The sequence below is a fragment of the Neopsephotus bourkii genome, unplaced genomic scaffold (assembly GCF_033783945.1).
Source record: "Neopsephotus bourkii isolate Nb327-2 ecotype Australia unplaced genomic scaffold, CSIRO-AGI_Nbou_v1 NB_1067, whole genome shotgun sequence".
NCBI lineage: Eukaryota > Metazoa > Chordata > Aves > Psittaciformes > Psittacidae > Neopsephotus > Neopsephotus bourkii.
The window spans coordinates 3,587,151-3,658,490 of NW_026901555.1; the positions used below are offsets into that span (position 1 = coordinate 3,587,151).

The following is a 71,340-nucleotide window of genomic DNA, read 5'->3' on the forward strand; positions in this document are numbered from 1 at the left end:
AAGGGATCAAATGCGTTAGGCACAAACTGTCTGGAGCCACATTTGTTGTTGTTGTTTCAACTAATTGAATTTTAGTGCAGGTGAAAGGTACCAGATTGACAGCTCTAGGGAACGGTGTCTGTTACTTAGACTAGGTACAGCACAGGCAGTGAATCCCCTCTTAATCCCCATCTTCAGCCAGACACCATGCTTCCCTCTCATGGGGAGAAAGAAATTCGGCCCCTGACACATGCAGCCCTTCCCTTCTGCAGCTGGGATGAGGGCTGAGGGCTCTGTATCACTCTGGAGATCCCTGGCAGGCCCCTGGCTTCATGGAGATACTCTAAGGACTGCTGGGGCAACACCTTTGAGTATGGGAAGAGTGGGATGAGGAACCTTTCCTATGCCTGCCCCAAGGACCATCCTTGCGTCTGGGGAGGGCAGGCAGGAGGAAGGGCTGCCTTGGGGTGAGTAGCACAGCGGAGGCAGAGAAGGGAGCTGCTGCTTACATTAGGAAATACGCTTTAGCCAGCTACCAGGAAGACTTTGCCCGAGGAGAGCAGTCAGGGCAGCCAGAGCTGGGGCCGAGCAGGGGTGCAGGGAGAAGAACCCCAAAAGGGGAGCATCATCTGCAGCCTTCACAGGGAGGGCTGTGCACCGGCAGCCTGGCAGAGGGCAGCAATGTGGCTGCACTCACCAGCTGGGTGGCTTTTGCCCCCTCCACAAGGCAGGGATGGTTCTTATGCAGCTCTGTAATGTGCCAAAGGGTTGGGCGCATTGAGTAACATTTCACCACCAAAAGTCCAAAAATCTAAATGTCCTTGCTCAAGCAAGACCCTGTCCAGTCTAGAAGAGTACAAAGGCTGGACTGAGTGTGGGGCACACAGTGCAGGGGCTGGCATGCTGCCCCTCGCAAGGGCAGGGATGGGCAGGGTTGGGCAGTGAGGCTGGGAGAGCTGGGCCAGCCGCACACCTCACCGATGCGCTTTAGCAAGCATGTTTCCCAAGGGAAAGCTCTTAGCAGGGGCACCTTGTCAGCCCTGCTCTATAAATAGCTGGGAAAAAGCCCGGACAGGAAGCAGTGGATTTTAGGAAGGGCTTGGGGAAGGGCTCGGTTTCAGCCTTGCCAAGTCTCGGTCACGCGGGACGATGACTCCTGCACCATGGAGGATGCTGGAAGCAGCGCTGAGGGTGTTTTGCCCAGCTAGACAGGGCTGAGCTCCGCACTCCCTTTGAACTCCTCCTGCTGTTTTCCTCACGACCTGGCAGGACTCAACAGACAGCTCCATCCTCCAGGTGCTAAGGACAAGAGTTGCCTTGGTTTGTATGGGAAAGCCTCACTGTTCATGTGGGTAGAGGCTATCGAAGTTGTTTAGCAGATGTTAGAGGGATAAAAGCGGGCAGGTCTGCTCGTTTCCAGGCAGGCTGGGACCATCCAGGTGCAGAGTTTAGGGGTATTAAGTTAGTGATCCTGATGGGCACAGAAAATAAATTCTTCACCGTGCGGGTTCTGTTGCTGCTGTCTCTCTCACTTAGATTAGATTTGGTCCTGCTTACCGGGCTGCACAAAGCCCTGCTTTGCTTTGCTGTGTCAGTTCCTATACTGTGAACCGTGTCTTACAGGCATTTATTGGGAGCTGGCTGCGGCGTTTGACTCGCAGGATATCAGTTTTCCAGCTAGGGCAGACGCATGGGAACAGCAGCCCTGTTAATAACAAGGTGTGCCCCATCCCTGCCAGTCCCGGGAGGAGAGAAATAAAAACAAGGAAGGATTAAAAAAAGCCATGGCTTTGCTGCATCTTGCCTTGGCTTGCTTTCATTCAGGTTTTTGTTATGGAATCAAGCTGGCTTTGTGTTTTTTTAAGTGATCCCAAAATAGCCATTTGGCACAGCCCTGTGCAGTCCAGCTTTGCAGGCTGCTGCTCCGCCTGCAGCTTGTTCCCAGCAGGTCTTGTCGCAGCCAATTTGGGTGCTGCTGGCACCTGATGTGCAAACGCAGGGAAGGGGGAAAGCACAGCTTCCCTTTGAGAATAGCCACTTTGAGGACAAGTACCCAACTCCTATGTACATCTTTTGTAATAAATAAAGGCAGCTTTTCATATCTGAGTTCCTCCTTCGGGAGGGATGTCTGGACTGGAGGACATGGGGATCTGCTGTCTTTCAATGTCACTTCAGTAATCAAAGTCCTGCAGATGAAGCTCTCGCTTCAGATGCTGAGGGCTCAGGCTGGTAACGACGTGCGGTATCAGCTCTCCACTTGTGGCCAGCCAGTTCTGCTAATTACTGAGCTGCTGTTCCCCGCAAACCGTGCGTGCGTCAGAAGCCCGGCATCAAGGAGAGCCAGCGTGAGTCAGACTTGAAAGCCCTGAGAAACCCCACCAGGCTCGGAGCTGGCGGTGGCCACGTGCTTCCACAGCCAGAGCGAGCAGTGGATGAGGTGATGGTGCTGAGCTCCTTCAGCAGGGACATACAGTGCGATGGAAGATGGAGTTGGGGAATGGGTTCCATCCACCCTATACACCCCTGCAGTGGCAGTGTGGGGGAGAAGGAACCCATTTGGTCCTTGAGCTGATGGTGCAGCCCGGGTCGGTGTTTGTGCCCTCCTGCCTCACGGGTCAGGGTGTGTGGCTTGGTACTTCTTACTGGCCTGCAAAATTGTCTGACCCCAGCACTGCCGGGTACCTCTGAGCCAACAGAGGCTTCCACCGTGGCAGCCAATGGGGCAGGGAGGCAGCATTGATGCAGAGCCCTTGTCCCTGCCTGACCTGCCATTTCCATCCCTGGTCTACAGAGACAGCAGGATCCAGAGAGCTGAAAGAAGGTTGCTAGACACAGCACAACCCATGTCTGGTGGGAAAAACAGTTAAGGTAATCCTTCCCCACCCTAAGTCGCATACCACAGGAAACCTTTTATTTCTGATTCTGCCCCTCAGGGGTGCTGTCTTCAGCGGGGTGCCCTCTCTGAGTGGTGCAGAGGGGACATCAGCACTTTCCGCTAGACCTGGGCACTGCTGATGTTCAGAACCAAACTGGAATTGAAATGCAGACAGCAGCGGTCTCACAGGAGGTTAGGGAGAGCCGAAGCTGCGGAGAGCCGTCACGTAGCCCGGCCTTGCATGCCACCTACGGTTCCTTCTGATGCACGCTCTCTGGCTGGCAGCAGAGCCGTTTATTTACAGCCAGGCAGAGGCACCCGTAGCAGACAGATTCCCCAGTGGTGCTCCTTTTATGCTCAGGAAAGCTCCAATATAAAACCTGTAGCAGGGAGCATGGGCTCTGAGCCACAACCCAGCTGCATCACAGGGCAAAATGCTCTGCTGCCAATAGCGATGAGCGCAGTGCTGGTGCTTCCCTGACATAAAGACACTGGAAATAGGTTGTACACAAGGAATGAACCATGTGTTACTAAGATGCAATGACAGGAGTTAGAGGCCAAGGAGGTTTTTCATGCCTGGCAGAGCACCCATGCTCCAAAAGTCATCCCTGTTTGGGCTGCTGCAGGCTGGGCACCCAACACCAGAGATGCACGGAGCTGGTGTGAGCCAGCCCTGGTGAGATACCACCCCATGCTCACGTCTCTGGCTGTCCTGCTTCTTCCAGCCATGCCTGAAGCACACCTGCTCCTCTCACAGCACTGAAAGGACCTCCTGCTTCTGGGCCAGACACGACCTTGGGCCCTGGGGGCTGAAATGCAAACCTCACCCTTGAATGTCAGCTCTGGCTTTCCGGTGTTCAGATTTAAATGTCTGATTCTCCTTGATAGGAAGCGAAACAGGAACTGGATGTTTCAGTCAATCCAGCCCTTGTTGCACTCCTGCCCAGTCTGCACATCCCATGTGTGCTGTCGCAGAGGAGGATGTGTCCTTCTGTCTTTCTGTCCCACCACAGCTTGGCCATTAGGGGATGCTCAGGGGAAGAAGCAGGCAAACACGCTGTGCAGAGAGAGGCAGCTTGCAGCCACCTGAAAATGAGGACTGACCCATTTCTGGCTGAGCCACTGAGGACCCAGTGCTGTCTGAGTTTGCCTCCCTCCCTTGCAAACATCCCCTTTCGACCTCTGCAGCCACCCATGGGTGTCTAGCTGGTACAGAGATGTGTCAGACCAGTGACTGCAGGATGGAACTCCAGTATGTGGGACAAGGCTTTGCACTGGAACTCACGTATGTGGGACAAGGCTTTGCACTGGAACTCACAGAGCAGCAGGAAGCAATGGCAAACAGCAGAAGAGGATGGGAGAGACAAATGTCTCTGTCCTGTGTGCTAGCACTAATGGGGGGAGGATATGCTCCAAATACTAAGGATATGGCAGCAGCAGTCACTGCAGGAGAGGTGAGCTCCTGCTCCCAGCAGTACGGAGCTGATGGAGCAGAGCTGAGTCCAAGTCACATCTGGGGGAGCTACTGAGTTTCTCTGACAGTGTCTCACCTTCTGATGCTCTGTGCAAAGATGCAGTGACTGAAATCTGGATTTTGGAGCTTGAACTTTATCATCCTGACTACTTCTGCCTTGTTGCACTTAAAGAGGACAGCATCCCAGTGTCAGAGAGGAGCACTGGTGGTCCTCCAGCTGGGGCTGACGCAGACCAATACAAATGCTGGGCCATCTGAGAAGCTCTTCCTGCAACAGTAAATATGGGAAGCGTGCTTTCAGGCTGTCTCCCTTTTCTGGGAGATGAAGGACACACGATCGAGGCCTTGGGAAACACAGTGTTTAATATTTATCAGAACCACATCACAACATACCTGGAGGTGCCACTGAAAAGCAGGCAACCCAGGTGGCCACCACAGCAAAGGGTCCCCTCCACAATGCCGGTCCCAGGGGCTGGCAGGAGGGTCTGGGAAGGGTGTGGAGACTGGCAGCGCTGTGTAAGGTGACATACCCTGGCTCCTGCCTCTCTCATCTGAACACAAGGTTGCCTTGGAGACACTGGGACGTGATCAGTCCTGGTGGCTCTGATGGCTCCTAGAGGCAGACGGGCTCTTGCTGTAGGGAGCCGTGCAGGCACCCTGGCTGCTTCGCTGCATGCCATCCTGGAGTGGGTGCTCATCGGGCCCTGTGCTGCTTGTGGCGTGGCATCATCCTGCTCCTCAGAAGGCACTGCTTCTTCTGGGGCACATATATCACCTCCCTGCAGCCCAGCGTGTGTGGGTGTCCAGGATAGCACAGGATCCCACTGCACATCACTGCAAGAGCCAGCCCCATGCTGCCAGCCCTGCTTGTGCTTGGGGCTCCTGTGGTGCCCTGGGGCAGTCCAGGTGCTGTGATGGGAGGGCCCAGTACTGCACCATTGCAGCCGGTGCCCCTGCACCCTGCAGAGCCTCCAGAGATGTCTCTGTCCTGCATTAGAGATCTAAGCTCAAACAATAAGGGTAATGGACAGGAAATTAGAGATAAGTAGGTGGTTTGACAGGATTAAGGATAAGCAAAAGAAACATAATTATGTGATAGCTGCTATCGGACAAGGGCTGCTACGAAAGGGAATGTAAATGACCTAAAAAAAGCACTACACCAGATCAAACAGCTACACTTTGCAGATAACAGCCCAAAAACACAGGGTATAAATATTTATCACAAATGAATTCTCCAAACACTCCCTACTCACGATCACATTAACAATAGATGGGATTGAGGATAATAAAGGCTTTTCACAATCTTTTCTTTTTTTGGTCTTTTTTTTTTTTTCCTGGGGCTTTTATACACATACAGCTGTGTGTATGTGTGTGAGAGATAGGAGCACACCGTCGCTGTGGGATGCGGGTAGCATTGGTGAGCAGTGTCCGGGGGTCTTTCGCCCCTCTGGCTTCTCCACAGCTCCAGGTCCTCAATGCCCACATAGCACAGCCAGGGCCCACTCCTCTGCCACCTCCATGGCTCTGAGCATCACAAGGGAAAGGAGACCTCACCCCTGCTCCTGCCTGGGAGCCATTGCAGAAAAGTATCCTCCGCTATCCAGAACATTAAAGTTTGTCTTTGCTGTCTGGATGGTCAGTGAGGAGCGAACAACAGCTGTTCCCTGGGGAAATGCTGGAGCCCCAAATGTGGCTGAAGCCTGGACCATTCCCACTGCTTCTTTCCTCTGTCCAGGGAAGGGAAAATTAGTGAAAGGTTGGCACATTCCTATGGAGTCATTGGGAAGCCTCTGCCTTGCCTGTGAGCAGGGCTGGGCCCTCGTGTCGGCAAAGCATGCTGAAGGTGTGCAGCTCTTCTGTGTGTAGGTGCCAAGCGTGGCTGTGACCTCAGCCCGAGCAGAGAGTGATCCCTGGCACCTTCTCCATGCAGCCACCAGCCCTGGCACAGGCCGAGGGTTCCCCCAGCACAGCCACCCTCATGCTACGTCTCGGACAGACCTGGTCTTCTTCGTGATTTCTTCTGGTGGTTGTTATTTATTTAACAAGAGGAGACACAAAGCCTCCATAACCTGGGCTTGCAAATTACTGAAGCCCAGGAAATGAAAACTCCACGGCAGCATTAATTGGAGGGCTTTTTAATTAAAATCAGCTTGTTTCCTGATCAAAGATTAAAGGAAGGAAGAACGCTGAAAGAAAAAATAACAATAAACCAATTCCCTCCCTGCCCCTCTCTGGCATTCACGAGGTGTGGGCTGAGCACCCTGCGTCATCCCTGCTGCTTTGCTCTCATACCTTTTGTGGGTATTTTTTCCCCACAGAACTCTTTTTTATCTCCTCTTTCCATCTGTCTTCATCCTCATCTCCTTCTCTTCTGCCTGTCCATTGTATCACGCTTGCACCAACCCCTTTGGTATCATCTCTCAGCACTTGCAGGGGCACTGTGGGGCTGAGTGAGGGGAAAAGAGGAGGAGGAATGGGAGGCGCAGAGTTGAGCTTGGTGTTTCCATCTCTGGTCCCCATTAGCTAATTGCAGGGAGCAGATGAATGGAGCTGACTTCTGGAGAAGCTCACTCATGGCTCAGCCTCATGGCTGCACCCGAGCATCTTCTCCCATCCCCATCCTTGCAAGTGATGCAGTGAGCAAAGGGCTTCAACAAGAAGAGAGTTTTTCTCATCTGGAGTTTTTCTTAATAGTTTTGGAGAATTAAATTCTGGCAGAGAAGTTAGCATTGCCCAAAGACTGAGCTGCTGTGACTAAATAGCATTCAATGAGCCTAAACAAAGTATGTTGCTAACGAAGATGAATATTTGGTGCTTTGGAAAGGCTGATGTTCCAAAGGCTGCTCAGAATCACTGTGGGGGAAAAAAACAGTCAGAAAAGTAAGAATAGAAGCAGGAAATTCTTTAATCAAAATTTATGAATCACCAAAAAAGCTACTGTTTCTTAAGATTAGACCTGAGCACAAAGCCCCAGGAACAGGGAACAACCAACAGGAATGATGGGAAATTGGCTGCAACAGATAGATGGGAGACTCTAAAATGTACAGAATTGGTGAGGGAAGGTAAAGGCATCGAGGAGGGGTTGGTGACTGGCTGGCAGTGGGTGCTGAGCAGGAGTTAGCAGTGTTGGACAGAGCAAGTGCTGCAGCAGTAAGAGGCTCATTACCAGCTCACAGCAGCCATGGTGCTGCCGGGAGGGCTCCTCTGTGCTCCCTTGGAGCAGGGGGACAATGCTCTGCTGTCATGCAAGGCTGCTGAGGCACGTCTCGATCTAATGGCAGCCACTGAGGATTGCCACATGTCCTAGAGAACAAATGCCTTGGAGCCACTTGGCCTTGGAACTATGAGAACTGAGGCTCCGGTGTATGCCAAGAGACTCTTTGCATTGCTAGCAGCACTGGGGATTGGGTACAGGGCAAGCACCTCACACTCTGGCTGTGCAAAGAGCAAAAAGGGCATCCTGGCCTCAGCTGAAGAGGGGAATAAATGATAATGAATTTAATTGAGGAGCAATTAGTGTCAGTCAGCATGGCGTTATGGAAATGGATCTTGCCAGCAAATCTGATTTTGTTCTGTAATGGGATGAGACTTTCAGTTGCAAAGGTGGCTGTGCAGATGTAACCCATGGGTGTCCCAATAGTGAGGTGTTGGGGAGGAGGTGGGGGTCCCTCATGAAATCCCTACCTATTTCTGCCACCCGCTGCTCCATTGCATGTTGAACTTCTTGGATGTGAGCAGAGATCAGATGATGGAGAATAGTGGGGTTGAGGCAGGGGAAGGATCCGAGTGCTGCCTGGCACAGGGGGCTCTGGGGGTCAGGCAAGAACACTGGCCATTTGGACATGGCGTTTGCATAAGCCACATTCTGCACACTTACTCGATTTCTGCTGCCTGTGTTCCTAAAAACCATGGAGAAATGGAAAGGGTCCAGAAAAGAGCCACAGAAATAGCTGACAAAAACGCCTTTGTTGTTGAAGCCTGTATTAGTGCATCAGTGTGGGTTTAAGGAGATTAGAGGGCACACTCAAAGTCTGTTCATCTAGGGGAGCAAAGCGTAATTGGAAGGACTGAGCAGAGGCTGAGCCTGGACAAGATCATGGTGGGAACAGGCACATCCCTACTTTCTACATCATGGCAAACCTTCGATAGGCACCGCTGAAAGTCAGGAGATGGACACCCTCCAGCTAGACCCCTATGGCTGTCAGACCTAAAGCCAACAATGTGGGGGGATCATTGAAAATTGAACCCAGGAAACCCAAGCGGTCCAGACCTCTCCTCTGGAGGACATTGGATGGGGCCACAGTTCTCTGTGGGGCCCTGGAGACCAGACGTGGGTGGTGGGTGAGCAGCAAAGCCCCATCCCAGCTTTACATCTGCGGTGAGGAGAGGAGCAAGGGCTGGGAAGTGGGGATTTCTTATTAACTTCTGGGAACTGGAGCTCTTCTCTGCATCAAGGATATTATTTATGTGCACGAGATGCAGGCTGATTATGAGAAACATATTGATTGAGGTTTCACAGCTACTGAACACAGTAGATATGTATCAGTTACACCACAGCCTAAACCTGTATCAATGTGTTTCTCATAATCAGCTGGCATCTCATTAACATAAATAGCTGTCTTCTCCCATTTGGGAGAGCGGCTCCGTGGCTTCCTAACTGCACATTACCCGAATGCCAATTGCTTATTAGAACGATCTTTCCGCAGGTCTAAATCCTGGGGAATGAGTGTGTAGTAAGACATCACTTGTTACATAGTTGTTAGACCTTGGTAAATATGTTTCTAATCAGTAATTAGTACTTAATTAATGTGCTGAAAATATCATTTTCAATCTAAATGAAGCTTTTATGGGGAATATGGAAAGAGAGGTGGGAACATGCAAGCAAGAGAAGCTCAGGCAACGAGCTGAAATAAAAACGGCATATTTGAAAGAAGGTCTCACCTCGTGCTTGGGACAAATCCTGTGTCAATGCAGCTCCAGGGAGGGTAATGTTGGCTGGGAATTATTCCCAGCAGAGGACCAAAAGCAGCCATGCAGCCCCAGCAGCCCCCAGCAGCATTGCAAAGCATCAAGCTGGGGCAGCCTGCTGGGGCCAGCCTCATTCGAGCCCCCCTATGATGACCACGTCCATCTCACAGCCCCTGTCTCCAGCAGATCCGGAGTGGGGCAGGGTGTCAGCCATGCATGCTCATTCCATCCCCCATGGAAGGGGGATTCAAGATGCTCCTCAGATGCTCCACATTAAAATAACCTCCACGATGTGTTTCTGTTTTCCTCCAGAGGAAATGTCAGCACCCCTGCTGCCATCTCTGCCTTCCCTCCGTCAGCACATTTTTGTTAGACTTCGTTCTCAATTTTCCTTCCTGCAGTCAATCCTCCTTTTGCTTTCACTTCCCTCTTTTCCCAGTGACAGACAGACCCAATGATGGCCCCATGGGTGATGCCTACAGCAGGCATAGCATCGCTGCCTTGCACGCAGGTGTAGGGATTCAGGGCTTTAATCTCCAGCACGGTGTGTTTGTCCTTTCATTTCTCAAGTGGTTCGAGGGAGTCTTGGCTCAGAGGCAGGATCGTTAATGCAGAGCAAACAATAGGCTCTTTAGGTCCTTTTCAGCTAATCACCACTGATCCGGGCTGACCTTTCTGTCCCTCCCTAATCCCAAATCTGGATGCTGCTTTGCATTAAGCTACCTCGGAGGGAAGGTATCAGGGGAGATAAACCCACACTTATGGGCACAGCTTGGGCTGGCCAGGGTTCCTCATCTTAACACACTCTTTCCAAGGAGGCTGAGTTGTGCTGACTGGGAGCAGTGGTGCAGCTGCTGCCTATAGAGGTGCCCAGGCAGGCAACCCCAAAGGAGTTTGGGATTGGAGAGTGTGTTACAGAGCTTGACATGTTTTACTTCCCCAATAACAAATTCACTAAGAAGTACAGCTGTGATGTGAGGAGAGAAATAAAACCGTTTGTGAGTGCGAGTTAAATTCCAGCAGTTCTTACCCTGTTGGAAGTGACAGAAATGTTCAAATAACCAAAATGTTTTGAAATGCAATACTTAAGTCTTCGTTCTGTTCTGGGTTTTGTTGTTGTGATTTTTTTTTTCCTCATGTTAAATCACTGGTTTTATTTCAAATAGATGGTCCAGATTTTAAAGAGAAAAGAAAGAGCAATCTGAAAAGTAAACAAATTCTATGTCATGTACAAACAAGGCTGCTGAGCTTGGCCAGGGGATGCTCCAAGCTTTATCAGCCTTTATAGAAGCCCTTATAGAAAACAGCTGCCAACCTAGTGCCAAATGGGTTTGGTGCTGCCTTAAATACAGGAAATGTTCCATAGCACCCACACAAGCAGAGGGACAATATCTCTGCACCAAATTCACCACCAACATGTCCCAGGAGGGTCTGATGGGGAGGTGGTGTAAGAATCTTAATTAATTAACCTGATGAAGTTCCCAGCTGGCAGCAAGGGGGATCTCACAGCAGCTGGGCAATAAAACTTCAGTAGCCAGAAGAAGTGTGAAGTAGGTGGTGGAGTTGTTCATGGGGTGTTTAGGCAAGGGTGGTGGCTTTCCTTGTGGCCCTCTGGGTATGGGGCAGTTCCTGCCATTGATCTCCCTGCCACTGCTTCATTGGGATTTGGTCCCCCCTGGGTGTAAGGTGAGGTCGGTCAGCACCGAACGTGACACTAACCTGAGCTGCAGAAGCTTTGGCTCCTGCTCACCCAGGCTGGTGCTGTGTCCCTACTGGGTGGCTCTGCCTGGGCACCCATCTGCCCATCACCTCTGCTCAGCATCCTCCTGTTCCTGCCCTGCCTGCGCCTCTCCACACGCCAGCATCCACAGCCCATATGCAGGGCCCTGGCTGAGGGAAAGGCTTTTTTTGGGTGTATGCAGATTTTTGTATTGCTTTTTCTTTTCTAACACACTCCCCACATGGCTTGCCCCCCTTTTCAGCTAAAAAATGGTGACAGCAATCTGTTTCACTGGTGCTGCACAGCCCTTGTCAGTTGGGTAATGCTAAAATGAGTGACTCGAGAAGGCAGGATGTGCCAGCGAATGGATGCTGGTGCCTGGCTTCCCTGGAGCAGAGGGACAGCTGCTCCCTCAGTTGCACGGTTGGAGAATGAGTTTTCTTTCTCTTTTTTCATAAATCTGGTCCCTGATGGGCTCATCTTTCATTTTACCACTTCTGAACAAGTGCTCTGCTTGGATGCTGCTTTAGCAATCACAAAGAGAGTGTGGCCAGCTAAAGTGTGAGTGTGGTGGCTGAGGTTTGTGCAATGGAGTTATTGTTGGCTCCCACCATGCAGCTGGTGATACCCTGAATGGTGTCAGGCGAGCTACTGGGGAAAAGGCTCGTTTCATCTCCAAGTGCTGTCTGTGCTGAAGCACTCTTTGCTTTTCCTATTCCTTTTTGCTTCAATTTCTCTTGGGAAGGAATATAGCTGTGGGAGCCAGGAGTTTCCAGGCTGGGCCGAATGGGACCGTGGAGAAGGACAAGGTTGAGGGACTGAGGTTTGCCACGTTTGGTGGTGTGGGCTGAGCTACCATCCACCTCATCTGCCAGTCTTCCAGCTGCACTCCTAAAGGTATGATAAATAGCATAAAAGGAGATTTTAATTAAATATATCAAATGACTCCTTTCAAGCTAAAGCACATGGGGTGTGACCCAGCCATTGACATACCATCCATGATAAACAAACAGCAATTACTCAAACATCATAAAAGCAGACTGTGAAAGCTATATAAAACTCAGGAAACACCGGCAAAGTAGCTATTAAACTGTGTGGGAAGGAGAAATGAGCGTGGCTGGCTGTGTGCATCTGTCTGGAGAGCGTGGCCATGGCGTGGCTGTAGATAGGATCAAGAGTGAAATGGCATTTGGGGCCAGACGGGGTGGGAAACCAGGCACTGAGGTTGGTGGTGGATGTGGTGAAGTGTCCCAAGCAAAAAATACCATCTGGACCATAAGGCAGCAAAAGAGTTGCTGTCTGGTCCCTACAGGAAAGGATGAACCGTGGCATGAGGGGTGGTCCCTGTCCCGTGCCACAGTGGGTGCTCCCCTGCTGCTGCATCCTCCCCTCTGACAAGCTCTCCTCCACTTCCAAACCCCAGTGTTCATTGTCGTGCAGCCTAGATGCGTGTTAGAAGTAAATAAATAAGTAAGCAGAGCCAAGTCAGGAGGGACAGCCTTTTGTGCATCGATCTGGAGCTTTCTGCCAGCAGAATTAACTGGAGTGGAATTTTTATCAGACTTTAATAACTGGTGAGAGCTGCCTGGTGTGTCCTCTGCAAAAGGCTGTTGAGAGACCAGCTGGAGGCTAAGTATCAGAGGCAGATGTGTCTTCCCCTCTATAGGCCCATACTTTTGGGTCTTGTCGCCTTCTCCTTCTCTGTGAAGGGAGAAGCTTTGGACCCCCTGCCATGTCTGTTTCACCCCATCTTCCCTAGCTGAGCATCAGGGAGATGTCCCAGGGTTTGTGCGTTAACTCCCAGCAGGGGAGTTACTGGATGGATCTGTCTAATGTGCTGTCCATCTTTCGCGTGGTTTGACAAAGCTGTCAGCATCTCAGGGGTTAAAACTTGTCTATTTTTTATCATTTGTTTTGGTGATTCACCGGTTCTTTCTGTGCTGTAGAAGCCTGGTGTGACAGAAGGTGCAGGAGGGCAGCTGAGTGGGCATGTCCTGGTTTAATATGCTCTGAAGATGCTGAAAGCACTGAGCTGCCCAGGATTGGCGCCTGGTCCTCTCTGAGCACCCTCCAGGTAATGCCAGAACTCCAGGTCCACCAAATGCTTGGACCAAAGGTGTCTCATCTCCAGCAGCAGCTGGTAACGTTGGCCAAGGGATCCTCATCAGAAATCAAGTGTGCACAGCTATCCATCTCCCATGCAAACCCTTCCAACTCCTGGCTGTCGCCAAACCCAGGGATTTCCCAAGCCAAAGGCTTTATCTGCTTCACTGTTTCTAAGAGCCCTTCACAGGCCTCTGTCCCTTGGCTTTGATTGCCTGGGTGGTGGCTTTGTCCTCAACAGCATCCTGTGGCAGGGCACTCTGCAGCCCACCTGGGCTCCGTACGATAAAAGATTTCCTTTGATTCATTTTAAATCTGCTGCTGCATAACTTTATTGGATGTCCTGGGGGGTTTGTGTTCTGAGAAAATGGGAATAATTGTTTCTTATTCACCTCGTCTCAATTGTCCACAGTTTTATTGAACTCTCTCATATTTCCTCCTCTCTGCAGCCATCTCACTCCTCCTGGAATAAACTGCTCTGTTCTCCTGGTCATTCTTCTCTCCTTTCATTACTTCCAGCAATTTTATAAGCCTTCCTCAGAAATCCCTGGCACTTGAGAGTCTTCCACCCCCTCACCTGGGCTCCTGCTGTCCCCCTGTGCTCGGGGCTGGACTTCCCCTGCAATCCTCATCCAAACCCAGAAACCGCATCGTTTCCTGCAGGGACCCTGCTGCCCTCCACTGTTTCCTGCTAATACAAGCCTGAAAGGTCCCTGCTGATCCCACTAAATTGTCTTTTACACCACAGGTGACCAAAAATCTGTGAGACAGGGAAACTCTTTGGAAATAAACCCATGAATCTGTTGTTGGGGTTTTTTTACCCCGGTGACAATGATAACAATGGGAAGAAACTCCCCTCCTGCACCAGGGGCCCTGGGGGATGCCCTGCCTGAGGCTGGTCTCTCCCTTGCCATGCCCTGCCTCCATGTGAAAGCTGGCAGTCTGGGAATGTCTCAGGGATTGATCAGTGATTCACTTTTCCAGCCCGGTCCAGCACCCATCCCCAAGGTTGCGGTGATTTTCCGGTCGCCGTAGCAACTTGTGGTGTTTGATGCCAGTTTTACCGAGATAAAGGGAGGAAAGCTGAGAGCAAGAAGGCAACAGAGAACATGTAGAGCTGGCAAAGAGCAGAACATCAGCACCACTGTCCAGCCCAGAAAAAGGAGAACAGGGGCAAAAAGAGGGGAGTGGAGGAAAGGGAGGATTTATTGCACCTTCCCACAGCCTGACCATGAGCACTGAGCATCTTAGGCTCCAAAAGCTGAAAACAAAGGGTAGGAGGAAAAGGAACTTGTGTCTTGATAAACACAAGGTTGAGAAGGTGATAGGTCGAGGGATTTGGGCTCCAAGAACTTTCTCAAACCATAAATTTTCAATAGTACTGCTGAAGTCAGGAAACCTGAGCTGGCTTTTGGAGATGGATTATCTTGGGAGCAGACAGGGTCAGTTCTAGGCCTCCTCCCCGATTCCCACCTTGTCTTTGTTATGGCCATGGTCTATGCTTGCACCCGTTGAATGTGTGCCTGCACCCAGGTGCTTGGGTGGGTTTGGGACGTGCCTGGGCTGTGGCTCCAGGCCCTGGCTCAGCCTCAGAGGGATGCTGTCCCTGAACATCTATGCAGCATCTGCATCTTGGAGCAGAGATTTCTAAACCAAGAGAGCTTTTTCCTGGTCTCTTTTAAACCAGAAGAGGTAGCTGTGATCATCCAATGGGCAAAGCAAGCCCTTAAAGCTTGCCTGAGACGTTTGAACCGCAGTGTACTGGGATGTCAGCAGGAGGAGGTAGTCCAGTTGAGGCTCAGAGGTGTGTTGGGGCCCCACAATAGCACAATGACCCCATTGCTGTGATGTCCCCACTGCGGCCAGGCACAGCCCTGCCCCAAACATTCTGAGGTTGGTAATAAGTTGAGAGACAACAGCGCGTTCTTTTCTTTTGCCGTGGCGCAGCACTGGGTAGTGTCAGGATATTATGCTACACCCAGGCCAGGAGCAGGCAAAACAAACATCAGCTGATTGTCTCAGTCCTTCCGACTGCTCAGTAACGTGGCACTGGGGGAAAATTCCAGCCCTGATGCCTCCAGTCTCGCAGCCGAATGATAGCCCAGCCTCACCGGTACCTCCACTGCCTCCCTTACAGCTGCTGGTGGTTGGGGAGGGGGTTACAGCAGTAGGTGACACCATCTCATTGTGCGGAGGACACAGCGAGTGCCATTCCCATGTGCAGCAGCAAGCAGTCGAACCACTTGCCTTGAACAAACTGTGCCAGATCTGCATGGGAAATGCCGCTCCTTCCACACCAGCGTGCCAGGATGTGGCTGGTGGATGTGGGCTGGGCTGGGAAAATCTCCACTTGGCTCTTTAATTGCCCTGAGTGTAAAGCCTCTCCTGGACGCTTTGCTCAGAAGTGGTTTGAGCCATGGCCAGCAGCCCCCATCTCCTCCTGGAGCAGAGGTGGCTTGGGAGGTGCTGGGGTCCAGGAGGATCATTTGGAGGGAGAGGCTGTTCTTTCTGGGAACAGGGGCTGAAGGAGGGAGATGCAGCCCAGCAGTGGGAGCCTGTGCTGGGAGCCAGCAGCACTGGGTTTATCATCAGTTTGATGACTCTCCCAGTGACCTAAGGGAGGGGAAACCGTGCTCGTCCATCAGCCGCTGTCAGTGGAGCAACGGGTCTGACATTGGCAGCTCCTGAGAGGTGCTGGGCAGGTCAACCCCATGCTCTTGCAGGCTGAGCGTTCCTTAAACACTGAGCAGGTCGGGGTGAAAAGTCCCCTTCATGCTTCCTGCAGTTTGTTTCCCTGTGTTTCATGTCCCTTTTTGCATTTGCTTTCTGTGGCTGCTTGACAGTGAGTTCTTTGGCAGAAGCACGCACGGAAACAGCTCATATAAAATGTAATCTGGCCCAAGAACTAGTTATTGAAATAATTTGATGAATAATTTAGGATAACAATTAAAGTCAAAAAATTCACAAATAGCTCATGAGCAATGCATGAACCGGAAGAGAGGCTAAAGTTTGCCTGATAAGTGCTTTGCTACCAATTAGTCACAGACGCCTGGCCCTGAGCCGGGCTGGTCTGGAGAAGGGAAGGCTGCGGCTGCACCCACACAGTCCTGGTGCTGGGCGGTTGTGGGATGCCCTGTCCTGGGGACATGGAGATGTAGGCACAGAAGCATCACGACGTGGGTGACCTCCTGGGAGAGGGATAACTGCTGAACTCATTGGGAAATGTGGCTTTGGCTGTCCTGAAACGGAGTGTGAGTTTGCCAAACACTGCTTCAGCCTGGCAGGAGAGCTCTAGGGGTGTGCAGAGCATGGCCGGTGGTAAAGATGCTTGACCCAGCACTGGAGGATCGTGTCTGGATCCTTCTTTCACCAGAGGAAATGTGCAGACAAGCTTAAAATACCCCCAAAACTGAATATGTCAGATGGAAGATTTTCCTGGAGCAGGGAGATCCAGCTCTGATGTTCAGGTCCCAGTGTCCTCCTGGGCTGTTTCAGCCGGGCTCTCCTGCCTTTACCAGCTCTCCTGCTGCCTACCCAGGTCCCCAGGCAGCAAACACTGCAGCAGTAACAGAATTAAGTTTTATTTGAGCTGAAATGAACTGTTTCCTGGCTGCTGCAATGAACCATTCTCCCTCTCCCCAGCCCCATGTTCTTTTCAGATCAAACAAAATGCTTTGCTCAAAATGAAACAAAATGTTTCAATTCCCTTTTGGGTCATTTCTAGCAAAAAAAAAAAAACCAAGGGAAGGACCAGGGAGCTAGCAGCCTGACGAAGAGATTCCGCGTTCTCACTTGGTGCTTGTTCCAGGGAGTTTGTGTCTCCCTTGCTGGGACCAAGGCAGGAGCAGGTGGCCCAGAGGTGCAGAGAGGGATGAGCTCTGACCCAGCCCCCCCTGCTGCAAACCTCCCACTGAGCCCGAGTCTCCCCATACCTTCACAGCAGGGATGGGTGATGTGGGGTGTCCTGAGAAACCCAGCAAAGATCCCACCTGTTGGGACATCTTAGCTCCTGCTGCCACTCCATTGGAGGATGCCTGTCTGGGGAAGTTTTACTATTAAATCCCCTAATAAGCAGAAAGTTAAAGACTGGGGCCATGTAAAACTCTGCCAGATGTCTGTTGCAATTCAGGCAGAAGAAGAGGGGGAAAATAGGCAGTTAATTAGCTGACAGTGCAGGAGGTGCAGCAGTTGTGAGTGTGACTGTGTCCCCAGGTACAGCAGAGCCCTTGCAGGGGTCAGGATGCCACAACGCAGACCTGGGACTGTCCCAGAAGGCATAGGGGTCCAAGGCCATTCCTCCTCTTCCAGCACAAGTACCAATCCCTCTGCTTGGTCCTCAGCGCTTTCCTGCTCCCCCAGTTCCATGAATGGGATCTGTTGGAGCAGCAGGAGATGGTGCTGCCGTGCCTTAGTTTCCCCAGCTTTGAAATGCAGATGGTAATAGGCTGGTGTTCAGATGATGCTGTCAATAGAGTCAGTGTTCAGCAGAAAGCATTGTGTCCGAAACAGGAATGTTTTCAGGGAGTATGCTGATAGCTGGCATTTTAGCAGAAGATTCTGAGAGCTGTTTAAAGTGGAAATAGAAAACATTGGTTCAGCTTTCCCAACTTTCTCTGCTAGATTCTCACCCTTTGAGGAACAGAAAACTTTAATGAGCTTTTCATTTTCCAAACTATTTTAAGGGGTTGTTTTTGTCTCTTGGGATTTAAAAAAGAACAAAAAACAACAAAAACCAAAAAACCCAAAGCAAAACAAAGAAAATACAAACCTTTGGAATTTCCCAGTGAAGAGAAACCCCATTGCTGACCCAGTATCCGTCACTGGTGTTCAGAGAGCACCATCGCACACAGTGAAGGTGCTGAGGCTGGTGAGAAGGAAGATGCCCACCTTGGCAATGCCTCTGGAAGTGAACGGGTCAACTCTGATAATGCACCTGTTCATTTTCCCCTTTGATGGCATCACATTTTGCACTGCAGAGGAATTACAGAGTTCAGATGGTGACAGCCAAGATCTGCCCCCTTTGCGATGCCCCCTTTATGGCTGATGCAGTGTTGGGCACAGAAATGGGGTTTAGGAGTTGGGGGGGTCAGCCCTTCTTCCCCATCCCCACACCCCTTCCAGACCCGGGGATGTGGGCACAGGGTCCAGCCAGTGCATTCACAGGCATTTCCAGGGTGAGGGTTTATGCAGATTTATGTTAAAATATTCCTGCGTCTTCGCTGCACGTTTATTTTTATTGATTTGCAAATGCAAACCTTTGTTCTGCGCGCGGTCCGCGAGCCTGGTGGCATGTCACTAACTTCAGGTTGAACATTTTAATATCCCTTTCCTCCTTGTCCCCCACCCCCACTGCACACTCTCCACACCCTTCCCCCAGGCAGCTCAGCCTGGCACTAGAGAAATGTGATACAGTCCCCATTCCCTGCATCCCTATCCCTGCATCCCCATCCCTTCATCTCCATCCCCATCCCTGCATCCCCATCCCCTACATCTCCAACACTGCTTCCCAAGTTCAGACCAACATCTTGCTGCCTTTTCATGAAAGGGGCTGAGCACAGACAGAGAGCAAAATTTTAACACTTCCCCCCCACCCCGTTCCCTCGCTGCCTCCCTGGTGTCGGCTCAGCCAGCTTTCCGCCTGTCACTTTAAATGGATGTATTTAAAGCAAATGCAGAAATTGCCATTCAGTGCAAGGCTTGTAATAAAGACGACATCTCCGTTTCCAATGTGTATTTATATGTAGTTTGGGTTTTGTCTGGGGGGGACGTGGGGAAAGTCACAGGAAACGCCAAGCGTTGACATGTCTGTGATAGAAAATAGCTCTGTGCTCCTCCTGCGAGGTGCGTGGTGTTTTCCAAAGTGACATTTAACTGAAGGGAACCTGTGGCAGCACTTCTGCTCGGGGCAATGTGGCAGCAGCCACCTCTCTCTGTGCAGCAGGAGGCATGGAGCTCTGCAGCTGAGAGCATACAGGGCCAGCTGGGAAGCAGTGTGCTGGGCAGGCATGCTCATGGGCCCTCGGTGGGCAGCATGGACCAGCCCCAGCCCTGGCCCCTCGCATGCAGCCCATGCCTGGTCCCAAGGTTGGTCCTTACCAGAGTGGCCCTGCTTCACCTCGAGAAGAAAATGGGGAGCACTCAGACATCACACTGCAACAGATTGACTCACAAGGAAGGATTTAAAGAGCTAAATCTGTCTGTCTTGGCAAGCCACAGCTGTGAGAGAAGGGGAGATGAAAGGATGCTCTCTACAGAGTGGAGGGTGCAAGAACCAAGCAGGGAGCAGGAGCACTGTGCAAGGCTGAGGGATATGCCTAGGAAAGGGAAAACAGGCTGGATAATGGGGAAGAAGCTTCTTGGCATGAAGGAGCTTCCTACAAACCTCATCTCCCCCTTCACACCTAGGGGCCCTGAGCCCAGGAATGGCTCCCTCATGTTGGGAGTCCCTCCCACCCTGCCATCCCTCAGGCTGCTTTCAGGGACACTGTCTTACCTCTGTGATTACAAGCAGCCAACCCCATGAGTTCCTTCATCCCCAGCACCAGGCTGCACACCATCACACAGACTCAGCTCCACAGGTTCACTTCTGCCATAAATGCAGCATGTAAAAACATTCCTCTCCACCTCATGCCCCCCGTGCCAGAGCTGGAGCACTGTCTGCAGGGCAGCTTTGCCCTGCCCTAGCCCCTCGCACTGCACTACTGGAGCTGGGTTTATATTTAATCAGCCTGTTTGCTGTGGCTCTGTCTTCTGAGCGCCCGAGTCATCAAAGCTCCTCCGGCAGCCTGGACGCATCCATTTAATGGACTGCTACGAGACACATCCTTACTTCATTACTTCATTATTTACAGGAGGAAGCTTTTATGCCGGGGCCAGCAGCGTCCTCATCAGAGTCTGATGGAGCTGTTGAGGGGAGGGCAGAACCAGAGACACAAGAGGCACAAGAACCCCAAACCCCTGGATTACAAAGCCATTAGCTCATTGTTCTTAGCAACTTAAAATTAAAGGATTTAAATCCTGAACATCAAACTCCCAGTTTTTCTTTTTGTGTTTGCCCAATTGCTCTGTTCATTCCAGAGTAAAGCTGTTGCAGTGGTCAGAGCTGGCTCTGCTTTTGCACCGTCTAAGCGGAGGGAAAACACAATGTCTGCTAAGGAGGAGTAGGGCAGAAGAGTGATTCTGACCTCTTGAGATACCCATTAGTTGGATTTTCTGCACCTTCCCTGACGCTTGCAGTAGGCACTGGGGCCCCTCATTCAGTGCATGGGTTAAGGGAGGGCCCTGGGTTTGTGATAGGCATTTCATCACAGGGAATGGAGCCCTTACAGCCCCAGCTGGGCTGGCAACAGGCAGACCAGACTGGGCCAGAAAGGCCAGGGGCTTCTCCTTCCCTATTGTCCAAAATCCAGCCTTATCCTTCTGCTGGTCCCTGGAGCTTAACCATCTCTGCAGCTCTCCTGACGGAGACATGATACTTCAGAGTCCAGACAAATGGGGCTCTGGGACCAGCCTGCAGGAGATCTCTGAGACAACCAGTGAAACAGGATATTCTGAAGAACCGGATCATTTTATGACCATTAATAACATTTACAGCTACTGAACGTTATCCAGTTTTACAGGAATAGCAAGACTGATGCTGCAACGCTGAGGTTGGCTGTAGCAGTTGCAAGGGGGAGCCCCTTACTCCTCATGTTGTAACACAGGGTATTTGGCCAGGTACAGCTGGCTGACCTCCTCCTCGGAAGCAGGAGTCGCTGGGGACACAGCACACGCTACATGAACCAAAGGATGCTGCCAGAAAACCAGGCTTGAGCAAAGCAGGGCTGTGCTCTGCTGTGCAGTGAGAAGGGATGCTCTGCCTCCAGGTCTTCTCCTGACATGCTAAAGGGGAGGGGGTGCAATGGTGTTTTGCAGTCAAACTCACTGCTAGCAGAATTAAAGCTATGCTCCCTTGGCTGGTTCTGTCAAACCCTCCTCTCTGTCTGTATCCATATATCTATCTATGCACACATACACACCGTTCATCACACTTGGATCCAAGTGACCTGGAGTAGCACAGTACAAACAGTGTAGATCCTATATAAACAGAGGTTATATATATTTTCCTCATTTATTCCTTGCTGACAGAAAAGCGGCCTCTTTCACAAGGAAAAATAAACCAACACAATGGCAGTCCTGAGTTCAGCAAGTGTTCCCTAGCAGATTTTAACCATGTTAAGCTAGGTGGTTGTAAACAGACTGACAGCACGCCTCCCAACCTTTGAAATTCCTTGCAGTCAGTTTCCTGTCTCAAATTCACACCATCACTTTTCCACCAGGGCCTTAAATTAATGCCCGGCTGGGGTGCGTAATTACCAGCTCCCTAATGGTCCAAAACATCCTGAAGGGCTGAAGTTTCTTTTTTGATTTGTGGCTCTGAGTTGGAGTTGTAATTACCAAATTGATTTTAAATGCAGGCTCCGTTGACAGACTATTGGCAAACAGCATCTCTGAGTCTTCAACCATTCATAAAAAGAAAAAAATAGAGGAAGCCCTTGATGAATATACCTTGATCTGCAGCTGCTGTTTATTTAATACAATTTATGGGCGATGGTATTAGGTTTTATCAGGGAGCTGCAGCTTTGGAAGCACTGCTTTGGCAGGAGCGGTTGAGCTGAAAAGTTGGGTCATAGATGTGAGCTGCTGGAATTGTTTTTTCACATGGCAACCCCTCTCCTTGGTTCAGCTCGGCTCTGCTCTCCTCCTCACCCTTGCTGTTCTGCAGCTTGGACATCATGGCAAGCTCAGTGCAATGGGAAGGGGCTCTCAAGCTGCCTGATCTCAAGCAGGTAGATGAGAAGCATCCAAATATCCACCAAAGTCCAGAGGCAGCACATTTTCTGGGTGCTGATACAATGCTGGCAGGTGACCTAAACATCAGCCACCGCTGGCTCACACCATGCCAGCCCCTGGGACCTGCTGAATGATCCACCTCTGTGCTTGGCACCCATGGATCTGGAAGTGCTGAGTGTAGGGTTTACTCCTGCCTCCACCAGCACCTATCTGGACTGATGCTCCCATGGCCAGTGAGGATAACGCAGTCTTGGGCCTTTCCTCCCAGTCCTACTGCTTCTGGCCAGTTATTCTTGGGTGGGTGCAGGCTATGTGGCTCTCCCTGGATTTTCAGTGCCCATCACAATGGGGCCTTGACCTCCTAAGGAGGTTTCTTTTCTCCCTCTGATGAGGGTTTGCTGCAGCAGTGCCCTCTGCTCTGTGGTCTACAAGATGATACATCACAGACAGGAAGAACTGGAGCCTTCAAGGTTTGGCAGGAGAACCATAGAGCTAGGAAACGAGGGGAGGGGAAGGGTCAGCACACCACACCTCAGACCCAGCTCCCTGAGAAGGTAAAAGTGACTGAAGCCCTTAAAACACCACTGCCATCTTCTGCTGCACAGGACATGGTTGGCAGAGCTGTGAGCCTGCATGGGAAAACCAGGGGCCACAGCCCCAATACCATGTCAGGGGTGCAAGAGCTTCCCAGTCAATGCCATGTGAACAAGGCACTTGCATGGCACTCCCTTTCCAACAGGAAGACTGCATCCGTCCTGTGCTACTGAACTCTGCTGAGGCTACAGGTTCCTCAGCGCTCAAACTGGCTCTTTAGCATCAGGGACATTCAGATAGAGCACACATTGAGGCAGAGCTGAACCAGACACTTTTGCACCCTCCATTTAGCACCACTGTTCAAGGAAATGGTATTTCCTGGGATCCAGACACCTTTCTACAGGGGCTCAAGTTTTCATTTCAGAGAATCTTCTTTCAGTTGCCCACCTGCAGCAGGGTTGACAGAGTTTATCTTGCTTTCAGCCAGCACTGGAAGCTGCTGATTAAAGCAGAAAATATTAAGGGTCTTAAAACTTCAGGTGCATCACAACTATCAGCTGCTCCCTTCCCTCTCTGGAGTTGGGAGGATGGATTGCTCTGACAGCATCCCACTGGCCTGAGATACTGGGTATCTCTCAGGGTCATTCACAGGTCAGAGCCAAACAACTCCATCCCAGAGTGGGAAGGTATTAAGCAGGGAATGAGCTGCTCCAAGAACCGAGGGACCCCAGCGGGTAGGAATGAAGGGCATCAGCACAGTGATGGCCCTTGGGAGCAGAGGCGGCAGCTGAGTGTGTCTGTGGGAGCAGGATGTCAGCTCTGTGCAATCACTCCCCTGGCTAGGATGATGATCTCAGGGACAGGGAATCTGCAAGCAGCCCCAGGAGGAAGAGGCAGCACAGGCAGGAGCGGGGAGAAAGCAGGGCAGAACGGGATGGCACCCGGGTGAGATCTGGGAAGTTCTGGTCCTGTTCTGGTGTATTCATGCCCTGGGACAACCCTGCCGGTGACCCCAGGATGGGCAGGCAGCAGGTCCAGGCAGAGCAGGGGCAGTGGGTAGGCAGGGGTGTCTGCAAACAAGTGGGTGTCCCGGGGTCAGAAAGGCTTAGAGAATGGTGTGGGAGAGGCTGGCTGATAGGAAAGCAAATAGTTTGGCTGCCTCCATGGAAAAGTACCTGGTCTGGTTTGTTTCCTAGATTCGTGATGAAGGATGAGGATTTAGGAGAGAGGGAGGGAGAGCTGCAGCTAATCCACTGATTAACCTGAGAGAGAAGCAGACGCTAAATTAAGACAAGAAGGGCAAGACAGAAAAGTCAATACCACCAACCCAAACAACAGCAGAGCACGGGATGGGTCAGCCCTGGTGAGGTTTAAACACAGAAATGAAAACCACACGGCAACCAAAGGGCAAGGTTAGAAACAGCACAGAGAGCTGGAGGACTGTGGAGCAACGTGAGAGAGCAGAGACAAAAAGGGGAGCAAGGTGCAAATTCCCAGTAGGAAATACCAGGGGCATGATGGGATTCTGTCCACTGTATCTGGCTGAGGAGCTGTTTGCAAGGACCCTGACCAGGGGGATGCTAAACCTTTCCTTGAAGATGCTGGTCTGGATGGCAATGACACCTGCAGGACTTCTGGTCTCGTAGCAATAGGGTTAGGGCAAACCCCCAACTCGGCAAATACATCTGATTTGGGATAGATTTGGAACCAGATCTGAACTTAGGGATTGGGCCCAATGCACGGATGAGCCTGAGAGGCTGTGGGAGATATGGGCATATCTGCTTTGGGGGGATTCTGGCACAGCTCAGGCTGTGTAAAGCCACAGAGTGTGATTTGGGCTTGGCACTGCCGCGAGCAACGTTCTCTCTTTCCTTTTAAAGCTCAGGCCTGGCAACCCTGTAAATGCCATGGGAGCAGCCTCACGCCGAGGCTCAGCAGAGGAAGAGGTCCCCTGCAGAGATTACTTCTCACATGCCACAGCTATGAGTACATGAGTTGGGAACACGGGTCAGGATGGAGCAGTAGGGAAGGCTCAGCAGCGAGGCATCCCATAGTAGGGTCTCCATGCCAGCAGGCTGTGGCACACCGTGGGGCTGGGCTTCTTGGGCTGCTGGCTCTCAGCAAGAAGTTGCCACAGCATGGCTATCAGCTCACTGCATGGCCTGGGTGCGTCCTACCAAAATCCACCTGCTCCGTAGCTGCTTGGGACAGATCTGTTGGTGTTCCTGAAAGCGATCAGTGGTGGCAGCATCCCTGTGGTCCCTCTGGAGCATCACGCAGATGTTGAGTCTTGTATCCTGAAATATGTGTCTGGACAGATTACAAAGAACACACAAAGAAACCTACCCTAAATCAACCCGTCCCCTCTGTGGCTAAAGCTCTTCCCCTCCTGTTGTGCTGCTTGGTTTAATTGCTAGCACACTGCTGTCCGGTCCATGTCGATGCATGTGAGGTGCGCGGGGCCATCGGAGTTTGCAGGGATACCTCATTGCCTTTGTGTGTGCCTCCGTGCTCTGTGTGTGTGCCATCGTGTGCAATCCGTGTGCATGCACACATGGTTCTGCTTTGGTTACTATCATTACGATGTATTTACCACTGTGCACTTCACCAATACGCTATTTATACTCCAATAGAGTGTGTCATGCTTTGCATTAGTCCAGCCAAATTACAACTTCAAAGTTCTCAAGTTCAGCGGGGGCTCCCAGTCTCTTCCTGGCAGAGGGGCAGGCACAGGTCTGAAAGGTTTCTTATTTATTTTGCTCGGTATGAAGCTGAGGAACCGCTTTCCATCTGGAACCATGTGGAATTTTTGCATCTGAGATATTTAACCTGACTTTAATTTGAGTCGAAACGTCTGATATTTCTGATAGTAATACCCTGCCGGGGGGGGGCGGAGGGGCGGACCGAAGGCACCCCCTTCTCTCCGCAGAGGCACTCCAGCCGGTCCCTGTTAAGCGATTCCTGGCATACGAGCACGCGGCAGACAGTAATGGAGAGCCTAATCAGATCTGGGGAGCTCCGAAATCACTGGAGCAGTGGCAGAGTAAGTGGGTGTCTATGAGAAACCCAATAGTTCCCCATTCATTTTCCTCCTGGCCACCATCCATCCCGGGGCTGTGTGTGCCTCCCCTGGCTGGTGCTGCCCTCACCCCCTGCACAGGCTGCTCAAAGTGGGGTGGGCTCTGCCAGGCTGCTGCTGGCAGGGGCTGACAGGGGTTGACAAGGCCTTTATTACCCCCCACCTTCCTTTTCTGAAATGCCAGTGAAGTGCTTCTCCAATACATTATTTAAATCAGGAGAAAACGAGGCATTTGCCATTTATATCTCATTGGATTCATTGAAAGGCGACTGTACTTATGCTGTGCACATGATTTACCTCACTGCTCTTTGGGCAGAGAGGGACCCACATCTGCAATGCTGGGGAAGGCTGTGTAGGTCTTCCAGGCAGGCTTTCCATAGTCAACCCTCAGGGCAGAAAGAGGAGAGCTGTGAAGCTTGCCTCTGGAGGCCACCCTGGCAAGAGCAAGCCCAGGCTGATGTAAGCCCTGCCAATGGGCCCACCAAGGTCCAGCCACCATGTGAAGCTGGTGTTTACCCTCACAAGGGTTAAACATCAGTAGCCAGCAAAATAAATGCAAAATCTAACTTTAAAGCCCCCTCGCACTCTGACCCCTTCTTTAAACTTCAATAATGACTTCTAAGAAAATGTTACTTGAAGGAACACTATATTATTGCAAATCAGATTTCCTGTCTCTGGTTCAGCCATCGTGAAAAACTCCGTGATTTCACTTCAGATCCTGAGATAAGGACCGACCTTCAATGCAAAGCTCCACAGCAGGGTTTGGATGTCACAGGTATTAAGGAAACCTCCCTCCTTCCACAGATGGAACCTGACCTACTGGGGACGGGGAGGGAGGCTTGGACATCCTGGAACACAGGATATGGATGGAGTGGGGGCAGACCTGACTTAGCAAATGGGGGGACACTGGATGGATGGGTGATGAAGGAGGTGGGGGCAGCAGGTCAGGACCAGACACTCAGACCAAGGGCTGGAATAGAGCTCCAGCAGCGGGGAAGAGCCTCCAACCTGCAAAGCAGGAGCTCATAGAGCTGTTTCCTGGCTCAGGCATTAAAAACTAGCTGGGTTGCTATAATCTGTATTAGATTTAAACTGTGCAATAAATGTTTCAGTTTATTGATGCCAGACTGCAGCCAATTACAGCTGAACTCACCAATGGATTAGTGCATGGTGAGAGACCAAATGGCTTGGGGAGGGAGCTGGGGTGAGGTAAGCTGGTCAGAGTGCACAGCAGTCTCCCAATTCCCGGGTCATCAAGCCTTTCCTAAACAGAAATCTGGTTCGGAAAAATAAAGCTGGTGATGGTGTTTTCGTGCCATCACACACAGTGCAAAACCCTCAGGCCCTTCCACTGAGTGTCTGCACTTTGGAAGTGCTGGACAGGCAGAGCATGCGTCTTGCAGGGCTGTTTCCATCCCAGGAGAAGGGTGGCCAGCCATGTCCTTCTCTCTTGACTGCACCCTGTGGTTGCCAGCACAATACAAGTGGGGCAGGAGAGGTTTGCTGGAGGCATCTGCCTGGGCTCTGCATTTCCATCAGCCGGTTACTTCATCAGTTACATAGTCCTCCCTCAGAAATTCGGCTTTGCAAGCATGAAATCCAGAGCACCAGGGTATCTGGCTCTTTCCTGTCTCTTCTTTCCCTTTTTCGGTTGTGCTCTGTTCTGTCCCATTCCTTCCTTTGCCATTGTTTTTGGATGGTTTTCCCCCTGCCTGGATGGCACCATCCCTCCGCAGTGCAGCCAGGACCCTGGCTCCTCTGGCCAGCAGATGTTCCTGTCAGGTAGGAGGTCTAGGACTGGTTTGCTGACAAATCAGGACCACACATTGGGGCTGACTCCTCACTCCTCCACTGTGGGAAGGGCAGCCTTTCTGCCATGTGTTGCCTCCACACTTGCCAAAGACAGCCTGTATTATTAGCCGGGGGCCTGAAGAGCCACCACAGGATTGCAGCCACCCTAAACCTCAGCGAGTTCAGCACTCTGATGGATTGCTGGTGAAAAAATAAATTAGAAGAAAGAAAGAAACCCAAATCCCATCTCTCTGCAAAACAAAGATGCAACAGAAGATGAAAGGCCTCATTGCTGGAGGCGGATTCAAAACCCCACTCCCTCTAGCAGCAGGGTCTATATAGGGTGATGTCCTGAAGTCAGCAGCCAAAAGTCCAAGTCCAAAGCAGAAAGCAGCACCACAGACAAACCCCTGTGCTTCTCAGTGCCCATAGAAGTGGCCTGCTAGCTGCTGTGCATCGGGGGCTGGTAGGCGTAAGCCCAGAAGGTGAAGATTGGGGCAAACTCGTCTCTGGCTGGGATGAGTGCCAGGCTTATTGCATCCCAGGGGAGCTTCCCCTGCTCCCCACTGTGCTGAGCTGGACCTTGAATGCCCGCGCATGCTGCAGAGCCTGGCAAGATGTCAGCTGGAATAGGAAGCTAGCGTCAAAGCCAGAAGGATGCAAAAAAAATAAAATAATGCATTTCCAGGGCCCCTGCCATGTGAGGATTAGGGTAAAACCCACGGATTTCTCAATATTTTCCTGACCCAAAGTGCTGAGTTTGTTTTGCTGTGATTTATGGGATCCTGTTACTCGTTCTTTGTGAATAGCGAGACAGTCACCGGGGATTTATTAAAACGTTCACAGGTCCCAGAAGTCTGTCAGATTTTTGCATGAGTAATAATTTGCCTGAAAATTGGGAGAAGAAGGCAAGTTACTCTCTACTCCTTGTTCATTAACGTGGCTGCCAGGAACATTCTGGCATCCAGGCAGGGAGATGGCCAAAGGGCACAAGCCTTGGCTGGCATGGGAAGCAGCAGAAAGACAAAGCCAACACTTTCCAAGCAACCCCTTGGTTGCTGGGTGCGCTTTCCCTCACAGCTATTCAGTGTATGGACTAACGGGTCCACTAGAAGGAAATCAAGCCCAGGTACAAGCATTGCACTTCTCCAAATGGGTGCCATTAGCAGAGTTCTTATTCAGCAGATGCCCAGCTCCATCTAGAACCAGAGCTGGCACACAGCTTGTTTTCCACCACCTTAAACTGCAAATAAACACCAAACAGACCTACATTAAAATAACATTAAGAAACAACCCAAACTATCAGGGGAAGGAAATTCCTTTTTTTTTTTTTTTTTTTTTTAATTCAAATGGAGCTTTTTTTGGTCTTAGTCCTGGCAAACAAACAGCTGAGATCAGTTCCCAATTAGGTGCTGTTGGCTTCTCCGAGCAATGAGGGATGACCTAGCTGATTTCTCCTAGCTCATTTCCTTGAGCCCCTTGCAGAAGAGCCCTTGCAAACTTGGAATGTGGGGCTGAGCGCTGACGTGCTGAATTTCTCTTTGTTGCCACTGCCGCCCCCCTGGCAAGGACAAACCTGACCCCCTCCCTTGTCCCAGCAGTCCCCTTCTGAAACCCTGCCAGCACCCTAAGGCTGGGTTTCCTGGTCCCCACCATCCAGGATCAGCGGGGCCTTGGGGCTGAGTGGAACCAGTCTGAGTACCGGAGACCACCAAGAAGGGTCCATCAGCCTCAGAGAGTTGCTGGCAGCCACTTTATCTTCTGATCAGCAGCAAACCAGGCTTCTTGTGCAGAGATGTTAATATCAAATAGTCACTTCTTGGTTTTAAAGAGTCTATTACGATTCTTCTTTCTCCAGGAAGAAGACACTTAGCATTGTCCTCATTAAATCTTACCCAGGGTAAAAATAGCATCTCCCAGAGAAATCCCTGTCTCTGTGTTTTGTGTTCTGCTCCAGTTTGCTAAATGCAGTTACTTTTAAATATCTGTCACGGAAGTGACGGCCTTCTTGTGACTGCTAAATCCAGCCCCATGCAAAACAATTTGGCAAGCAACTGGAGGAAAGGTGCTTGTGAAAGGAGGATGGATCTCACGCACACTGGCTCACCATTGGTGCATAAGCACTCTACAAAGGGCTGGAAAGGCTGCGAGCAGCACAGTCCCCACACACCAAGCTGTGCCAGGGAATTGTGTAAGCATATCACAAATTCCTGTTGGAATAGGAAAGGCCAAAGAAAGGCTACAAAATAAATAATCACTCTCACCCGAACAGCAGCAGAAGAGGCAGTAAAATGAAATGAAAGCACTGGGCAAAGCTGTTGTGTCTAAGAGGAATCCTGACCCCTGATCTCAGCTCCTCTCTTTTATGTTTTCCTGACTTCAGCACTATTGTGGGCAGATGCCTTTGAATATGATTTATTTGTTTGTCTTGGCATCCAAACAAGGAGCCCTGAGACCAGAAAAGATGATCAAGAGCCCACTTCCGAGTTCCCCTTCCCTTTCAGCCCGCGCACACACACACTGCCCTGTGTGCTCTCACAGAGGCTTTGTTACCCCAGTCAGCGGGGGGAAAGAGCCAGGCAACAGTTGATCGTCTTAAAACAATACACTTGGCTGGCCTGTGGCCTCAAGGGCTGGACTCTATTACTCCAACTGTCAGGGCAGTGGGGCCAGGTTCGGGCAAGGAAAGTGCCTCCATCCCATCCCATCAATACATGCATTTCAACTGAGGGGCTGCTTGCTAAATTCCTCTCTTAAGATCCCAGGCCGCGCTGTCCGTGCGTGCAGGGGCAAAGCCCCTGCTCTCCAGGGAGCCAGGCTGAAATCAAAACCTCACCAATAGTCAGCGGGGCTGCGGGGTTTGGCCCAATGATGCTATCAGAAATTGCTCCAGCAGCTTTTTGGTGCAGTTCCAAAAGTCTTGTTTTTCCCAGCTTTTTGCTGTTGGATTGCAAAGGATGATTTAAAGCCAGAGCCAGCTATCTACCAGAATGAAACAGTTTCACAAATTGTAAGGCCAAAGGGACCATTAGATTACACAGTCCAACCTTCTGTGTGAGACAGGCCAGCTCTACTCTTGTCTCATTAGTGCCTTAATGCTTGCTATTGCTGCAACCGCTTCCCTCTGCTGATAGCTTCTTTCTCTCTCCAGCCCTCTTCCAGAGACCACAGTTCTCTCTGTCAGCTGGGTCTAAGACTGAGGAGAAATAAAGTCACCTTGGGCAAAGAGAAGCTTTCAGCTGTTTGCAGCATAACAGCTTCAGGTTCACAGGGCTCCACTGTGGGTTCTTCTTCCACCTTCCATGTTTTTCTCATGCTCAATGTGGGGTGCAGGTGTGGTAACTGGAGTGGAGATGGGCTTTGCAGGAGAGGGCCCTTGGGAATATGTGGGCATGATGTGCTGAATGCTGCAGAAGGTTTATGTCCATTTAACCTCTGGCTTCAAGGCAGGCTTATCTTCAGCTTCACGTCATCCTTCATCTGCCTAACAATCTATGCTGGACCAGCAATCAGATGCTGTTCACACTTGGAGAGCCTGGTTCTTTTTGAGCCCAAGGTCTAGAGGGGGCAGAGTAGAGTCCTGCTCATTCTGCTGAGTCTGCTGCCCTGTAGAAACAGCTCCAAGCACAGCAGAGGTCACCAAATATTCCCCCATCTTCTGGCTCACATAAGACAAAGGATTAAGTCCCATGGAGGCTCTTCTGCAGTGACAGGTCACAAACTGCAATGAGAACACGCTCATCTAAGTGTGCCTGAGCACACCTTTGCTATCTGCCTGGCTCCCCAGTACCTTGGCATGGCAGGCTGAAGAGTGAACCTCACCACCACCAGCTGATGCTTTCTGGAGGCTGTGTCACATATTTGGGAAATGTATATTTATTTCTCTTCCTCTGTCCATGGTGTCCCCTCTCAGCTCAGGAACGTGACACTGAATTTTCTGCCTAGAATATGCTGCTCTGTTTGAACAGGTTTTTCTATTCCTCAATCACTCACCATCTCTGCTGCACGAGATTTACTGACTTTTATTTATTTATTTAGACTTAGTAATTTTTCATCTGGGACAGAGCAATGTGCCGAGTGAAGACGGCCTGGGAAGCCCTCTGCGTGAGTCACAGCTTTAAGCCTTTGAGCTGCTTTGTTTCCTTTGGTTTAATCTCTTGGCTGCAGTAAACATGTTGGACAAAGCTCTGCTTGTTCGGGGATGACCGGGGCTGGTGCTTCAGGGCGTCAGATAACAGGGTCCAGCCATGGGTGGGAAGAAGGAGAGGGGAGAGTTTTTGCATTGGTGGATCAGGCTCCTCTTCAACCATCTCTAGAGATCATCATACACTTGTGATGCTGAGACTCTGCTCATTTTGCATCTTTTCTGGAGCTGTTGGACAAGTTGATGCTCGGGGCAAGAGGAATTTATGCTCCGAAGCCATGTACCAGGGTGCTCATTCAGAACCCATATGGGAAACAGAAATTTTGGCTCCCTGATTTGCAGTAGCTCCCCCAGTGTGTTCTTTCAGCTCTTTGCCATGTGTTTCCTTTCACACCTGAGTACCACCAGCAGAGACTGCTGCTGAAGAGGGCTGGTTAGCAGCTCATGTGAGGCTGCTGGGCTCACCAGGGACCAGGAGACTTCTCTGTCATTGATGTTCATCTGGAAGCAGCTGCCTGCTGCATGACAATACAGTCAAACCTGAACCCACAGCTCTGAGTGCTTTGGGCTGGTCAAAGGGCTGGCATCCACATCTGTCAGGCCATGGTGTCACCTCATTACACGTGGCAGGGCCATGGGGACAGGCGCTACTGCTGGTCAGCAGCTCCTGCCAAAGCAGGCACGTCCTCAGCGGGTCCCCCTGAGGTTTCATCCTGTCTCATTCTAACTAAGTCCAGTGAGTGAGACTTCCAGTATTTCCTTTGGCAGAGGAACCTCCAGCCCAATTATCTCACTCGTACGTCATTTGTGTTTGTCTAAGCTAAGATTTCCCTGACTCGTTCTCACCCTAATGCTTCTGGTTTTGCCCTGCATCTCTGTGTGTGACCATTCTCCCTCTGTCAGACACCTGTGATTTTATTCCTCTCCTTGCTTCAAATTGCTCCCAACAGAAGGGTCCCCGTAATAAGGTGCTGAAGGCATTGCCCATGTCTTCTCCTGAAAACTGGCTGAACAAGAGCAAAGCCAGGAGAGAAAAAACTGTGAGAGCAAAGCTGGGGAACCCCTGTGTGGATGCGGCATGAGTGGGTGCAGAGGAAGGAGATAGTCCTCCTCTCCTTGTGGAGATCAACCTCAGGAATGACTTCTGGTCTTCAGCCTCTGATGAAGTGTGGGGTAGAGGAGCGACGGACCAAGGCAGGCCAAGCCACTTCCTGTGGCTTTTCCTTGACCACAGCTTTGATCTATTTTTAACAAGAACTGCTGAGATTCAGGGAATCAGGCGCTGGCCACGCATGGTGCTTAGAAGCAGCTGGGTGATGGGAGGCCAGGGGGAAGTGGGGCTTGGTCAGGCTCCCCCAGCCACCAGCAGCAGTGACAAGCAGGGAGATGACCCCCCATCCCCTTCTGCACCCCTATGTTCAGGAGGGAGCAGCTGGGTGGAGAAGGGCAAAAAGCACCAAAAAGCCCTAAGTCATCTCCTTGGCCATCCGGACACCACTGCTTCAGTGGGGCTTTTATGTTTTAATCGCATTAGGGAAGGATGCATTTGTTTTTTCATCTCCGGTTGTTGTGTCCCTCGGGCCCCCCTCACTACAGCTCCTTTGTTTGTGAGCAGAAAACACTTCCACAACCGAAGCCTGGCCGAGAAATCCTGGAACAGGTTGTAAATCTCTGAGGCCGGCAGATTGACACACACCTGCTGGCTGCTGGTATGCAGCTGGGGAGAGGGGGAAAGAGGAAACTTGGGGTTTTTTTTCTTATTTTTAATAAAACTAACATGATTCTTACTCAGATTTTCAAAAGAAATCGTGTTATTGCAAACCAGGAGGTAGTGGCAACCATTGGTGATGGCTTTCCCACCTCTTCAAAGATCAGAAGGCTGGGCTGTGTTCTGTTTACCCCTGCAGGCAGAGAGCAAAAACTGGCTGAAACAACAGAGATTAAGGGTGATGTCCCTCATGGGAACTGGGGCTGTGGGACCAGGAGAGGTAAGATCCCCATCCGAGGACATGAGCAGCAGGAATCCCACGGGATGCTGTGGGGTGGGCTCAGCCTGCAGCAACAACCAGCCAACAACCTCAGGTGGGTTGTTGGATAAGTGGGAGCTGGTGAACTCTAACAGGACCACAGCAGAGGAAAATAAGCTTTACAGCAGTGACCTGTCTGTAGGAGAGGACTTTGTGACCACCCTCAACAAAAAGAAAATGGTGTTTGTTCATTTATTATTTTTTTTAAATTGTGTTGGGATAAAACCCTAATGCAGCGATAGCAATAGGTTTAAAACCAAATATTTGTATTTAATTGGCATCTTTCTGCCACAGGAAAGGCAAAGAAATCTGTGCCCAATTGCAGACCCTAATAAAAGCCTCGTTTTTGGGAGTGATTCATTAACTTTACTGGGAGCGCGTTTAAAAAATAATTTAAGAAAGAAGAGAAAAAAGGGCCAAGATTTCCTGTGCCTGCCTGTAATATTAAACCTGCTTAAGCTACAAGGAGACGCCTGTGGATGTAATTGCACGTTTCCAAAAGCCTGCGTCCACACAGCCGGCTCCAAACGGCCTCCGAAGCTGCAGCGGTTTCCCCAGCTGCAGAAGGGGCAGGAAAGGGAGGGGGGAAATCTGATGGGCAGGCATTTCTGTCCTTTTTTATTTTCCCAGTGTAAGACATGGAGTCATTCCTTTGCCTGCCTCGCTCTTTCCTGGATCCAGATTAAAACGAGTAAATGGCCTATATGGTCAGTGGTCCCAGCACATAAGCTGCTTATTCAAGCTGAAGTTGCTTTCCCTCAACCACTGCAATCCAGTCCTTCTGTTGTTCAGGGGTTTCCTGGGCTTTCCTAAGCAAGTATTAATGAGGGTAAAGCAATCAGGCAATCTCTGATGCGATGGCATTAGGTCTGTAGTCCCCGATGTGGGGCATGCAAAGGGCAGGAAGCAGCCCAGCCCTCCCATCGTAGCGCAGTGGGGTTTCTACCTGGGAAGGGCAGGCGGAGGAGCTGGTGATCTCCTTTCTATGGAGGAGGAATTTTTCAACAAAGCAGGGTATTATTTTTTTGTTGTTGTTGAAAAATGCTGATGCATGGAAATGAAAACCTTTTGTGGAAACATGATGTTTTCTATGAAAATTTAGTTAGTGAGGATTTCCTCAAGTTCAGGACAGAATTCCTCATCGAAACAACAGAGAATGACTCCAGAACCCTGCTCTGCACCTCTCTCAGCACCTCCAGCTGACACTGTCATTGTTGTCCCCACCATTGTCATCACAGTGCAGAGGACTGAGCCACATGGCACCGTGTCCATGCAGGAGGCTGAGAGCCAAGCCTGTGATCATCAGCCTCAAAGCAGGGGGCTCCAGCACCAGGGGGAGTGAAACAGGAGCCAGGCAGAGTCCACAGCTCCTCTGCAAGGCAAGGGGTGCAGTCAGGGCTGCAGAGGGGATGGGTCCTGCACCCCTCTGTGCTGTGTCTATATTCTCCTATTTTCACTTGAATGAACAACTGCACTTGGCTGAATCACTGGAGGGGAAAAAAAGAAGCCACTGACACCCTGTAGTTAGCAATCAGAAAGCTAAATATAGCTCTTACTATGGGTTGTGTGACAGAGAAAGGAAAAGAATGAGTAGCACCCTATGATCAGTCACTTTGGTTAATCTGATTACCCTCAAAAAGGTGCATTATCTGTTTCCATGTGCTTTTCCTCCACCTGGGATGCCTGTAGGGGTCTGTACCAATCCTGTCTGCACCCAGCACCCAGATCAGGTCCCCTCTTCAGGTCCTTCTACCTGCCCATGTTCTGCTCTGAAAGCATTCACCTTCTGCTGTATTTCCCTGATGGGGTCCTAGTCTCAGACACTCATCTCACTATTCTCACCCCTATAATACCCACTATTCATATGATGTTCCCAGTGGTGTTTTCATTATTCCCTACTCCCTGCTCTCCACTCCATGTCCCCAGATCTGACTTCTGAACACTCCTGCAGCCAGTGCAGTGCCAAGAGGTGGGAAAGGGCAGGGTGGGCTCCATGGCAAGGGAGGTACCCATGGCTGAAACATAAAACTTTTTTGTTTCTTTTTAAATTACTCTTTCAGAGGCAATTCAATCAAATTTGGGGCAGATTTCCACAGAAAAAGCAAAAGACATATCTTGCAACCAGTGCTGCTTCTTGGAAAATGCTGAGCATCTGTTCCATGTCACAGGAAAGCAAGAACTCAGTAAGATAAAATAAGTATAATCAGAAATTGAGTTGTTTTCTCCTTTTTTTAATAGCAATGCATGGTGTTTTGCTGTACCCGTGCTTTCAGAAATGGCTGTGCTGTGTTGAGTGAATTGTTTCCTTGGCTTCTGCCTCAGGCAGATACCAAACATGGGAAATTTCAGCCCAATTGATTCAAGTCTGGCAAAGCTCTGCACGAGTGACTGCAGAGCCTCCTGATGGGAAGTGTCAGGCAAACTTAATCATGAGCGGTGGTACCACAGAAAAGCTTGTGCTCTAAACCCTGGAAAGTTGGCACGGCAGCACAGCCTGCTCACTCCCTCTTTCACATTTCAGTGTTGCAGAATGTGTGGGTTTTCTGCTGCATTTTTTATCTTTTCTTTTCTTTTTTTCTTTTCTTTTCTTTTCTTTTCTTTTCTTTTCTTTTCTTTTCTTTTCTTTTCTTTTCTTTTCTTTTCTTTTCTTTTCTTTTCTTTTCTTTTCTTTTCTTTTCTTTTCTTTTCTTTTCTTTTCTTTTTTCTTTTTTTCTTTCTTTTTTCTTTTCTCTTCTTTTCTTTTTCTTTTCCTTCCTCCCTTCCTTCCTTCCTTTTTTCCTCCCTTCCTCCCTCCCTTCCTTTCTTCCTACCTTCCTCCCTCCCTTCTTTCCTCCCTCCCTCCCTCCCTTCCTCCCTTCCTCCCTCCCTTCCTTTCTCCCTTCCTTACTTTCTGCCTTCCTTCCTTTCTCCCTTTCCTTCTTTCTTTCTTTCTTTCTTTCTTTCTCCCTTTCTTGCTCCCTTTCTCCCTTTCTTCTTTTCTCTCCTTCCTTCTTTCTTTCATTCTTTCCTTTTCTCTTCCTCTCTTTCTTTTATCCCCCTCATTTCTGGCTCTTGTGCCTGCTTGGCTGGAGTGAAGCATGCCAGGATTTGAATGACAAATCATCTTGCAGCATCTGCTAGGAACAGGTAATACAGGAGCCTGATAAGCCCAATATACTGCTCCCACTGGACAGTGGGAAGATGCCTTTGTCTGGGGGTGAGGGATGATTTCCCCCCACTGAATCCAGAAGCTGTCACATCCCAGGGATTGAGGATGGGCTCCAGCCAAGCACCCCAAATTGGAAAATCAGGCAGAGGGTTTGGGATCCTTGGGCAGCCTCTGCCTTTGAGTGTGGTGTTTTCTTTCCAGGCTGTTGACTATTTCACGAGGTTAAACACATATGTAAAAGCAAACCACAACCCCAACTAGTCATTCTGCCTTGAATAAGTGTCTGCAGTTTTTTGGAAGAGATAACAATGCTGTCTTTGTTTCCTCCTCGCTTCCCTCCCTCCCCACCTCACATTTTTTCATTCCCTCTCTCCTAGCATGTAAACCATGATAGCAACAATATTTCATTCCACAAATAGTCTGAGAAAGGGGGCTGAGCACATGAGTAGGGTGATGGGAAGGCAAACACCAGTTTGAACCAAAGAAACAGGAAAGGCTGCTGAACACAAGATGCCATCGTTCCCCCAGTCTGTCTCCAAAGCTTGACATGAGCTGGTGTGGTCTCTGTGTGTGAAGGTGTAAGGGTGACCACTAAATAGAGGATTTCACTCTCCAAGGTTTCACAGGGAACGTCACCACACTGTCTGCCGAGCTTTCATTTCTTCCTATTATCAACTGAAAGATCAATCTGGCATGAAATAATGGCAGTCTGGTAGAGCAACTCCCCCTGAATTCTGCAGGCAAAGCTCTCCTCTGAGCCCAGCTGTTGTCCATAATAATAATTGTTTCTTAGAAAGGCCTCTGTGTTGCTTGAACACAGTCCAGTGTTCTCCCTTGATGATAAACCTCGGTGGCCTGTATTGTCTGTGGTGCCTCAGGGTTGGCGTTGGAGCTGGAAGGGTCTGACCAGCCATTGCCAGCCCAAGTTGCTGCTGTTGTGCAACAGGGATTGAGAGCACATAAAAAATAATGTCCAGCTGGAAACCTCAGATGCATATGAGCTTTCCCAAAGAACTGTTTCTCTTTGGAGCTAACATAATATTGCCTTCTTTTGTGTGAGTAACTGCATAGCAGCCAGTACTATAGACATGGTGGTCTGGAAGTCTGGACCAGCTCTGACATGGGGTACATGACTGGTTCAGGCTCCCCTGACTAATGTGGAGGTGGTGCTCTGATGGTTACTTGCAGGCAGTGATGAGGGCATGAGCTGGACCATGCTTATGCTTGGTTATGACCACGCTGACGCCCACTGAACCCTTTTGCTGGACAATTGTGTTCGTAGGGCCAAGACCCACTGTGCAGTATTAAACAACATGGCACCCTCCAGCATCTTCAGGAACTCCAGCTAGTTTAGACGTGGCTTTGGGCACTTGGGGTGGCCTTCTCACTTCCAGAATTAGACTTTGGCTCTCTAATTCAGACATCCAGCTAGCGTGTGTTTTAATAATAGATGAAACTTCTACTAACATGAATTACTGGATAAAATATCAAATAGACTAGCAAGAAATAGCAGAGTGAAGAGGGTAAGGAAATGTTTCATATCATTACAAGGACTCCCTCACCATCTCAAGACATGATGGGGAGTCAGTCTAGAATTCATCAAACTTTCACTTAATCCAGAGCTGAAGTACCCCAGAGCCAGGGGTTTCAAAGTCTGTGTCTTGGTTAGTGTCTTGATTAGTGTTTAAATCTCTTCATATAGAATCATAGAATCATAGAATAGTTAGGGCTGGAATGGACCTTAGGATCATCAAGTTCCAACCCCCCTGCCATGGGCAGGGACACCTAACACTAAACCATATCACCCAATATAAAAGTGGCTTGTCCTTGCTATGTAAGGTAATAGAGTTGTGGTGACCTAGCAAGGGCATGGATAGGAAATGTGATGGAAGCTGTAACTGGAGGCACACAGAAGGATTTTGGTCTATGCCCTGATCCAAAAGAAGGATTGAACTCCAACAAAGAAGTAACCTGGACAAAAGACCTGTTATCATCACACAAAAATTTCAATAAGCCAAAAGCTGCAACTTTGGTCTGAAATAAATCAACCCCTGAAAATAACAACATCAATATTTCAATATGCCTCATTTAATGCAGTTTTTGAAATGTATCGTGCCCCTTCCTTTGGAGGTCAGGCTTCATCATTAAGTACTCACTTTGAATATGTGGCTGTGCTCAGTCCTGAAGCTTACCATTTGCTAAAGGCACTCTGGACATGACACGAAATTCTCTTGTGGAGGAGCCCACTGGTGGGACTGCCCCATCCTCAGCTGCTGGCTGGGTCTGGATTCAGTATCAGACCTCAGGCTGATAGGAAACCCTCCATGCATGAAGAGGGGGGTGTGTGACCTCAACAACCCCTGGCAGTGTGAACAGTGTGAACAAAATTGGGCCAGACATTTTCAAACAAGCAGTCCATCATGCAGGCTGTACCCTACTGCAGCACCTACTCTCCATTCTGGATGGCATGGTGGATCCGGTCGGATCCTGGAGCTACCTCGGAGCATCTCTCTCCTTGCCACATGTTTGTCCTCCTTGGCACCCCACTGGTGTGCAGTGTGAATCATGCTGGAGTTGTTCTCTTGGTTCACTCTCTCAATTTTGTCTGATAGGAAAATAGATGATATTATTTTTTTATATTATGTGTACTTGTTCTATTTGTACTCATTAACATGCTCTGATACCACTGAGATTAAGCTTTTGCCTGAAGCTAGACCAAATTATTTTCTTTTATTAAAACAAACTTTTGGTTCATGTTGAAAGAATTTTATTGGAATTTTAACTTTCCTGTAAATTTTATCTTTTTAAGGAAAACCAGAATAAACACTGGTATTGCTTGTGGACTGAAAAATCTGCTTTCTGGTCAGATCTAGCATATCTGTTCCCATACAGAACAATATTCCCATGCTACTGGCCAGCAACTTTGTGGTCAGCTTTAATGCATAGATACATTAAAAAGGCTACATCATAAACTAAAATGACCCGAGTTTATGTGGCAAATACACAGCACAAAAATAAATAGATCCACCATACATTTTAACTACAGGAAAGCAGACTGAATGCAATCATGCTGGTTTAATTCCTGTCATGTACTTAAAACCCTCCCCAGTTTGGAGGGTCCCTTAGGTGTGATGGAGAGGCATGATATCAGGGGTGCTCTGGTATGGCTGGAGTGGGGGGTTAGGGTACTGCTTGCTGGGGGGTATCTGATGAGGGGTCCAGGAAGGGGAAGATGCTCAGGAGCCTGGGGAGGAGAAAGGGAGCAAAGAAGCATCATGACCAGAGATGGGGAAAGAGGACTCAGTCCAGATTAGCAGCTAGTGCGAGGGTCTGTACTTGCTGCTGGGAGTGAGCAGTGCTGGTAGTGCCTGCACGGGGTCAGGGGTGTTAAACTGACACCTTCAGATCTGTCTGGTATTTTATTTATTAGAAAAGAACCTTTATTCATTCGCTACTTTCCTTAAAATGAGAAGAAAGAGCGGAAGAAAAAAACCCAAAACTCTTAGGCTCATTAAAGGCAAATGTTCCCACTTAGGAAAAACAGAGGGGTTTTTCACCCACTGCTTATAAGAAACAGCAACAGCTGGTTTCTCCACATCCCCATCCCTTTCTTCCCCCGCCCAGCACCACCTCACCACACTGCATCCCCACCACACTGCATACTCCATCAATCACACTGGCTGGAGGATGCACATAGTTTGGCTATTTCAGCATGTTCAGGCCGTGGTACCCACAGTGGTCCTGGCAGAGAAGGATGCTGTGGCCTCTCAGCATTCTCTTTGTTTTGAGATGCTCTGAGTTACAGAGTAACGAGGAGATGGAGGGGCTGCCCCATCCTTCACTCTCCTCTCCCAAGGACCTTGGCTGACACAGGGCAGAAACTGGAAAGCATCGGCGGTTGCTCTGCAGAATGGCTGTAACCCATAGCAGGGAAGGGTGGGATGATGCATGGACCAAAGTATTTGGCCGCCTGTCCTCACATTTCAAAACACCGACCCCCGCAGAACGCCTGGTCCTCTCGGGAGCCGAGCTGATTTGCAACATCTCAAGCTGCAAAAATGTCAGTGCTCTCTTCAGGACATAGAAGGAAACTTGGAATGAAACAGTGACTTAAAAGCTGCCCAGCCTGGAGGAGCTCAGCTGGACTTCCTTCTCAAGGCAGCAGGACCATAGGTGGAGGCTGAGCTGACCCGCAGAGCCAGGATGAGCTCAAACTATGTGGGTTTGGTGGGGCAGAAGCATCCTTTGTGCAGCAGCATCCTTTGTGCAGCCTCCAGCCACCTCCCAGAGCCCCCAAGAACTGAAACTCTACAGTGAATAGAAATGGGAACATGCAGGGAGAAGGATGAGTACTGGGAGGGAAGAAATTATGAGATCCCAATTGTCAAAGTACAGAAGTGGGCATAGATGGGATCAGAGCTGAGAAAGCTGTTGAAGGGGAAAGAAGCCTTTTGGAAAGGTCCCCTGCAAACAGCCTGGGGAGCAGGACACAGTAGGGAGAGGGGCGTGTGGGTAGGTGGATGGAAAGGCTCCGGGGGCATTTAAAAGAAATCTACCTCCATGGGGCATGAAAATAAGCTTTGTTTTAGAAAGCAAACAAGCAAACACATGTTCAGTACAAACTCTCAAAGTTATTATTTATTATTTCTACTAAGGCAACATTCAGGGACTTCTTTCAAGATTGAAAGGGTTCCCTGTGTTCAGATTTGTAGCAATATGGAGCAAGAGACAGCCCTTTTAGCAGGAGATCAGACACAACAAATAAGAAAGAATGAAGGGTGGGAAGACAAAGGAAACAATAATAAAGGCTGTGTTTGCTCTTGCCAGCTATGTACACATCAAGAGGGGTTTGAATGCTTCATGGTTTAGTGGCTTTTAGACTTTTCTGTAAACCCAGCTTTGAGCAAGAATAAAGTGGAAATAAACAAAAACATTTCAATTAATAGATCTGTACCACTCCCCTCCTTAACGTTGTTATCCAAGTGCTCTTCGCAAGTGACAGCATTTCTACTGTGTGCTTCATACTTGCATACTAATGCAGCAGTGCTGTGAAATCAAGAGCTCGCACCACCTCCAGTTTAACATTAAAGTGTGATTGTGGTCACCAAAGTGATTCTGCAAGGGGAAAAGGCATACTATCATCGCCGTAACAGCTCCCAGTTCCAGGCTGCTTCCTCCTTGGCGGCTGGTGGGTGAAAATGTGCTCTGCTTACAGTCTGAAACAAGATTTCCCTGCCTCCTGCCTGCACCTCAGCTCGGGTCCATGCCTGAGAATTGCTGTGGTTCCTTGCTTCCCTTCCTATGTCATCCACTGCCAAGGGGATGAAGACTTGGGGAGGATGACCCAAGTTTGCCATGGGTGATGGATGCAGGAAGCCATCACCTCCATGCTGGCTCTGCTGCAGCCCCAGACCAGGGCAGACAAGGAGAGCCACAGTGCGAAGGGGGGCAATGCGATTGCTCTTGTGCTCATAGCCCTTCCCTGTGCAATCCCATTATCACCTGGAAACTTAAGCCACTGGCTTTTGATGAACTATCAGTGATGAACAGAGAAATGTTCTGCTGTCCCAGATTACAGGTGAGAGTCAAGCCAAAGACTGGGTGTGAAGGGAGCCAAGATGTTGGTGTCTAACCCTTCCACCAGCACAGCAAAACATCCTGCCTTTAGCAATAGTCTTGTTTGCCCTGTGCCTGGTGCAAAGCTCCTGAAGCCAAGCAGAGATTAAAAAAAAAAAAAAAAGAAAAGAAAAAGAAGAAGAAAAATCCCTGTGACTATTATTTGTTATTTACCCTGCTCTTCAGGGCTGATGAGTGCTGTACAAAACTCAGAGGAAGAAACATTTCTTCCAGGGGAACATCTGGACCTGCTAAGGTCAAAACTGATTTTACTACCAACTTCAGAGAAGCCGGATTTCTCTCTCAGCATCTTCTCAGTCTGCTTCACACCAAGCAAGACTCTTCAGGCACTTTGAAATGGTCAGGCTCCTGCTGGGACAGGTATTTTTCTCTGTAGGAAACAACCTGAACTGCTGTCTTTGGCTCACACTTTTGCCTGTGACTGTTTGCAGGAGGGAGCTTCCATTCATGATGGAAAGGATTTAGGGGAAAGGTGAGGAGAGGGGAGCACAGGGTGAAGTGGGGTGTGGAGGCTGTGGGGATGAAGGCAGGCTGGAGGTGCACAGACAGCAAGGCCTAGACTGGAGACCTGGGCACAATGGGAAAAGTGAGAGGAAATCCACCTTTCAGCACATCACCTGTGGAGACCCGCATATGTTCTCAGCAGATTGAAATTTGCCTATGGTAGTGGGTTTTTCCTTCTTATCAGTAAGCCAGCAGTCCATAAAGGCACTTTTTGCCTCTCTTCTCCCAGAAGCAGGAGGTATGCACTACCTCAGCCTTTTTTTCCAGCATCCACCCTCATTACTTGGGCATTGTCTCTGACTCAGATCCTGGCTCAGGTCTGTGCATCCAGCATAGCTCTGTGTCTCACTTCATAACTCCAAGGTATTGACCTTGCCTGTCCATCCACAGCTGAGGCTTCCAGGCTGTTATCTTTTCATGACTCATTTCTTGACACATCCTTTTCTCAAGCCTTAACAAATGGGAGGGTAGCCTGCTAATATCCATCCAGAACGCTGTTACAAAGATAATATTTCTGGCCCTTCACTGGGCCTGCAGACAGCCATATCTTTCCTTTTTCTTGCTGGATCCACCTTTTCACTCCCATCCAAAAAGGTGTTTGTCTTCATCTATCAGCTCCTCCTAGAGCCAACTCCCCCCACATCACTCTCTCAGACAGAAGTGCAGGGTCAGCTCTGCCTCTTCCAACCTGCGATAACCAGCTTTTATCATTCACTACCTACATTTTCAAACAACCCTGTATTTCTTCATCTTCCCTCAGATGAAGAAGGTTCCCAGAGATAGCAGGTAGTGCTTCTTCAGGTCCCTCTTTCAAGAGCTCCTCTGCTCCACTGGCTATGGATGCAGATATCCCTGCCTGCTGCCTGGCCAGGGGAACAAGGTTTTCCTCTTGTCGTCCGCCCCCCCCCTTCATCTATGCCTTCCTGCTTTGTACTTAGAGTGGAGTAATCTGGAGGTATCAACCACCTTTTGCTTAGGGCAGCCCCTGGGTCAGTGTTGTCCCAGTGTGCGATGAAGCTGCATGCTACGATAGAGCAGATGATAACAACAATAATTATTAATAAGTCATTGTGGGCCACTGCAGGGAAATTATTAGCTTTGGATAAATGTAAGGTTTTCAGATAATGCTTTCTTAGAGAGCAGAACAGGCAGTCAGAAATGTCACCCCAACACAGAGCAAGAGCAGGTTGTTAAGGAATAACAACTTTAGTGGTATTTGGTAAAGTCTGTGTGAGGGCTGTTGCCCAGTTCAGCATCTCAGCGGCAGGTTAGTTTCACACCTCATAGAGCTACATGACAGTGACCACCCCTTGTCAGAGCTTCCTGCAAATGCAGGGTGACATTCTCATGCAGGAGGGTCATGGGGTCGAAGCAGAAAGCAGAGTCCTTCCCTATGATGACTGGTGGAAGCTGTACCCAAGAGCTGCTTCAGTGTGCCTGGAGCCAAGGACAGCTCTGCACGGTGCAGGAGAGCGACCCTAGCTCCACGTCATCCTTCCCAGGCAACAGCAGTCAAACAGCAGAGCAGAACACATCTGGCAGGTGTGTGCACAGCAGGATGGTGTTTTGCCAAGGAGGTTGTTTATGCTGATTGAGGAACCTGTGAGGGCTCACAGGACAGTTTGATGGAAAGGGGGCTTTACACCCATGTGAAGTTGCTTTCTTCTATGCCTTCCCCGAGGCCTTATCCCGAATGTAGTGCTTCAAAGGGCAGCAAGGAAAGCCCCCTGGATGCTGTCCTGCTGCTCCATAGTTTCTGAAGTTTCCTTTTGTCTAAATGTTTTCTGTTATCAAATTATTGCACTTAAGTGATTTGACGTTCGTCTCTTCCTGCTGTGACCAGTGTTGCCAGGTGCTTACAGAAGGACTGGCTGCCCTTTGACTCTGCTGACACCCATGCTTGTCCTCATTAATCAAAGGAAGCCTCAATTAAACAGGATTAGTGGTAGCCTCAAAAAATGGACAATATGAAGCCCAATGTGTAAACAGAGCCATGAAAACTCAGCACATGCAAATGTGCACACAGAGAGCAGCCTCACCCCGAGATCCTTGGGCTGGAGAAATGCTCATGTAAATCATCAGGAAAGCTGTGGGAATTAATACAATAAACTTCAGGGCAGAGCCTGCTGCCTCCCTTGGCTTGCGTAGCACCTTGTTCTTTGAGCCACCCCATTGATTTCACCAGGGCTCTCCACGGAATAAGTCATTGCTAAGTATGAATAATTGGTCTGGCACGCAGCCCTCAGGGCAGGGGTGATGGATGAACTTTAACTTTCACAAGTAAGATGAGCCCCAGACTGGCTGAAATGAGAAAGGTGCTGACTTTCTTCCCTCACCTGGAATTGAAATGGAAATGAAACTGTTTTCAAGATACTACAGCCAACTTCATTCTCATTTCTGCTAAACGTTCTGCATCTGCACAGTGCATGCACTCTGCACACATTTCAGGCATCTGCCTCATGGGAAACATTCCCAATTATCTGCTCTCTCTCCCTGCCCCATTCCTCACAATATGAGTCATTCAGACTTCTGCAAAAGCTGCTCCCAGAGGAAGTCAGAGCATTTTCAGTGGGATGCCTTTCTCCCCCCAGTTGTTGTAGGACTGTGCTGAGCTCCCACCTTCAAACATCACAGCCAGCCAAGGTGACTCTCCATCTCCCTGGAGGAAAGGAAACCTCTGTATAAAGGATCAGAAAGTAAACCTCAAAAGTAAAGGATCAAAATTCAAGGGAGAAGTCAGAAAGCCCTGGGGGTACCAGCAGTGCCCGTGGTCTCTGTGATGCACCAGAGGACCATGCCAGGTCCCTCAGCTGTAGCGTCATGGTCGGGTGTTGCCACTGAGCAGCAAGACCGTGGAATGACATTTCATATGCTAGAGTTCATCAAATGATAAAGCTGAGTGAAACACTTTAGCCTCATTGAAGCAAAATATTTGGAGAAGGCTTTTCAGTGTTTATAGTAGGAGTTTGGAATTTTTATTTCATTGGAAATTTGGAGTCACTAACACTGCTGCTCAAATATGAGATGAAAGAAAACTCTGAAACAGTATTATTTTGGTTGAATGGGAAGTTTGTATCACAGCCAGCTCTAATAGTCTTGTCTTATTTCCCTCCAAAAAGAAGATAAATGAGAAATCTTTTAACTTCTCCCCCCCCTCCAAAATAAAGCTAGAACAGAATTTCTAGCCTAAGTTTTCAGAGCCTGAGGTTGTGGAAAGAGAAGACTCTTCAGTTGACTTCCAAGAATTCACAGTGATTGAAGCGTCTGAAGTGATGCTGCAGGTGATGTGTGGCTCACTGTTACTGCTCCAGGTGATGCTTTCAGAGCAAATCCCAGCCTTAATGAGAGAAAGCAGAAGGTCTGAGGGCAGCTCTGCAGGAGTCTGTGTGCGCGTATGTGAATGTACTCAAGGAAGTAAATGATGACATGTGGCCATTAGGGCTGGTTATAAAGCACACAGGTTTCTCCTTCCTTCCCCCCGCTCACATCTTGAAAAGAAAGATGTACTGGGAAAAGCTTACTCATGGCAATAGTTTAATTTAGAAATGCAGCCCATGGGAGCAGTGGTTTGAACCCACCAGCCCTCCTGTCCAGCACAGGAGGTGGGTGTCTCAGACATCTGCTTTGCTGTGATACAGTATTCCCTTGAGACCATGGGGAAGGATGCTCCGTGGGACTCCTGGTTCCAGGGTCACTGCTGGACAACATGGAAATATCAGCGTTTTCCATGCTAGACTGTTGCTTCTGAGGAAATTATATACCAGGCACTGTTTTAGAAGCACTAAAAGGTGTCCCTGATTAATAATAACTCTCCTTGTAGAAATATCCCCAGTGGTTTGAGCCCTTGCATGCACTTGCATTATTTTTTATAGCTTTGGAAGACTGCTCATTTTCACATTTCTCTTCCCACATCTCTTCTCTCTTAGTTTCTAGCAATTGCCTGGACTTAATAATTTCAAGAGGTTTATTGAAATGATGTGGAAAACTCTCCTGAGCTGTAAAGGCAGCAGCAGAGGTGGGCGCTCCCTTCGGGTGGGTCTGGTACAGGGGGTAGCTGCCTGGTCCTGCAGGCAGGAGCTGGGTCCAAGCTGTCCCACAGCTGCTCCTCCAGATCTGACCCAGCCCTTTGTGTCTCAGGGTCCATGTGGGGTGAGGAATGTCAGTGAGAAATAACACTTCCCTTCCCCTCAGCTGCACCACTGCTAGGAGTGCTGTTAGATGCTGAAAATGAATATGAACGCAGGTGGAAGGAGGGAGGAAAAGTCATGAGCTGCAGTTAGGGATCTGTCTTATTCCAGGTGTGGCAGGAAGATGGAAGGGTTTCTCATCTCCTTCCAAGGAAATAACAGTCCCAATGAGCTCATGAATGTCCTCATTTTGGAAGTTCCTATCGTGATGCACATCTCTGTAAATAGCAAAGGCCTGAGCTGAGCTCAGCTCCTTCATCTCAGAGGCTGTAGTGGTTGTTGAATCAATATTCCATTCCTCAAGTTGATGCAGTGAGCAGCTCAATTAAGGAAAAACCCCGTGGGAACAGACATAGGTATGGTTTTGGTGGAGCAAACAACAGGTCCTTAGTAACCTGACTCACAAAGCAATCAAACATAGGCCATGGTGACTGGAGAGCATTCATGGAAGCAGGTGTCTTTATGGGACCCATCAGCATCCCAACTCCCAAGAAAACTGGCTCTAGGAACGGATGTGTAAGGGCTGCAGCAGGTTCCTATGCTTAGGGAAGGCATTGGGTATTGCAGCAGTGAGAGGGGTGAGGAGTGTCATAGGAGCCCCTCCACTTCGGTGTAATGTAGCTGTGAAAACTCTCCAGCTAAAATATGGGTAATTTTGTCTGTGTTGTACATGTTGTCCACAGAGGTGTTTGGGTCTCCATGTTCCTGCTGAATGAGTTGACAGAATAAAAAATAAAGTAGATTAATACAACCAAAGTGAAGAGGAAGATTCCTGTCTCTGGAGTGGGACCATTAAAAAGGGTGGGAGGACAGAAAGATGTATGACAGACGGGATCCCTCCCTTTTCCTTTGTAAAGTTCACGTTGACTGTGCGTGTCTCAGTTTGTTCACCCTTCTGTAAAGACATGAAGAAAGGACAGCACTAGAGACATCTGTATCTGATGCTGTAACCTGGAGTGAAATGGCCAGCCAGAATTCAGCAGTGATTTGCCTGAGAGACATACAACAAACAGAAGCAAAGAAGAGTGCAAGAAAACAAGTGCTTGTGACATGGAGAGGAATGTAGTTATCCTGTTCTTTGAGAATGCCTTGGCTAAGCAGGCAGTTGGAATCAAGAACGTCGTATCTCTAATCCAGATGGCTAATAAATGTGGATTGCTTTTCTAAAACCACTTGACAAAACACAGTCACTGCTCACTACCAAGCTTCCTATAAGAGAGGCAGGTCTGGGTGCAGACGTTGCTCTTGCCAAAAAAGTCCACAGGAATGAGTGGAGATGCTGTGACTCCTGGGTCCAGCCCCAGTTAAAGAACCAAGTGGGGTTCTTCACCAATCTTTTGTTGGGAACTCAAGAAGGTCATGTCCTGCATGGTTCCTGCACCTGCATCCTGCTGCACAGCTCAAAATGCCAGTGCTCATCCAGGTCTCAGTACTTGATGGACACCACTCTCCAAGCTGTTTTTTTCTCAGGGTGCTCCCTGGAGCTGAGAGCATTGGGGTGCATGCTAGTGTGAGGCACAGCTTCACTCAGCCACAGGGAACCTCCCCAGCATGGTCTGCGAATCACAGAATAATGGAATCCCAGATTGGAAGGGACCTCAAGGATCATCTGTGCCAATCTCCCTATGCAATGCATGACCTAGACTAGAGGTCCCAGCATCCCATTCAGCTGAAGGACAGGGCAAACGGCCGACTACGGAGCCAGAGCTCACTGTGAGGTTTTGCTCCAGTCCTACACAGTCAACAGCTCTGAGGTTCAAAGCACACTTTTGCCTACTTTTCCATTTTGGTACATCTGCTTCTCACTAAAGTTTGGGTTGGTTTTTTTTATCTCTGAAAGAAGGTCAGCAATGAGGTTTTCTGGGAAAAAAAGCAACAATGAAACAAAACAAGCCTGATGAAAGAAATTTAAAAAGACACAACAGGGCTTAGGGATGCCTCTTCCATCACCAGTGTCTGGGTGCATGATGGACATGTGCTCACATTTGAGGCTTTCCCCTTTTCAAGCCAGCTCATCCTGTTCTTTCACTAACCCTGGGACATTTATAGGTGTGAGCTGATAGAATCCAGTGTTCTCCAATGGGGGAAATTATGCAAGGTGACTTTTCCTTGACTTACCCTGGTAGAAACTAAAATGGAGATGAATCCATAGTGAGGATTTGCACTCAGAGACAAAGTTCTCTATGTTCACACTTTAAAGCCTGAATTCCATCTCCAGGCTCAGCTCACAAAGCCTCCACCAGCCAAAGGAATGCTCTCTGGTAGCCTTCTAGGTCGAACAGTTATTCTGTTAGAGGAAACACTTAAAACTAAAATTTGCAGAATTTCCCTTGAGGTTATAGTGTTTGTTTAAGCTTCTCCAACTAAAGAATCTCAATCACTAGAAACTGCAAACCTCCCACACGCATTCATCCCCTTCACATCTCAGGAGCAGGACCTTTTAAAAGTTTATATAGCAAACAACAACACAAGAGCTGCTCCCTTCATATATCATAACCTCCAAGAAGAAGCAGAAGAAGATGATGCCAGCCTGGTGTGCTGGCACTAGGAGCCAGAGTAAAGGTGAGGAAGAGGAGCAGGGCCTGAGCTTCCCGGGGCAGAGCACCCTGCTGCTGAAGATGAGCAGGGAGCAGGCAGAGAGAACACCTTGGATCTGTTTCCCAGTCCCTTGGCAAGCAAAGTGTCTCTGGGAGGAGGGCAAGCTGCTTGGGGAGGCATCTGTAGGAGGGGTTACCAGTGGGTCAGCAGGATTTTGAGGGGCAGGGATGAGTGAGTGTGCAGGAGGGCAATGTGGGCCACGTCTTCCTCCCGTTGACAAATGCAAAACATTAACTCTGACCTCATACTTTTTCCATCTAAAAATAACACATTATCAGTGCAGTGATGACTACAGTGAACCACAATTTACCACACTAAAGGCAAAGTTGAGGATGTGCATTAGAGGCTGACAAGGGTCAATGTTGGACTATGCTCAGTGGTTGCCTGTAAGTTATCTAAGAGTTTTTCGGGGACAGAGAGATCTGAGGATGGTATTTCAACCTGGATATTGGTCTGGAGAAAGTTGCCTTGATTTTGAACACACTTGACGTAATGGTTATGCCAATGCAAATTGTGCTTTGTTATCCACCTTATGCTAGGTACTCTGCCAGCATCTGCTGGAGGTGTTCCTGCAAAACAGGGGAAAACACCAGTCTGCATCAGCTGAGGAGTGCCCCATGTTTCTACAGATGCTTTTGCACTTCAGTAAGTGTTGGCCTGCTTGAGCTGCTGGCCTCTTTAATGATGCTGTTTCCCAGGCTTGTACTCTCAGAGCTATTATCCTGCTGTTGATCTGCTTGTCTTTGAAGAGCTGTGTCTTTGCTGTTGGGATACCAGAGTTCTGGGTAGGAAGGACTGGAGGCAAGTCAGAGCTAGGAAAGCAATCAATTGTTAGTTAATGGAGTTACGGTAAAGATGTTATCCAAAACCACCGTGGCTGCCTAATTATTCGTAACATCCCTCTGGAGATTCTCCTTTTGGCAAACTGTGAATCTGCTGCTTTGTTGCCATAATAATAGCAGTTTCAGGGCTTTAAATGAGAGGGTACAAATTACCATGCAGCCACTGACGATATGGCATTGGATTACATGGTAATTTCCATGCAATATCCAGGTTATTACATAGTAAGTGCCATGTCGTTACAGGCTAAATGAATGATTATCACCACTGCTTGACACATTCACCTGACAAATTTTTCTTCCTTTGCCATCTATGGGATGTCTGCAGATGGAAGGCTGTTTAGTGCAGGCATGTTTGGGATGATCATTTCTGTCCCTGGATTTACCCAGGTCCTACCTGGGCTGCACCTATTGGCAACACTGAGACAGATGGTCTGTGAACCCTGGCTCTGTGTGTGCATATGTGTGTGTTTTGTGCGTGTATATGTGTGTGTTTCATATGTGTGTGTGTGTTTCAGACACAAAATGTTCATAGGAGACCTTAGGACTTTTTGAACACCCCTGCCAGTGAAAGCAGCTTGAACCTTTCCTGAAAGCGAGATGAAATGCTCAAGCACAGCTGGAGGAACCATTTAAAACTGTTGAGCTAATAGTAGCAGAAAATTATTTACAGTCTTCTCTCAGCTTTATCATTTCTGTCTTGAATATTACAAAGCAAGTATGCCCCAGCTCTTCTGCACACGCACTGTGAAATAACTCCAACTGGTGAATGACAGTTGCTTACTTTATATAATCTAAGGCCACTTAAACTGCCACAGATCTGATCCACAGGTTTCTGACATCTTTAAATTAACTTGCATTAGGCTTGATGTGGCCTCATGAATTTCAGGAATGGTTGCACACTTGCAGAACAAGAATTTGGCCATTCAGGTAACTCAGGTCCTGTGAATGCCCTTGATCTTTCTACAGAAAGCTCTATACATATCTGTATCTAATCTATACATCTTTGTACAGAAAGCTCTATAAAAATCTATATCTCATCTATAGATCTTTCTATAGAATGATCAGGACCAGACCTATGCTGTGTGAAAGATGTTAGATACATCCAGCATGGGTATCAGAGAGACGGTTGTTCGGCTATAGGCAACCAGCATCACTTCCCAAATTCAGAGTTTCACACTGGAGAATAAACAGTTGAACAGCAAACAAAAAGTCTCAGAGGAGGGCTATCACATAAGTGAAAAATGGGTTTCATCCTTTCCCCTTCCCAAGGAGGTTGTGAATGCTCCATCGCTGGCAGTGCTCAAGGCCAGGTTGGACGAGGCCTTGGGTTTAGAGTGAGGTGTCCCTGCCCATGGCAGGGGGGTTGGAACTTGATGATCTTAAGGTCCTTTCCAACCCTAACTATTCTATGATTCTATGAATCTAAAATAATTGAAATCGTCTTAGAAGCAGTCAAAACAGTGGCAATTTCAGCCCAGAAAAGAAATGCTTCAGGATGGCTGCTGTGCGCCGGTGCCCAGCTGCAGGGCAGGAGGTTAAACCAGCAACGGCTGCAGAACATAGCAGAGCTACCAGGGAGCCCCCATTGCATTCCCACTGCTGCTGCCCGGCAGCTGCAAGTAGATCTTCAAGCTTATCTTTATAGGAACTCCTAGCTAGTTTAAATACTTCTTAATCACCCTCTCTGGCAGCTAAGTACTCCCCATTTTTTTCAGCCGTTTCTTGGCCTCTGCTAAGCCTTTTGCTCGCTGTTGGCCCTTTCCCAGTGCCATTACATCACTCTTCCACCGTGCTGACCAGAAATAAGCACTTGCACTGTAATCACAGTCCCATCAAGCCCTTTAAGCCATAACACCTCCCTGGGCTTCAGATGTTATAGCTCCCATTTTGCTGTATTTGCATTTTAATTTCAATGGTCTCCTCCCAGAGACTTAAGCGTTGGATGGGTCTAAAGCGCTGCATCTCCTCCATGCCCTCTTAATGTGTTTCCTTCCTCTGTTCTGCTTGTGCTAAAAGCTGGTAATCCAGATTAAATTAATGTCTCTTCCCCAGGCAGAGCTGGGAATCAGGTCAGAGAGGGATCTTTCTTTAATATTTCAAAATACCCTGTGTGCACTGTGTTTCACACATGGATCACAGGCCTATCAGGACACTTGTATTTCCATTGTGTGCACTGTTCAGCCACTTACCTGCAAACCCAGGTCATTTTAGTCCTGCAAAACACAGTTACAGTGTCTTCAGAAAATTTCTGTCCTGCCCAACTAGAGATACCAGCTTCAACACTGCATAGTTGTTCCTGGGTAATTAGCTCCGTGTTTTTCCTCCCTACCACTAGTGACTATGGTATCATGAGATTATAATCAGCCTCTTGTCATAATGATAATTATCCTTCAGAACCTTTAAAGATAATCGTAATCCATGAGGACAAGCCATTTTCTGGCGTCTCTCTATGGTATTTGCAAAGATCATAGTTGGCTGGAAGTGAAAACAGCAGCTGACTCACAGAGCAGGACCGTGCCCCAGGCACCTAACCCATGCCCTGGGATGATGGGTGCACCAGGCTGGGCAGGAGGAAACACAGCTGTGTTTTGGGGCCAGGAACTGCTGAGCTGGGGAACAGGCAGAGAGTGATCATTGCTTCAGTCCTGTTCCCACAAAATCATTAGTCTCCAGTCCCTCTCCAATGCCTTGAGTAATGCCCATCCTGGGGGCTTTTTTTATCACTGCCCAGGGTGGACGGTCCACTCTGGGAGCAGGCCAGGGCAGGCTTTGACAACAGCAGTGTTCCCAGTTGCCAGAAGCCATGGGCTTTTTCTCATCTAGAGCCCTGTTCATGAAGATGCTGCTCCATCTGCTAGAAGGGAGAATTAGGCTTCATCAGGCAGTGCTGACATTTTAGCATTAAATCCCTCCTCCCATTCTTCTGTGTGAATTTCATTGATCGCCTTTCAAAGCGAGAAATAAATGGTGCATTAGAGAGAAGGAAAGAGAGATGAGCTTTATTAGCTGTTTATGGAAGAAATTAAAATTGTTCATTAGTAACCACGGCACCGACAGTGCCCTCCTTCCGACTCCGTCCTCAGGGCCCAGCCAGCGTTGCTGGCAGAGCCCCTATGGTTCCCTGGGGACCACTCACTTGGTATTTATTTGGGCTGGCATCTGCCTGGCGCCTCCCTGCCCTTCTGCAGATGGGCACCTGGGGGACTGCGGGCAAAATGTCACCGCTCCGCTCCTGACGGGAAGTGCCTTTTTCCTTCCCACAGCCTGAATCATTCAGCTGGTTGGCAGGCAGCTTGGCATTACAGCCAGGAGGTGCAGGGTTGTTTGCCATGCTGCAGTGCATGTGGGGCCTGCGAGGCTTTGCTGAAGAGGATTTGAGAGCTGAGCAAGTGGGTGGCAAGAGGGAGATGACACAGCGGCCGTGCACGAGTGCCATTACAGGGTGTCCCATGCCAGCTGAAGCAGCCTTCAGGTTTGCCAGCACAGCGGAGGGCTGGCTCTTCTCTTCTAAATTCTGTCACCTTCTGGGCATTCAGGTGCTTTCATGTTATGATTTTAAGTTGAAAATTCGTCTAATAGAAGGCTTTGATAAGAGCTTTCTGGGGCTGCGTGGAGCAGCCTAAGGTGGCTCTGCCCATGCCACCCAGTGCATGGCACAGTGGCCAGCCTGGCCTCCTCCTCCTCCATGCATCAATTCATACCCTTTGCACTAGCTTGGCCATGCTCTAACAGCAGAGCTGTCTCGCCTGTCTGGGACATGACCCCACTGTACCGGGGCTGGGGGGAGAAGGGGGAGCCCCACTTCACTGAGCCAGTGGCACGAGGGGCAGGCAGGAGGAGGCGAGGCCAGGAGGACTTCAAAGGCTCTGTATCTCTTCACGCAGCTGCCATAAAAAACAATCCAGGTTTCCGCTCCCAAGTCCCAAGTTGCCCTCGCAAGGGACATCTCTCAGGGCAAAGGGATAAATCTTTCATCTCCTCGGTCTGGGTTTTATTAAATGCCTCGCACATATATGTAAAATACAGAATGCTGATAAATACTGGCTAGTTACAGGGAGAGGCAGATAGAGATTAACTCGCTGTGCTAACTGAAAGTCTATTCTTTCGATTAAGATCGAGAGCTCTAAGATGTGCAGGGATTCCAAAAGACACAGCCTGGGAGAGAGCTCAGTCTGCCTTCAAGGTGGCATCAGGAAAGGTGCCACCTCCTCTCACACCCTTGTGTGCTCCAGCATTGGTGCAGCAGAAGCTTTGCAATGCTCAGGAGCATGAAAAGGCAGTTTAACTTTGCTTCAAAGATCATGGGAGTCCTGCTCAAAAGCACACACTCATGGGCAGCATCCACAGTTCAGGTAAGTGGAGGTGGAAGGGTTCTGCATCACCAGGCCCATGGCATCCATAGATGGGGTCTCCAGCAACAGCCCAGCTTCCCATCACCCCCAGAAAACCTATACTAATATTACAGGAGGATTCCTGGAAATATAGTCAGGATTTGGGTGAAAACAGTGTCTCCTCAGTCAAAACACAGGCACAGGTATTCTGACTGTCAAACCTGTGAGAGAGGAGCTGGGTGCTTGGGAAACATGAGACTTGCTGATCAGAGGGATGGTGCATGGGTTTAATCTGCCCAAGCTTCAGGACTTGCAGTCACTCGCTGGGGAAATACAAGTCCCACTGAAAAGGCTGAATGGACTGGCTTGTTTAATCAACAGCAGCATAGGCTGGGGAGAGACAGGATTGACAGAGTCTTCATGACTGAAAAACTGGATGGCAAGAATATGGAAGTACCTGTTCTCCATATCTGTGATGGAATAAGACAAGAAGCCATGAGCTGAAGGTGTTGGCTCACAGCAAGCGCTGCTTTCCCCAGGCTGGTAAAGTGAGTCCAGCGCAGTGGTGGAGGCTCCATCCCAACAGATACCCAGGAGCAGTTTGGACAGACATTGAGGTCTGAGATGGGGACAGCCCATCCTGCTGCGTGATGGAGGCAGGACCCAGCAAACTTAGAAAACAATCGCCCCAAGACAAGAGATAAAAGAAAAATAAGAGCAAGAAGCTGAAGAATGAACTTAAAATGCCCTTTGGGGTAGCAGAGTGCTCAGGGCTTTCCTAATCAGTAACCTACCAATTCCCCTAACCTCTGCAGTTGCAACAAACACTTCTAAACAGACAGATTTTCCATTAAGCCTGGAAGAAATGGCAAGCTGCCTTAATGAATGTCAAAGTTAATACCACATTTGTTATAGACTGAGACTGCAATGTGATGGTTTTATAAACCCATTCCTTCATTACCGTTATCAATATTATCCTCAGTTGATTCCCATCTGCAAGTCCGATTCATATCCAGGCAGATAGCTTTTGTCTGTGGCTACTTTACATGGGAGCTGGCTGCTTGAGTATCTGTAAGCCATCCTGTACCAATGCATCTTAAAAACAGTAAAAAAAGGAATAAAATAAAATAAATAAGGCAGGTTGAGTGCATAAAGCGTATGTCTGAGTGAGTGCTTAGTGCGAAGCATCAATGGAACGGCTGGGACTCTGATTGAAACCAGACTCAGGAAAGAAGGGCTGTAAATGTTTTTTCAGTGCTTGTCCTAAGAAATTTATGTCTCACCCACTCCATCATATCCTTCAGGGCTGCCTTTTTCACAGCTGTCTTCAGAGACCATCCGCTGAGCCCCTTTATGAAGTCCACTCCATGATGTCACCCGGAACAATAACTCACCTCCCAGCATTGTGCTTTGTGGAGAGGTACCCTATAAATAACAGGACAAGGATGGGGGGATGCCTGTGAGCAGCTCTTCACAAGGCAAATCTTCCTGACATTGTAAGGGAAGAAAGTATGCACGTGTGGTGGGGAGGAGGGACCCAGAGCAGGTTTTGTTAGTAAATGAAAGCGAAACCACAACTGCACAAAGCAAATGAGACAGAAAAATCACTGACATTATTTCCAGCAGAGCCTGCTCATGAGAGTCAGAATTAAGCCTCAGCTGCCTGGATATCCATTATGCCTACCAGGGCTTGCTGGGTCCTCTGAAGAAATCAGGACCGTCTGCAGAAGCACACAGGCTCTCTGCTCCCTCAGCCCAGAAGGTCATTAGCTGCATGTGATTAAAATGACTCAGCAACTGGGATGAGTTCTTCCTTCAGTAGCACCCAATTGGTCATGACTAAAATTTGCTCTGACTTACGGGGTTTTCTTGGGGCCCACATCCTGGTCAAGTTGCTGCTCACCCATCAAATTTCTAGAGAGCAGGTGTCCACATCAGAGAGCACAAGGCCCCATCGAAGGCCCATATCCCCATAGTTGTGAAGTTGAGCCTAATTGTTTCATTCTGTCTGATAACATGTGGTTTTGTGATATTTATAATACAGCACTATTAAAAGGGAAAAAAAAGGGATCAACTCAAAATCCTTCCACCGCAGTTGGCTCTAATTGTCCCTGTCCCACCACTTCCCCCATTCCCAGTCCCACTTGTGGGCTCTTTTGGCAACAAGGCAAAAGCCAGAATGAGCTGTTGAGATGAAGTTTATTCTTCAGTGAGATGGCCTCTCCTGGGGAGGACTAAGCGCTCTCGGATCTGCCTGGTAAGCCTGGAGTGCTGTTTATCTGAGGCTGTATCTGATAGGAGCAGAGACAGAGGAGTGCCATTTCCCTGGCACACCTTCACTGCTGCTGTGTGGTGAAGCCAAACCAAGGGTGTGATGACCTTCCCCTTAAATCCATCAATTAATGCCACTGGTAGACTGAAGTTGACAGGGCTCATTCTGGCATCTGGAAAACGTATACAAACCGAGAAGGAAGAGCTGTTCTCACATCTCTTGAATTTCTTCTCTTCCACTCGTGGATTTGCAGGGGTTGGATTTGCAATCCCAGGACAGTTGTTGAACCACATCAGTCCCCTCCCCATGATGACTGTTGCCAGGAAAATAAACAAACAAAAAGAAACCAACAGCATCTGCAGGACAGCCACTATTGTGAGCCACACACCATCAGAATACAAACAGCTTTGGAGGGTGAGAGCAGATAGTCTGTGCTCTGCGATGTGGGCCACTGGTCACAGTGCCTGGAGCTGTGCCACCCATAGAGTCTGTCACACTGAACTAGACACAAGGGACTAGAGGTGCTGGTCGTTCATTTCCCAGTGCTGGGCATCTGCCTGAGTATGGGATGCATGGCCAGTGAATTGGGACAGGGAGTTGGGACTGAGCTAGAACTTATTGTCCTCTCCTCTCTTCTCCTTTCCTTTCCTCTCTCCATAGATACAGAAGTGGGGAAGGGTGATGGTGTCTTTTTTTCTTTCTTTCCTCCCAAACTGAAATTAAAAACATAAAAAAAAAAAAAAAAAAGACAAAGAAAAAAGCCCAGAATGACAGGAATACCTGAAAGGTGAAGAGTGCTTAGCGAGGATGGCAGGACAGCTCCTTGGTATGTTCAAGGCAGCTGCTGGATGGACTTTCTCCCACACCAAAGGATATTTGTGAAAAGGGTTTTCCTGCATGTCCCCAAACCCCACAGCCTTTTCACACAGTTAACCCTCTTCCTTCTTTTTTAAAATTCTAAGTTGCATTCAGAGCCCTCAAAACCACTCCAGCAAACAGCTTCCCTGCACAGAAATTATCGGTGTGATGGAGAGGTCCGTTGCCATGGCAGCATCCCTGCTCTTTTGCCAGGCAGATCTGGGGGACTTCACCCCCGGGTACCCACCAAGGCAGGGTATGGGCACACAATCCCAGTCAGGAAGGACATTCTGGGGTCCCTGGGGGATGCATCACAGCCTTACCCTCCAGGTAAGTGCCCACTGGCTCTGTAGCAGCTGCTGCTACATGATAACAAGTCACCGGCAAGCATGTGTGACTGGAAAGAAGTCCTTTTTCCTGTCCCTTGGAGCGTGAGGGGTCCCTAATGAGGAGCATGGTGCAGAGATGCAGGTCTATCTCCAGCAGTTATCTCCCAGCCTTCGAACTCTCCCTCCCAGCCCCCCTTGCTGGCCGCATCCTTCTCCTCTCATGCTGGTTGCCTCCTGTGCTGGGATAATGACTTAAACATCACCATGGCATTCTGTATTTCTGTCTGAAGCACTTCTGGGGTTTCTTGCTCTTGTCGCATCCTCATGCCACTGGGAGGACTTTTCGGCACAAGTCTGCATTATTTCCCCTCTCTGTGGCACAATGGAGACAATGTTATTAAAAAAAAATAATAATAAAAGGAAGGAAAGTGGCTCATGTTTAACCTTTTGAAGGCAGCAGGGTGAGTCTGGGCTCACTGTTGTCAGGGGGACAGGAGCAGATCTGCCTACATGCCCATGCCTGCTGCCCGCTCCAGGCTGCCCGCCGGAGCTGTCAGCTTCCATTACAGCCCTGAATGGAGGCAGTCGTCTTCCTGCACAAGGAGGTTTTATTGCTTTGGATGGGAAACCGAAGAAGTGGGAGAATGAGGCGCTGCATGTGCTTAAATCCCCTGGCTGTGATGTTTTGATGTATAATTTTACAGGCAACCAAATCTTGGTGAAGTGGGTAGGGACCCTCGCTTTGGGATCCACTCTTCCTTCTTTGTGGGCACTTCCTGGGTAGGAGTGATGGAGTTTTTGTCACCTGGTCACTGCTGTTGCATGACTGACTATGCAGGAATTAGAGCATGTAATGGTCCTGTTTCCATCCAGACTTCTCCAGTCTGAGTGTTAGTGATGGATGCAGCCCCTCCATTGTACCCTGCTGGATAGCACAACATGATACCTGCTAGACGCCATTCCTGGGGGCTGCAGAACATGTTGCAATGTGCTTCTGGCATGTCTTTGTGTGTGTCTCATTTTATAGGGCTTGTGGTATCGGCTGTCGAGGAGATCGTGCCTAACATCGGGAAAATGCTTCCTGGCAGCTGTGCTGCAGTTTAGAGTTTGCAACCTGAACAGGGGGACCCATGGTGGGGCTGTGGGGACTGTCCCTGTGCCTTAGGCAAGCAGGAGAAGAGCTGTCTGCAGATACTACCTGAGGAACAAGCAGGAGAACAATGTGCAACTGCAAAGCCCTGCAAGTAGCAGAATCCTGTCAGATCAAAATACCATCAGGTATCTACAACTGACCAAGCAGTGATGGAAAACTCTTCCCAAACTATGCTTTCATTTTTCTTTTTTCTGGAGAAATTTGGAAACATCTGTGCCTGACTCTCATGTTACTCTTATTTTGGTGTCATCTTTGACTTTCTGTCCGTAGGAATAATTGTGATTCCTTTCCCCTCGTGTATTGTGAATGTATTGTATATCCATACCACTACCTACCCAGCACTTCACACTTTATTTCTTTCTGAACTCTTGGGTAAATACCATCCAGTCTTCGTGATTTACTACACTTTCTCCAGTTGCTCCCTGATTTCCTCCTTAGAGACTCTCCTCACCGTTAAGGTCACGTTCTGATTTCCTATATACAATGCCTTTGAAATGGAAACGTTTCCCTTCATTGTCTTCTACAGCAAAGATCAAGATGAAAAACCACGCTTCTTCTGCCTTTTCCACTCCCCATAATTGTCCTACTCCCCTCAGTGTCCAAACATATGACACAATCATACAAGCAGCATCTTGCATGTGAAGTTGTTAAGCACTTTTCCAGGTTTGTTCTGGCATCTCTTGGTCTTGTTCTCTTACACCATTGCTTCCACTGGTGTGTTACCAATCCATTAAGAAGCTGCTTTCTGATCTATGAAGAGGCTTTCTAATTTAATTTTAAAGGGGCACTTTATGTAATTCCAGTCAGCATAAATTGTATTTCTATGTCCCAAATGGATTCCACTTCTTTTTTACTCTGTGCTTGACTCTCCTACATGCAGAAGCCAGATGGACTCCATCCACATGTTCAACAACTGCCATGCTCAGATTCAAGGGGCAGGTGCTCACGTTCAGCCCACTAAACCTGAACTGTCTCCAGGAGTTTGTCATGTCTCTCTATTGCTCACAGAGGACATGTTCGGAGAGGAACTTCTTTGAGTTGCTCAGCATCCCGAGCATTGCTGGGCTGGATACAGGCTGGGTGCCTCAGCCTCGAACCCTCCATCTGAAGCTCAGTTCTCATCTCATGCCAGGTCTGTGCCAGCAGAACACCACTGAATGTAATTTCCTGGTGTTCTGCTTGTTAACAGTTGCCCACAAAGATTTTAAAGTCTCAGATGTGTGTCCAATCTGTTGGTTTGGGTAGGGTGATCAGAAGAGACCAAAAGGACTTGTGACTATCTTTAAATGTTTTTCGAAGTTTGCTTGAATCACTAATATTTTGGAACAATAACATTCCCTGAGACTTCAAACCATTCCTCTCCTAATTTGAATGGTTTTTAAAAAACAAACATGTGATGGATAGGATTTGCTATATGCTGGGGGGGTGTTGGGTAGGATTTCTGCTGGAGCTCAGCTAGCAGAGGGTGTGGTGTAACATGTACTGAATTATTTTAGCTGTAGCATGTTTTATTCTGTGCCATTTTTCACAGTCTCTCCTGGAACAGGAACTCCGTAATATCTGATCCTTTAGACAAACTTTCAAATCCATAATGTTCAAGTGGGTTTGAAATAAAGCGGAAAGAGCTCGTTCATCCTGAGGAATCACTGAAACGGATTAATAAAAGCTCCTTGTGTTACACTGGGAATCCTAAGAATCAACCAAGAAACAACCGTATCTGAAAGAAAATGAGGATTATTAGATAAAGTGATGCGCTTTGACACACCTCACTTTTGCATCTCATCACAGGGCAGTGATTGTCAGAGGGCAGTCTCTGGTTTCATTAGATTTGTCGCTGGCATTGCCTGTCACTGATATCAGGAGATCATTACGCAGACCCAGTGGCTATTACTTTTTTATTAGTAACGAAACAGGGAGAAAATCGGTGGCACAGAATTGATACAAATCATTAAAAGCATCTGATAATTCTCCAGGTCAGAAAGCCCAGCTGTGGCTCAGCAGGCTTCCCAGATTGTTTCCGTTTTACAGTTGCCATTGTCATGTGAAACCTCAACTTCTACCACACCGATCAGCTGAAACACTCAGAGCCATCTCTTCCCCTTCTGTCAGCAGCCACAATGAGAGGTCTCACCCTGTAGCTACCAGGACCCTCAATTCAGCCCTATCTCCACGTTCCCACATAGTGAAGTCTCCAGGATCCACTGGTGGGAACAGGGAAGAGGTGGTTTTCTCCTGTGCTCTCACTGCTGGGCAGAAAAAGGAGCAGCCCCTTATCAAAAGCTGCACTTGATAGACACTGGGAAAGATCTCTGTACTATTCAGCTGTGTTTTAGTGGAAAATAAGGAAAATTTAGGCAGAACAAGAATTCAAGTGTTGGGTGGCTTCCAGCTCCTTCTCAAGACTTCTCATGCAGCTCTTCCTCATCCCAGATGAAGCTCTGGCAAACACAGAATTATAGATGCACCTGAGCCCCTGACTCTTCCTGAGGGTTGCCTGGTTCTTTTGCATTTTCACTTTTCCCAGATGATGGAGATCCTTCATTTAGGGAAGAGTTAAGAGCACACCCAGTTGTTTCCAATCATTCTCGGAGGTGTTTGTTCTTCCCTGGGCTTGAGTCTGAGTGTATTTGGAGATGAGCTGATGGGGAGCATTCCTAACTCTGGAAGCAGTGTCAGGTCACAGCATGGACAAGGTACAGACATGTCCATGCAACAGAAATGCCACCATGCAGTCAGTCACCTACCCCTTCCCACCCTGCAGCACAATTGCTGTGAGCTGACTTTCTGCAAGTTTTCCACATCTACTTTCTGCATTTATTTCCCAGTCAGCAGGAAAGCAGGGTGCTTGGCAGGTCCTCTCCATTCGGGAAAGCCTTCCTTATAAAACAGAAAGGAGCAACCAACAGTATTAAGGGTGTATATATTGTTCATTAAGAAGTCTGAGCCTGAACACAGTTTGCAAGCCAACAGCCCAGCCAGCTGTGAAGACTGTTTGGCAGAACAGTGGGAGGCAAGGAAACCTCTCTCCAGCAAGGTCCTGGCATACAGCTTGCCAGAATAATATCCTTTGATGGACCTTAGAGGTCACTCTAGTACTTGTGCACCATAATGACGTCGATTGGCTTTGTGGTTTGCAGAGCCCCTTCTCAGGATGGATATTCACAATGCTGCTCCTTCCCATTACAGCTGGGCAAGGACAGGCCTCCTGCAAGCTGGGGAACAGGGAGGCTGTACCTCATCCCTGGTTCCCTATGTTCAAAGCAAGAGCTTGCCAAGAAGGTGGGTGGTGAACCACTTTTAGAGTTGCTGATTCTGGAAGTTCCTGCCAGGGGCCAGTCCTGCTTCATGGCAGAGGAAGATTTCCCAGCCTTTCCCCAAAACACCCTGCACAGATTCAGATGAGGGTAATTTTAAAATGAAAATAACTCTAGATTGAAAAGTCAGAGGGTCTCTCTTAGAGAAAACATTAAAATGAAATGTCTTAGTTCAGTTGAAGTTCAGCTCCTTTAGGGGCAAAGGAGTTCACGATACAGCAAAAATTACACAAATAGATAAAACATGCTGGTTGGGTTTTGTTTCTCTTGGTTTGTTTGTTTGTTTTTCCAAATCTTCACCTGTCATGAACTACTGGTGGATGTATTTTGGCCAACTCTAATTTCTACAATATTTGTTAATAAGTTGCGGCTACGCCTCTAAAACAGTACTTCCCTGCTACATTCAATTAATACTGGGGAAGCAGCAACCGTGGTGCTTCTGGCTATTGGCTGCTAGGGAAAACAAGAAAAAAGCATGGAAACACAGAGCTTATAACCTGCCTAACCTATCCATTGGTTGCCATTTCAGCATCCAGCATAGCTTTTGTGTTCTCAGTGTTTTCTCTGTGTAAATACATTCCTCATCTCCCTCTCTGGTCTGCTGATGTACTTTGTCTGGTTGATATTTCTCTGGGGTTGCTTTTCCATTGTTATTTATTCAGGGCCAAGAGGCAGAATGCATTAAAGCCACCAGGGTGCCAGTGATATTTTAGTCTCTTGGAGTAATTCTTCTCCAAATTGTTAAAAATTCACTGCCTCTTCATTCATTTTGGCCACTTCTGTGGATTTTCCTGGGGGTGTTGGGGGGGAGGCAAAGGGTCTGGTTTGACTTTCTAGCTGGTGGGGTTCATGTGCAGTGAGCTTTGCTTTGGCATGTGTAGGAGAGCGGTTTGGAAGTGTGCAGTGGTACTCACAGAGAGGGTCATGTAGGAAAAGATAGTTCTGCAGAGAGCTGCTGGGGGGGGTTAGCCTACTCACTGTCAACATCCCAACCTAACAGCACCCGCTATCCTGCATCCTTCGGGGAACGTCTTGTCCTGCTGCAGCATCCCTGTGAGCAGCCCCTGCACACCCCATACCAGTAACTCAGTGCTCCCTCCCCTCAAACTTGCGTGCCTGCCAAAGCACAGCCCCTGTCTAAAAAAGCCATCAGCAAGCCAGGCCCTGCCCTTGCGGTGGGGAGAGTTTCATTCCCATTTGTTCTGCTTCCAGTATACTCTGCAGATGCTCAGCTTTACTGATGGAGAGTTGGGCTTTTTATTTTCTCTGCCCCTCCCCAATAAAGTGCTAAATTTAGATGCCTGGCATTTTCCACTGGAAATAATCTTGGGGGCCTTGCCATCACACAGCTCCCCGGTACCCAAGACTGAGGATGTGAGCTCTCCATCACCCCATGGCTACATGGGCAGCATCACTGCTGACCTCCCAAGACAGCTTTCCCACCTGGAAGCTGTTCCCCAGGTTTAAATCCCACAGATCAGGAGAAAATCCCTGTCCATGACCACACTCGCTGCACCTGTGGCTGCCCCATCCAAATAAAGGAATAAAATCTCAAATCTATCTTAATCCTAAATATTTGCTGGGGATTGACAGCCCAAGCACTGTTCCTGGAGCCAGTGCTCCTCCTGGCCTGACAGTCTGATGCACATTCACTTGATCAGCTCCCGGGTGAGGTTATGGCCAGATCTGGCAGGGTGGAAATGCCTCAGTAATCCTGCTGGGGCCACCACATCCTTTTAACCTGTGTCTGAAGAGTGGCGACCTTAGGACACCACCAAAATTCTCTCCCTGTGTTCAGTGAGTGCAGTCCATAGAGCAAAGCTTAGTGCCAGCCTTCTGCATGATGGGAAATAGGTTTTCTTGATGGCAGATGAGCACAAGCCACATAGACCTGGTTTTCTGTGGGGTCTCCACTGTGAGATCACCCTTCTCTTGGTGCTGCTGTCAATGCTTCTCCCTTTCTTGCCCTTCGGAAGCTCACTTACTTGAGGGTCCCCAGGACCTGCCTTGGTCCAGTTCCAGCTGCAGCATCAGGAAAATAAAAATTTCTGATGTGAGCCGTAAGGCAGGGAGACGTGTGAGGAAAGGTGTTGGGAAACCTCAGTGCACAGAGCACAGGCCTCCATCTCTGCACTGGGATCCCTTTCAGCGCTCGGCAGAGCCTCTGTGCACTCGATCGCTTTCAGCACCCAGCAGAGCTGCTCTCCCAGCTCTGCCTGCCTCAGAAGAGTACAGTTTCTCCTCTCCTCTGACAGCAGCTTTCAACTGTGCTTTTAGAGCACAAACACCTCAGATGCATTAAGGCTGTATCCTGTGTGCTGGGGATTCAGCCTGCAGTGCCTGTGAGCTTGGTGAACCCACCTTGGGGTCCATCGTGGGTGCAGGAACCCTTGAGCCAGCCAGGCTGCAGAGCTCGGCCAGCAGCCCAACCACAGGCAGGTTTAAGAAACCCATTTCCAACAAGAAATAAAGTCCCCAGAGCTCATACAATGCAACATGTTCCTATCTGGAGTCACTTAGCACCACAAACGCTTCCCAGCCAGCCGTGGTCTGCACCAGCACACACGAGGGCTGCGTGTGGCTTGCAGCATACCCTTCAGGTGACGTCTGGGTGTGATTACAGGCGGCAGTGGCTGTGCCTGGAGGCTCCAGAAAGGGGGACAGGGTTGCTGCACTCACCAGAGGATGAGGAGACTTGCTCAGGGGCAAGAGAAGGGTCCTTCAGACCCCACAGCAGCACGGTCCTCTCTTCCTTGCCTGCCCCTGCTCCCCAGGAGCTAATTGCAGTGGCTGCCTCTGCTGTTATGTTCCTACCAAAACCATCAGGTCCTTGAAGCAACTTGATATTTATTCCTGGCTTTTGTTCCTCCACTTTTCCCAGAGTCGGTGATATATGAACAGTCCCAAGTTTCCATTCCTTGGAGTGGCTCCGTCAGCGTGATTCATGCCCCCTGCATTTGGAGCTCGTGGGCACCCAGGGACTTCCTTGGGGTCACAGGGCTACCTTTGGATTTCCTGGATTGTCTGAATTCCTTTTGCAAAGTTGCTACATTTCTTAAATTCTATTTTTGGATTAATGAACATTTGGTAACAATACGAAGCCTGTTTGTAGCCGGTGGGATGACCCTCCTAATGTATTCCCCATGCCTCGTCTTCAGCGCAGGCCAACTCCCTCCCCAGGAAAGCCCTGGAGCCTTTCCCACTTTACCCCGGGAATGAAATCAGCTCCACGTCTGTGGCAGCAAATTTTCTCTCGGTCCACAGACACATCCTGTTTTCCCTACCTGCCCAAGAGGGAGAAAGGAAGGATGGAAAGCAACTGGAGGCAGAGCACCAGACGTGAAGTGTGAGAAAGGCAACAGAGAAGAGGGGATATGAGCACCCCATCAGGAAATTCTTCCAAACAGAGCAAGGTGTCAGACCGAGAGATTGCGTTCATGGGAACAGGGAACAACCCCGAGTCTCTGGGAGAGAAGAGCAACGTCCAGGTTAGAGCAGACCAAAGCTCACCAGGTCTGTGAGCAGCCAGCCTAGGATAAGCATCCTCTTGCTCCCCTCCATGGAGTAAAAGAGGACCCACATATTCAGCCCACTTTCTCACAGTGCAGAGCTGGATCTGGACTTCAGCCACCTCCAGCTACCTGGTCCCACTGTGTCTGCCCAGCGAGGGTTTTCATGCCGACGGGTGGAACTCTGTATGGCATTCCAAGTGCTCCACACAGAGATGGTGCCCTGGCTGCTCCAGTGGTTCCCACGTGGATCCCCTCTGCGCGTCTGTGTTGAGGCTGCATATCCAGCTACCGCAGGGTCCCCACCAGCTTACACCGTGCCGGAGGAGTAGCTAGTGGTTTGATGCAAAACAGGGGGTGGGAAATTCCCCAGTGACTTTTTTGCCAATTTCGTCCCCAAATAATTCTGCAGAGAGAATTTTTGTGTAATTGGATTAAGTGTAGGGAATTTGTCCTTGTTGACAGATTGCACAGGCACCGAACCAAAATCATGGGGGTTTTTCACTTAACTTTTTTCCTTTCTTTTGTTGGAAAATAAAAAATATATGCAAATAGTAATTCAGCTTTTCAGCCAAACAGATTTATAAAACCCTTTTGCAGGGATGGATTGTTCCCCATTAGTCCTGCAAAAGCCACTGAAAACCTTTTTTTCCTCTAGTTTCATTTTATGGGGGTAAGTGACTTCTACGCAGCCTTCTTTCTGAAAGAGTAACATTTTTTTAACAGCAGCCCATGTTTGAGGTAACTGAATCTGCAGAAGATTCCAGTGATATATACACTCTAAAAAGGAAGGGCTATTAAAGAGATAAGATATTTGGAGAACATACTCTCTGTAGCGTTAAATAGCGGAGGCGGGAGATAACTTGGGAGCTCTGGTGAAGCCACCAAACATTATGTGAATAAAACTGTTAGAAGAATCAATTTTCCTTACTGCAGAGATTGTGTTTTCCTGAGTGTGATGTTTATACATTGGCTCCCTTCCCACAACACAGACACATTAAGCTCTTGCGCAGGGCCCCATCCCGCGCTCGCTGCAGTTCTGGAGAGGCTCGGGGAGAGTTTGAAGCAGGAGCAGGGAATATCTCGCTTAAAACCTGCCATCAAACACCATGCACATGGGTCATGCATCCCACCTGGCAGCCACAGCACCCACAGAGGCACCACCAACTCATCACATGGATGAGCCAGCACCGCGGAGCTGAGCCCTGCGTGTCTTTCCCCTGCAAAGAGGGCTGTGCCTTGCAGGCGGGTGGCACGGCAAAGCCTGCAGCTTGCACAGCACGCCAGGACATCCAGAGTTGCCTCTACCCCAGCAGCTAATAGCTTTAAGTGTGCAGAGCCAGCTTTAATGACAGTTATTTACAGAGTTATATGGGCCATATCCAGCACTCTTGGATCAGCCCCCAATCTCATAATGAGATTACCAAGTTTATTTTAGTTGAGAAAGACACCAATAAAAAGGATTTAAAAATCCCTCTGAGTCTAGCCATACCCCAGAGCGCCCAGCCAGTGGGAGAGATCCTAAAACTTCCCAGTTTGTTTTCCTTTCGGAGCAGAGCCGAGGCCGCTGCCTCCTTCCTTTCTGTGCATTAGCAGCGTCTTCCCAGGTTGACCCCATGTATTATGGATGCGCTAAAATCTTCATGTTCTGAATAGAAACTGCATTATTCATGGCTCTGCTTACAGTTTGTCTTTAAAAGCCCTGCAGCCTGTTAATGAAATGCTGTGATTTTAACATCAGCTAAGACCAGATATTTTTGTTTAAATTTTTTAAAAGTCATCTCTGTGGATTTTTCTCCCCATCCTCCCCCTCTCTTTGAAGTCTCAAGGCCACTTGGAAGATGGGATGGCCGTGGTGGAAGACAGAGGCAGCTGAAAAGTCACAGAGGTTCGGGGAGCGGTGGGAGTTGCAGCCATACACAGGGTCCATGCACTGCTCCCATCCCTGCATGTGGTGCTAAAATCTCCAGCAGACCAAGGGGAGAGGGGTACTACGTGAAGCACCAGCTTCTTGATGCAGCCAGCACAGGCACCAGGTGCATGTCATGGAGACTGTTCTAACCTTGGGCAATGGTAGCTACACCTGGGAGGGTTTGGTTTGAGTTACACCAAAGTTTGCTTGCGATTTACATATAACAAGGGAAGGAGGAAAGAGAGCTTAGGTGCCATGGGGTTGAGTCATGGTAAATGGTGGAAGGTGTAGGCAATAGGTGGTGGCTGGGGGAGAGAGGTGTGGGGACACCACAGCTGGTCCTCTCTACCAACCAGTCTAAAGCACAGCCATCTCTGAAGGCTGGAGACATGGAGCAGGGCTGGTGAGCCCTGCATGGTCCAGAGGCAGGGCAGGAGCCCCAAAGGTTCTACTTTTGAGGTGTAGGAGTGCAGCACCCGCATGGGCACAACCCCAGCCCTGTCCGTGGGGCTGCTCTGCTTCCACCTGCAGTGAATTTGGGCTAATGACTTAAACACAGATCCTGTTTCCATGCAAACATCCCAAGTGTTCTGTCCCTGGTGGCGGGGAAACTCCTTAAATCAAAGCTGAGCAATCTGATAGCCGGGTCCGCAGCTATGTGCTTTATTGATCACATCTGGGCTGCCAGGCCCTGCTGGGATGGGACGGGGCTGCAGCAAACTGTGGGCTGGATCCCTGGGGACACATTTCTTCCCTCCCTGCTGCTCCATAGCCCTGGCCCTGCACAATCCGTAATGCTGAGTACTAGAAAGAAAGAGAGAAGAAATGCAGCAAACCTCTGACAGCACAAGCCTTTCTGAGCATAATACCATGGATTCCTTTTGTTTCTCAAGTTCCCATGGGTTTCTAAGTACATTGAGTGCGGTTATTATTGTTTGGTATGGTTTTGTACTAATTCCCTGTTACCTCCGAGAGCTGGGTATAAAAAGGTTTGAAAAAAAGCAAGAGATTTGAGGAATTTCCCTTCCTCTGCCCTTCAAATGTGATTAAAACCAAATCTCTCCTCCCCTCAGCACAGGGCTGGAACGTGTCACAGCCCTGGCTGGCGCCACCAGGCTCATGGGTCTGTGCCATGGCTGAGCAGCTTCTCAGGATCCCAGGCTCATTCCTGACCTCTACCTAGTGTTTCCTGGTCATTGATAGTACAGGCGGTAGAGCAGTTGATGTCATCTACCTGGATTTGTGTAAAGCATTTGACACTGTCCCACACGACGTTCTTGTCTCTAAATTGGAGAGACATCAATTTGATGAATGGACCACTCGGTGCATAAAGAACTGGCTGGATGGCTGCACACAAAGAGTTGTGGTCAATGGCTCAATGTCCAGCTGGAGACCAGTAACGAGTGGTGTCCCTCAGGGATCAGTGTTGGGACCGGTCTTGTTTAACATCTTCATCACTGACATGGACAGTGGGATTGAGTGCGCCCTCAGCAAGTTTGCCGATGACACCAAGCTGTGTGGTTCGGTTGATACGCTGGAGGGAAGGAATGCCATCCAGAGGGACCTTGGCACGCTTGTGAGGTGGCCTGATGCCAAACTCATGAAGTTTAACCATGCCAAGTGCAAGGTCCTACACCTGGGTCAGAGCAATCCCAGTCACAGCTACAGGCTGGGCAGAGAAGAGATTCAGAGCAGCCCTGAGGAGAAGGACTTGGGGGTGCTGGTCGATGAGAAAATGAACATGAGCCAGCAGTGTGCGCTTGCAGCCCAGAAAGCAACCGTATCCTGGGCTGCATCAAAAGGAGTGTGACCAGCAGGTTGAAGGAGGTGATCCTGCCCCTCTGCTCTGCACTCGTGAGACCTCACCTGGAGTACTGTGTGCAGTTCTGGTGTCCTCAACATAAAAAGGACATGGAACTGTTGGAACAAGTCCAGAGGAGGGCTACGAGAATGATCAGGGGACTGGAGCACCTCCTGTATGAAGATAGGCTGAGAAAGTTGGGGCTGTTCAGCCTGGAGAAGAGAAGGATGCGTGGAGACCTCATAGCAGCCTTCCAGTATCTGAAGGGGGGCTATAGGGATGCTGGGGATGAACTCTTCATTAGGGCCTGTAGTGATAGGACAAGGGGTAACGGGTTAAAACTTAAACAGGGAAAGTTTATATTGGATATAAGGAGGAAATTCTTCCCTGTTAGGGTGGTGAGGCACTGGAATGGGTTGCCCAGGGAAGTTGTGAATGCTCCATCCCTGGCAGTGTTCAAGTCCAGGTTGGATGAGGCCTTGGGTGATATGGTTTAGAGTGAGGTGTCCCTGCCCATGGCAGGGGGCTTGGAACTTGATGATCTTAAGGTCCTTTCCAACCCTAACCATTCTATGATTCTATGATTCTATGACATGCTGGTGATGGTGGGTCCCATGCAGCTGTCCCACGACACTGCCATGTGTTGCTGTCTGGGATAGAGTGTCACGAGCAACATTGCATCTTTCTGCCCAGATTTCAACTATGTGAGAAGAAGACTTTCAAGGTAATTAGAGATTTCACAGCATATGGTCACCAACAGCTTGCTCACCTTGGGAGTGAGGAAGGGAAAAGCAGGATGGGGGTCCTGGGGAGGAAAGCAGGGAGGGTAAGCTGCTGTTAGCTCAGCCAAGCAAAGGCAGAGTGGTCTGTGACAGCCCTGAGGTGGCCAAATACAGGTGCCACATGCAGGATGCTGCTGCTGCAGAGTCCTCCTTGCCTGCCTGTCAAGGGCCTCTGAGGAGAAGCGAGTGGCGCAGCGCCTCGGGGAGGCAGCAGCCATGTCCCATTTCAGAGGCAGGATTCTTCCCATCACATTGTTTTGTCTGTAAGCAGGTCACCTCTTGTTTCCATAATATCAGATTTCCAGGACAGTGCTGCCCGCAGACCTGCCATTCATGCTCGATTGGAGAGCCGTTGTTGCCTGCAAAGAGTGCGTATATAAGTGATGTCTTAATTCATTTCACATCCTTAAATAAAGGAGAGAGAAATAAAAGGAATGGCTCAAGGTCAACACTCATTGCTGAGTGAGATTTCTTCAGCAGATTGTCTAAAATAGCCTGGAAAAAAATAAATAAAAGCAAACTGATGGACATACTATATTGAGGTAATAGGGGGGTGAAGATAAAAGGAGAAGTATCAGCTTGACTGCTAGCTTGGTGTGAGAATAAAACCCCTGCACAGATATTCTGTTGGGGTTTA

At 49.0% G+C, this 71,340-nt stretch overlaps 1 long non-coding RNA gene across 1 annotated transcript; it reads right to left on the bottom strand.

The window, feature by feature from the left end:
* Positions 1-15,649: 15,649 nt before the first annotated feature.
* Positions 15,650-19,895, bottom strand: LOC133216915 (uncharacterized). Its single transcript, XR_009726754.1, has 3 exons — positions 19,613-19,895; positions 17,052-17,683; positions 15,650-16,528 (listed from the first exon to the last, which is right to left on the bottom strand). It is a non-coding gene; the product is annotated as an uncharacterized LOC133216915 (long non-coding RNA).
* Positions 19,896-71,340: the final 51,445 nt, after the last annotated feature.